Genomic DNA, 72,089 nt, shown 5'->3' on the forward strand with positions numbered 1-72,089 from the left:
GTCATTTCTTTCGTCATTGTGTCGGTTATTATGGTTACCAAAATTTTGATAATTGGCACGACTTGCGCGCCAATGGTCTTCGTCTTCGACCCTTTCCAGAAATGCTTGGAAGCTACGATGGTTGCTTCCTACATACCTCTTGGAATCTTCTGGGAGCTTTTTATACAGTTCCCAGATAATTTCTGAATCTGATCTTCGGCCTTTTAAATGTGTCAATTTCCGGTACCAATACTCGCAGAAATCTTTCAAAGAATTCCTGCCCCTGCTATCATGCTGTTTTGCCATAATAAACTCGCGCCATAAATGGTCCTGTTTTTGTTCTGACCAATATTCTTCGGTAAATTTTTGCCTAAATTCTTCGAACGTCATTCGTTCGGTATTTAAATTTATTCCCCAGCGCTTAGCGTCACCTGCTAAGGCGCTAATTACAACGTTTATCTTTTCCTGATCAGACAAGTGCTCAGGAAATACTCTCTCGCAATTTTTGATGAAGTCTAACGGATGCCACCCGTTATGTTTCTTGGCTGGATCGAAGCGTTCCTCGCCTTCTAACAGCTTCGTAATTGGTGCGCCATTACAGACCACACCAGGCCTATCTTTAATTTTGCTCTCTAGATCGAAAATTTTGCCTTGAATTTTCGTACAATTTTGAACACATCCGGTTACTTTTTCACCTAATTCTTTTTCAGTGTCTACAACTACCCTTTTCAACTGAGATATTCCGTATTGACATTCGTTTACGATCTCAGTTTTAAGACCGAAAACTTTTTCGTCTACCTTAGTTTCAACCAGCGGTTCTACTTTCTCTTGGATGTTGAGAATTTCGACATCGAATCTACTGTTAATGTTACCAATTTCCTCCTGCATAGTATCCATATTTTTGTTAATGGTGTCAATTTCAAATTTCATATTATTTACCACAGAACTTAAATTTCCCACTTTTTGTTCTAACTGCTCTATTTGTTTACTAATTCTAATTCCTTGATCTTTGACCTGTGCTTTAATTTGATCAACGTGTGTTTTAAGCTGCTCGTTCTGTGTTTTGATCTGATGGCCCTGTGTTTTAAGCTGCGCATCAACGTGCGTTTTAAGCTGCTCGTTCTGTGTTTTGAGCTGCTCATCAACGTGTGTTTTAAGCTGCTCATTCTGTCCTACAATTTGTTTGGTTAATTGTTCAAATAAGTCGTTCATATTTAAAATTTTTACACTGTTTTGTTCTACGGAATCCGTGTGTTCCGATTCTACTTCATAAGTTTCTTTCGGTTCTTTCTTTATCTGTGGTGAATCAAATATGTCAGTGGATTCGTTCACGTACCCACTATCATCTACAAAGTCACCCTCTACTTCCTGTTTTGTCCCTTGCTGTGTTCGAGGTGATCGCGACATTTCAATCTGTTCGTTGACGTGTTCATGGTATTGTATGTACGCCAATTGTCTTCCGCTAACGCCATCTGTTATCTGGCCGCGTAGACTCCTGCTACTGCTAGCCGCATTCTCCATTTCGCTCGGCACATCTACCCTGTCCCCGTTCCTGTCCATATTGAATGCCAATCACACCGCACTATTATACTTGACTCACGCTATAGTTTACTTTGCTAAACTTTATTGCTGTTCGTGCCACTGAACATCGACTGTTCGGTCTTTACATTAATTTGTAACCGACAATAACTGGATGTCCTGTCACCGGGAAGCCACTTGTAACACTGCCGCCCAGTCGGACGTGCGTTAGCTCAATAAAGCCTGTACTGTAATAAGTTCACGGGCTTCACCTTGTAAACAAGGATTTAGTACATAAGTTGACCGCGTGTACCTAATGGAAGCAATTCGGACTTATTCAGTAAGTAACTACAGTGATGCGTCAAGTAAATGTAAAGTACAATTACGCGTTCGCATGGACAAGAAGTACACACAGCAGATACTACCAATGATTAATAATACGGTCGCCAGCCTAATTAGGCATTTAGTGAGTTTTTCCCTGTACAAGTGGTAGCATGTACAAGCATAATGACACGTGGTAAAGTTGCGTTTTATAACAAACTTTAGAACCAGAAAGAATCTACTGAACTAAGGTTTTCTTCTTTTGTACTAATTTGTACGAGCTAAAATTACACAACACCACACAGCAATGATTACTACGAGCTGCACTTTGTATACTGATCAGATTACCCTAGCATCAGCAATTTTGAAAACACACATACAAAGTCACTATTAAAACTGAAAAAAAAAACACTGATACACTTAGGTTTAATATAGCAATTAATTTTACTGTTCAATTCTGATCAGTACACTTCAAAATGTGCAAGAATAGGCAAGAGAAAGGGGGGGGGGGCCCTGAAACTGTTACGGTCGTTATGCTGAAACTAGTAAGTCCTGAAGGTACATTAACACTCAAAATTGTCAATCTGTGGATAACTACTTTATTCCTTTTATTAATGAATCAATTAGTTATTATTCTTTCAGTCTCAAATTAATTAACTAACATTGCTAGCTCAATTCAAATTTTATCTTTCAATTTAATCGCACTGTTGTTCTTTACTAACATTTACATTTGCACTCCTAACATTCAAACTGCTTTATAGCATAGATCGATCTGCAGATAATTTAATACTAACTGTAAACTTTCAGTTCGGGATACTCGGGTTGCACAATATATGGTAAGGACCCTGTCTAGGTCAATGATAAGGATAAGTGATGGCTAAGGCAATTCTGGTAAAAGTCACGTTATTATTGAACAGTTAGAACAGTTTCAACACTGGTCCACACAGATACACTTCTAAAGATGAAATAAATGTTTGACCTGTGCACGTAGTTGCGGCGGATGGCGGGCAGCGAGATAGCGGGCAGCACAGCACACATACAAGCACGGCTAAGGCTCTCACAGTATCGGCACTTTCATTCTTCTTAGTGTCGTAATCTTTCCAATTTTGTGCCTGAGGAAATAGCCATGCCAAGTAGTCATCGGAATCGGCCCATCCGAGGCTCAATGGAATCCACTTTTCCTAGATAGCCTCCTCGGTACAGTACATGTTCCTCTGACCGATACTCAACTCCGACTGTAATACTGAGCCCGTTGTGCCGAACCGCGCCAGTGTGCGTTTTCCCGCGCTCGCCTGCAACCACCTTTTCTCGCTCCCCTACAGGTAGGGTATTCACCACAGGTTTTCTACTACACATATCCTAATGCATTACCTACGTATGGACCAAGTGTATAAATTACAATTTTCACATCATACAATAGTTTTAACATTAAATACACTTTCCTTTGGTTATCAAATTGCTTGAAATCTAACATAAATAATAACATTCATTTCAAAAGTTGTTTACAGTTTCTTTAACATGACACGAAAAGAAAAAATTTAAAATAATATTTACATTATTCCACATAAATTCAGAAAGAAACATTTATCTAAATACATAAAGAAAAAAATTATTATAGGTACTTTATTGTTTCCCCCTGCCACCCAACGTGCTCTAGAAGGTGTAAGTCAACTACCCTGGCCAGCAAGATCTCCGTATCTGTCCCCCATTGAGCATGTTTGGGACTGGATGAAGCGTCGTCTCACGCGGTCTGCACGTCCAGCACGAACGCTGGTCCAACTGAGGCGCCAGGTGGAAATGGCATGGCAAGCCGTTCCACAGGACTACATGCAGCATCTCTACGATCGTCTCCATGGGAGAATAGCAGCCTGCATTGCTGCGAAAGGTGGATATACACTGTACTAGTGCCGACATTGTGCATGCTCTGTTGCCTGTGTCTATGTGCCTGTGGCTCTGTCAGTGTGATCATGTGATGTATCTGACCCCAGGAATGTGTCAATAAAGTTTCCCCTTCCTGGGACAATGAATTCACGGTGTTCTTATTTCAATTTCCAGGAGTGTATTTCTTACCCATGGATTTTAATACCTACTCCGAACTTTTCTTTTGTTTCCTTTACTGCTTGATCAATATACAGATTGAATAACATTGGGGAGAGGCGACAACCCTGTCTCACTCCCTTCCCAACCACTGCTTCCCTTTCGTGTCCCTCCACTCTTATAACTGCCATCTGGTTTCTGTACAAATTGTAAATAGCCCTTCGCTCCCTGTATTTTACCCCTGCCACTTTCAGAATTTGAAAGAGAGTATTCCAGTCAACATTGTCAAAAGCTTTGTCTAAGCCTACAAATGCTAGAAACGTAGGTTTGCCTTTCCTTAATCTAGCTTCTAAGATAAGTCGTAGGGTCAGTATTGCCTCACGTGTTCCAACATTTCTACAGAATCCAAACTGCTCTTCCCCGAGGTCGGCTTCTACCAGTTTCTCCATTCGTCTGTAAAGAATTCGCGTTAGTATTTTGCATCTATGACTTATTAAACTGATAATTCGGTAATTTTCACATCTGTCAGCACCTGCTTTCTTTGGGATTGGAATTATTATATTCTTCTTGAAGTCTGAGAGTATTTCGCCTGTCTCATACATCTTGCTGACCAGATGGTAGAGTTTTGTCAGGATTGGCTCTCCCAAGGCCGTCAGTAGTTCTAATGGAATATTGTCTACTCCCGGGGCCTTGTTTCGACTCAGGTCTGTCAGTGCTCTGTCAAACTCTTCACGCAGTATCGTATGTCCCATTTCATCTTCATCTACATCCTCTTCCATTTCCATAATATTGTCCTCAAGTACATCAGCATTGTATAGACCCTCTATATACTCCTTCCATCTTTCTGCTTTCCCTTCTTTGCTTAGCACTGGGTTTCCATCTGAGCTCTTGATATTCATACAAGTGTTTCTCTTTTCTCCCAAGGTCTCTTTAATTTTCCTGTAGGCAGTATCTGTCTTACCCCTAGTGATATATGCCTTTACATCCTTACATTTGTCCTCTAGCCATCCCTACTTAGCCATTTTGCAATTCCTGTCGATCTCATTTTTCAGACGTTTGTATTTCTTTTTGCTTGCTTCATTTACTGTATTTCTATATTTTCTCCATTCATCAATTAAATTCAATATTTCTTCTGTTACCCAAGGATTTCTGCCAATCCTCGTCTTTTTACCTACATGATCCTCTGCTGCCTTTACTACTTCATCTCTCAAAGCTACCCATTCTTCTTCTACTGTATTTTTTCCCCAATTCCTGTCAATTGTTCCCTTATGCTCTCCCTGAAACTCTGTACAACCTCTGGTTTAGTCAGTTTATCCAGGTCCCATCTCCTTAAATTCCCACCTTTTTCCAGTTTCTTCAGTTTTAATCTACAGTTCATAACCAATAGATTGTGGTCAGAGTCCACATCTGCCCCTGGAAATGTCTTACAATTTAAAACCTGGTTCCTAAATCTCTGTCTTACCATTATATAACCTATCTGAAACCTGTCAGTATATCCAGGCTTCCTACATGTATACAGCCTTCTTTTATGATTCTTGAACCATGTGTTAGCTATGATTAAGTTGTGCTCTGTGCAAAATTCTACCAGGCGCCTTCCTCTTTCATTTCTTAGCCCCAATCCATATTCACCTACTACGTTTCCTTCTCTCCCTTTTCCTACTACCGAATTCCAGTCACCCATGACTATTAAATTTTCGTCTCCCTTCACTATCTGAATAATTTTTTTTTTATTTCCTCATACATTTCTTCAATTTCTTCGTCATCTGCAGAGCTAGTTGGCATATAAACCTGTACTACTGTAGTAGGCGTGGGCTTCATGTCTATCTTGGCCCCACAATAAGGCGTTCAATATGCTGTTTGTAGTAGCTTACTCGCACTCCTATTTTTTTATTCATTATTAAACCGACTCCTGCATTACCCCTATTTGATTTTGTATTTATAAACCTGTATTCGCCTGACCAAAAGTCTCGTTCCTCCTGCCACCGAACTTCACTAATTCCTACTATATCTAACTTTAACCTATCCATTTCCTTTTTAAAATTTTCTAACCTACCTGCTCGATTAAGGGATCTGACATTCCACGCTCCAATCCATAGAACGCCAGTTTTCTTTCTCCTTATAACAACGTCCTCCTGAGTAGCCCCCGCCCGGAGATCCAAATGGGGGACTATTTTACCTCCGGAACATTTTACCCAAGAGGACGCCATGATCATTTAACCATACAGTAAAGCTGCATGCCCTCGGGAAAAATTATGGCTGTAGTTTCCCCTTGCTTTCAGCCGTTCGCAGTACCAGCACAGCAAGGCCGTTTTGGTTAGTGTTACAAGGCCAGATGAGTCAATCATCGAGACTGTTGCCCCTGCAACTACTGAAAAGGCTGCTGCCCCTCTTCTGAAACCAGACGTTTGTCTGGCCTCTCAACAGATACCACTCTGTTGTGGTTGCAACTACAGTATGGCTATCTGTATCGCTGAGGCACGCAAGCCTCCCCACAACGGCAAGGTCCATGGTTCTTGTGGGGGCATTCTCCCATATGAAGAGTTAACTGCGCTGCTTTCAAACGATGGAAAACTTCGTGCAAACGGCGCACATGTTCTTTCACGTCCTTTGAGAAAGCAATTATGTCGTCCAAATAAACGATACACTGATTAGGTTCAGCCCTCGTAACACGCTATCTAGTAGCCGTTGGAAGGTTGCCGGAGCATTTTTTAGTCCGAAAGGCATTCGCCAATACTGAAAATGACCTGTAGGTGTTGAAAAAGCTGTCTTTGGTCAGTCTTCTGGGGCAACCTCCAACTGGTGGTACCCGCTTCAGGTCGTGTGGTACCGACACTGACCCAAATTATCCAGACTTTCAGTGATATTAGGCTTTGGGTATGCATCCGATATAGTTTTTTGATTCAGGAAACGACAGTCACATAAAAACGATGTGCCTTGCCCCCATCAGATGATTTTTTACCCACTATTACGCTAGGAGCGGGCCAGGGACTACTACTGGTTTCTACTATCCGATCCCTAAGCTGTTGATTAATAAATTCTTGCACGACTGGCTGTAATTGTATTGGAACACGATATTGACGTTTATACACCGGTGCTTCATTCCCAGTGGGGATGTAATGCCGAACTAACGGTGTGGCGAGCAGTGGGCCATGAGATTTAAATAACTCTTTATATTCCGTCAAAAGGTTCTCCATGACTTCTCTGTCTTGCCCTTCTAAATGTGCTACTTTACCCCTCAGTGCGGACCAGCTGACAGGCTCTCCCGGCATTGTGTAATCTGCTGGGAAAACCCTTATCCAGTTCATCTTCCCCTATTATCTCCAGATTCGCTATTACAGTACCCCGTGCTAACTGCACCTCTTCAAGGCCAAAATTATCGATAGTGACGGACACAACCTTTTTTCCTTCTATCTCCCGCACGTAGAACACGCTACGGCGCGTAAAACACTTCTTTTATCTAGCGGCTCATTCTCAGACAAAGTTTCAACGACACACAACGAATTTACCGGCACGCTAGCTCCAACATCGGCCAAGATTATTTTCCTTGTACCCTTCGGTATAGTATCCAGCAAGTTAACCCTAAGGGACCTTGTACGCAGTTTAGGTGGCCCACCTGACACCTGGGCGATTCCTTGCGACAGTAACGGTTTTTCGGCCACAGAACCTAGGCGAAATTGTATTCCATCCAGTTCTACTGTACGCCGCTCCAGGTTAACTTTTGCGTGATGCGCAACCAGGAAATCCAATCCGAGTATGACATCATAGCTGCTGCCAACAACTGGAAGAACTTCTACTTTCACCTGAAAGTTCCTAATTTCCACTCGGAACACCACTGATCAGAGTGACTTCACCTGTCCGCCACCCATGTCACTTAACGCCAAGCGTGGTGGTTTTAATTCTACTTTACCGAGTACATTTCTACTCGCCACGGATACTTGAGACCCAGTAGCCAATAAAAATTTGCAAGCATTAATCCTTACTGGGGGTGTTGCACAGTGGACACGGCACCCCCTGCCCCATTTAACTGAGGGGGGTGAGGCCCACCTTGGGGTTTCCTATCGTGTTTCTGCCAGGACCCATTTGCAATTACGCTCACGATGACCCCAACGTCTGCATTTCCTGCACTGCACTTCCTTGCAATCGCGTCTAATGTGTCCCATCCGACCACATCTGAAACATTTTATTTCTGCATTAAACATTGCTTTCCTGTCCCGCGTCTGTGTTACTGCTTCAACTTCCTCTAACACCACAGCTATTCCGACTGCCTCATTGAGAGTCTTAAGGAATTCCACCATAAACCTGCGGGAGGTTTCGGGTTGTATTCCCCGCAAAAATGCGTCTAGTGCCCTCTGCTGAGCTTCCTGCTGAATGGCTTCGTTAACCCTATTGGAAACCGTTAGCTCATAGGTATTAATATTAATTTTTTTGAATTCGATCTACAAAAGCTTCTATTGATTCCCCATTCCTTTGATATATTCTATTCAATTGTTCCTGATAATATCTAGACGTATTTTTCCTCAGATAACTTTACAGCTACCCTTTTTTGAATACTTAAAATGTCCGAGCATCCCTTAATTCTTCATGGCATGTAACGTACACTCTGGCATTCCCAGTTACTTTCAACTTAGCCACATGTAAAAGTGTTTCTGCACCCCAATTTAGCGGCTGTGCTGAGGTTCTAAAAAAAAATCATAACATCAAAATGGTTCAAATGGCTTTGAGCACTATGGGACTTAACATCTATGGTCATCAGTCCCCTAGAACTTAGAACTACTTAAACCTAACTAACCTAAGGACAGCACACAACACCCAGTCATCACGAGGCAGAGAAAAATCATAACATCCTCCCCAGCTTTTTCCGAGAAAGGGGTAACCAAAGACGCAGCATTAGTGTCAAGAATTACTGCATTAACAGGAAACGGTTCTGTGGTGTCACCGCCAGACACCATACTTGCTAGGTGGTAGCCTTTAAATCGGCCGCGGTCCGCTAGTATACGTCGGACCCGCGTGTCGTCACTATCAGTGATTGCAGACCGAGCGCCGCCACACGGCAGGTCTAGAGAGACGTCCTAGCACTCGCCCCAGTTGTACAGGCGACTTTGCTAGAGATGGTTCACTGAGAAATTACGCTCTCATTTGCCGAGATGATAGTTAGCATAGCCTTCAGCTACGTCATATGCCACGACCTAGCAAGGCGCCATTATCATTTGCTATTTATCTTGTGATGCATGTACCGTCAGACCGATGTTCACCAATTATGGATTAAAGTTAAGTATTCCAGAAGCTACCTACTTTTCTTCCAACTATAAACTCCTATAACTGTTCCAGACCTCACGCCAGCCTGCGTGAGCTTTAATGCGTGCTTTCCGGCTACCCATCATAGTGGCTTGGCTGTCTTGCCAAGTCACAACAGGTTCCTCGCTCGTTTCTTTAGACCGAGCAAGCTCTATCTCTAATTCCGACACTCGCTCAAGTAGCTGCTGAATAGCCACTTCGGCTGACACAGACTGCTCCATACTACCAGCAATCGAATGAAGACAACAGTAAGAAGAGAAAGAACAGGAACGGAAGATGGACTATGCTACAGGTTCAGACAAACCACCAAACGAAAAACTGGCACTTGCTTGTCATGTTGCAGGAGTTACTGATCCATTGTTGCCCTTCTCAGGTGCCACATATCCTAATCGATTACCAGCCACAATTTCCTCCAAATCCAGGGAGAAGACCATTACCGTCACCAATTGTAACAGGAGTGTGTGATGCGCAGGTTGCCTGACTGACATCACTTGTAATTGGATGACCGGAGCGGGTGACATGGTCAGCGTTGTAGGGCTTGGCTGGGTAGAAGAAGATGGCTGTTTTTAGCAATCTGCCTCTTTATTGTTGGTTTTTCCAATACATTTTCCGGTAGCTCAGCCCCACCACTCATGTCGTGGTGGAGACGTGCTGATGCGCGCAGCCCGGGGAACGTGACGCCGTGCTCGGTCAGCGGCTGTGCAGATGGTAGGAGGTTAGCAGCACGAGGCCCAGCCTAGCGCGCCTCCTGCAGACGCTGTGGCAATGCTGTGACAATGCCGGGAGTCGCCGGTGCAGCAGCGGGCAACGCCCTCCGCCGGCCAGTCCTCGGGGACAGCGTCACTGATGAAGACGACGTAACAGCCACCGAACGCCCAATCGGTCGAACCGATGCCGACGCCCACCTCTGATGCCCTTAAATAGTGCAGACCGCTGCTGAATCAGCCGGTTATGAGGCTGTGTGTTTATTAGGAGGTTCTCCATGAGTTGGCTAACGCAACCGCGCCACACACGGCCCGCGCCTGCCTAATTCTGCTAATGCTGCATTCTGGCTGTTGATGGCTGCCATGCACGTACTCAGATACCAACGCTCATTGCAAAACTGTGTCACCCACATAATGCGCTGGCCAGCCTTCATCTGCTGTCTGCCGTCTGCCATGAGGCTGGCGCATCGCACACTGAAACACACTAAATCACAATTTCGCACCTTATTTCCTAAAAATAACCCCTTGTCCTCTACACGTGTAAAGTTAAGAGGACATTGTATGTCCTATGTCGCCAATGTTAAATTATGCAATTTCTTGGATACTTTTTAAGACACAAACTTACAATTTTCCATAATTATTGAGTGCACCATTTTAGATACACTGAACTAGAATTATTACTAAAATTGTATTGTGAGGTATGTTATCTTTTTTTTCAAACACTCAATTTATTGACAGAATTTTGTAAATAAATGAACATAAAAACAAAATAACTCAGGTTATTTTAATTATTCTAGTTCCATATGTGTTGAATCTCATAGCTGGCATGCTGTGAAAATTTCATGTTTCTACCATCAGTACTTTTTAGAAAATGGGTCATATTTTGCAAAAAATGTAGTTCAGAGATATTGAGGTTTAAAACGTTTTTTATTACAAATTCTTATACAGACTTACATTTCTGCTTCTTTTATGCACTAGAGTTGCCCTGTTCCACAGTCTGTGTCTTCTTCAGTGTCACAACAGCCCAGTGCTTGCCTCCTCCTTTTCTTTCTTGCTTCTTTTGTCATTTGCTGAGCAGCTAACTCTGCTTCATGTACACGAAGCTCATCCAGTTCCCACAGTCCTTTAGATGTGTTCTGCCCAAATCTCACCCCTAACTTCTCCAGAACCTTAAGTCTTTCATAGTTCCCACCATTAAAAGTTATTAAAGCATCAGACACTGCTAGCTTTAAAGTCATAAGGACAACAAATGCACTTTTAGGCACATGGTTCCACACAACATTATTGAAGGACTTATTCACATTCTGGGTCTTCCCATGTAAACACTTCTTTAGTAGCTCAGGATTTGCCAAATCTCTGCAAATAGGTTTTATTGCCTCCATTACTTCCAAGGAAAGTGAGTATTTATGTGTAAATTCATGCATGGTGCCAAGAAATTCAGCTTCCCTATATTTACACCAAGTGTTTGGTGGACACAAACCATGACATGGCTTTTTATCGGTTGGTATTCGATGAATGCCGGTCTCAAATATACTTTGCCCGCAAATTTGTGTTTCTTGAAGTTACTTTTACGCTTAGTCATTTTATTTACGTATAAAAAGCAATAGAAGTAAGCTTACTAAAAAAATAGCCGATAATCACACTACTTTCAACGAAAACTAGTATCAGAAAGAAAGGACTGATTCGATTATTTGTAATGCCAACTTCTGAGACGTAGCAGTAGGCACAAAACAAAGCAATTCACAGCCTTCTACACTGTTTAGTTCCCAAGATATAACTGCTCAGCTGTGGCAGTACGTGCGTAGCCGCGAAATTTGACAGTCACATGCCAACATTCAAAATATTATTTGAAGGTCTCACAATTGTCTGATTGTAATGTATTATCTACCAAAATGTTCAGGAAAGTCCAAAGTACATTATGGAGTAGAAAACAGAAAATGTCAAAATTCAACGAATTTCATGTACAATTACCCCTTAATTCCTGTGGACACGTGCTACTTCAAAATCGAATCATTCATTTATTGTTATAGGCAAGAGCAATAAAGCTATATGGAGAGCTGTACCCTGATCGTGAGCGTCCTACGCGCCAGCTTCTTGCACGTATTTGCAAGAAACTACTTGAATAGGGATCATGGAACGCCATACAGAGGTCAAGGCAGAAAACTGCAACTGGCGAGGTACATGAAGAGGGCGTTCTAGCGTTTATGCACAACGACCTTACTGTTACGCCGCGACGTATCGCCTCGGAATGTGGTATAAGTCAGTGAAGTGTTCCACGCATATTGCACCGGCATTGATTTCACCCATTTCACCTCTCATTACATGAAGCACTCTCCAGTGTGGATTTTGAACGGCTCCAGGAATTTTGACAGTTTGCTCTGCAGTGCCTACAAGATGATCCAACGTTTTTTCAGCGGGTACTTTTTGCTGATGAAGTGACTTTCACCAACCACAGTAATTTGACTTTGCATAATATGCATTACTGGTCAATAGAGAACCCTCATTGGCTTCGACAGGTACAGCATCAGCAAATGTGGAGTGATAACGTGTGTTGCGGCATCGTCAGAAATGTCATTGTGGGGCCGTACGTCATTGTGGGTATACTAAATGGCAATAACTACGCACAGTTCCTGCGAAACGTTCTGCCCATTTTGCTGGAAGAGGTACCACTAACTACGCGTCAGTGCATGTGGTTCCAACATGACATCTGTCCTGCTCACTCTACACGTGTGGCTACAGGGATGTTAAATGAAAAGTTCCCGGACTGTTGGATAGGACGTTGTGCTGGAGTGAAGTGGCCAGCCAAGTCTCCTGATTTGACCCCTCTTGAGTTTTTTCTGTGGGGAGAATCAAATACCAACTACGCCAGACAATATGAAGCAACGTATCATAGAAGTGTGCGCTGATACCTAACGTGAAACCCTCGCAGCCGTTCACAAGTCGTTCGAACAGTGACTACAAATGTGCATTGCAGCAGAGGGGAAGCATTTTGAGCACATGCTTCAGTAAAGTTTGTATCATTTACAGTATGTATTTTGCATCTTTGTGTGTATTTGCTTCATATTGTGATCAATAGTAAATATTTTCAAATAAAAAACAAATACGTACAAAATAATTGTGACCACTAAGGGCCTCCTCTTTTACATTTGTATTTCTGTTACTTAAAATGTATTAACATCTTGTAGTATTTTAATACTGTATGTTGTCTACTATTTTAGTATCACAGTTGTCAAATAATTGAATAATATTTGCGCAACATCATCTGTTAATTTTTGCGCAAAATATCACAGTATGTATTACTATTGTCGGGTAAATAGGCGCGTTTGTGTAAGGACGGACTCACGACATTTACCATGTACTCTACATAACAGGAAAGGGCGCTTTGGACATATACATATGCAAATAAAATTAGTTAAAATGCAACATGCATACTACCTGTACATTATTTACAATAATTGTTGTATGGAATAGCTTAGTACAATTGTAAAATAGTAAAGCAATAATAATAGTTTTCTGAACCATCTTGTAGACCAAGTGCAGTTGAGACACAGCTGGCAATATTAGTAGCAGGAAAACAAAATTTAGTTCCATATGTTCTCTTTAGAATATCATAATGAAACTTGACACACACACATCAATAAATGGTATATTATTAACATACATGTAAAAATATCCCGATTTTGAAATTTTCACTCGTTACAAAGTTTTGGTTTGAGCAGAGTTAGCATTTTAATGATTTTGACCAAGCGGCACATATTTGTAATGCCTATAATAAAGTGGGTAACATGGTGTATATTTCAGGTCTATATGTCAAATATTTTTTCAGATGTGGGTATTTGATGGTACCAAAATGTGACAAAAATCGCGCGATTTCGGAAACATAATTAATAAATCAAAAATTAAATGTCCAAAAAATCTTTAATTTTGAATTTTATCTTATTTTGATAACCAGAATTAAGTGAGAAAATATTACAAAATTCTAAACCATCAAGGTTCAAACTTATTTTTTTATGCATTGATTTCAGATGGAATGGCTCATGAGTGAGTTGGATTTTTGCACGTTTATGTTTGGTTTGATATTTGTTCATTTATTAAATGTGTGGTCGCGCGGGATTAGCCGAGCGGTCTTGGCCGCTGCAGTCATGGACTGTGAGGCTGGTCCCGTCGGAGGTTCGAGTCCTCCCTCGGGCATGGGTGTGTGTGTTCGTCCCTAAGGTAATTTAGGTTAAGTAGTGTGTAAGCTTAGGGACTGATGACCTTAGCAGTTAAGTCCCATAAGATTTCACACACATTAAATGTGTGTGTAAGCAATTTCAACAAAAAAACTCCTGATGCTAAATGAAAACTTTCATACACAAAAAGCTATTGCAATGAAAACTAAAGTAATTAATGACCATATCAATATAATCAACAACTCACTAATCACGTTGGCCTTTTAAATAACAGCAGACAGAGATAAAAAACATAGCCAGAATAATAATGTCAGTCTCTCTCTCTGTCTGTCTGTCTCTCTCTCTCAGGCACACACACACACACACACACACACACACACACACACACACACACACACAACTAATAAACAAATATCAAACCACACATAAACTCCACAACACAAGGGGTAAACACACAGTGACACCTAGCGACACAGCACATTGTAAACACACAACTTCAAAATGCAGTGAAAAGTGGAAGTATTCAAATAAATGTGCTAAAAAACGCATAAAATTGGCGGTCTGGGGGATGCGACCGAGTAAATACTCCTACATCTCCAGGACGACACACATGGATTAAGAACATTGAAAATCGTAACTAACACCAACCGACGATTTAACCTCATGAAACTTGTTCTGCAGAAGTTGCTTCTAAAATGAAAAACAAGAGAATACAGTGAGATAACGTACTACAGTAACGTAGTTTTAACTACTATATAATGCATTTATTAAAGGCCATTGAAGATGCTTCACAAATGAAAGGAGCGAAACTCATATGACAAAAAACAAACAGCCTTTCATTTAGTTGTAAACACGGAATATGCCTCCATGAAAAAGAAATGTTTAGCTTTCACAGACCAAGTTAATAATGGCAGCTTTGCGCCATTACATTTCGGACTTTGAATTTGAGTTAGTTTACTACAGTTTCGTGGAACTATCACGCAATGGAGGATTAATCATTCAGTACATCATTGAAGATTTATATAAAATACATTTCAGAAAATATAAAACAATAAATAAATAAAAAATTGCATATTTTTATTGAGAAACGCCCTGTACATTCAGTTGGAGGAATGCTGTACATTCACTGTCAGCCATCAGAGGAAGATGGCTGTGTACATGGTTCCCTGCGTACATGTTCCCCATAACATGGCTCTCATGAGGTCAGCGTCGCCTTTTAGAGCGTGGGACAAAGATATAGCAGACCAGTATAATTCTGTGCCCTACATATTAATCACATGAAACATAATGGATATCCTACACCGCTGATTCACCTTAATTGAATCCTTGTAATAACTGTGGTTTACGCTGGATGAGTACATTTATACCTAGAGGTTTATGAAATTCTGTTACCTGCAATTTTGTTTTCATTGGGGCCAGTTGTACCATCTCAGGATAAATCTGGGGATAGCTAATCGAGGAATAGGCTAACCACGGGTTAAAATGGAGTGCGCGCTTTATGACGCCATTTTATTCCCCAGTTAATTATTGCCGGAACAGCGTTCATGTCCAGTTAAGTAGACAACGACGGAAGAGTACCCTGGGTATTTCCGCGTATGTCATCTCATATTTACAGTCGCCCTTTGCAGAAACAGCTGTCAAACATGATCGATAAGATTTCCATATAGCAAAACTATTCGCTTGAGTGTACCGGTACTTTGAGGCTGGTAGATACTGTAAGTGAGTTCAAGAGTGTAGTAGAAAACTGCTGAAATCTCATTCAGTGAAAATATTAGTGCTGAACATTTAACTAAGTTGGTGGGTAACTTATATGAATAACAATATAACAATCTATGTTGAAATTAGTTAAAGGATTAGAATTTGTTGTTTGACCAGTAAGAGATCTTTCTAGATTTCCGAATAAAGTATGGGATAAATATGCAACACACTCACAAACAGCTTCGTGTACATCGACAGAACGGCTGTAACAGACGCACGATTTTTGCTTTTTTTAAGAAAGATACACGCAAATATTATGCTCAGGAAAGGTAGCAGAGGTGACAGATTGGTGCTGCCCCACACTTGGAATGTAAGTTCCAAATTGTGTACTACGAAATAAACCATTTGATAAAGTTGTCAACAGGAGAACGCCACAGGCAGTTCGATTTAGACGAAACATTTCAACACGCAATAATATTACATAAAACGTAGGTGTATGGTAGATGGTGAACTGTAAGTAGACACATGATATAGACACAACTGTGAGATGCAGCCTGCTTAGTGAAATAGTTGGTCTTCTCAATCTCAATAAACTGTGACATCATAGACATTGATTTGACTGAAATTCTGAGAGATATTGCTACCTAGCTGCTATTGTATTTACGTCTTAGAATGATTAATTCACTGCAGTAACAATGGGTGTTCTACAGAAAATATCCTTGCTGAATTACTATCTGTGCATCCGCTCTACACTTTTTTGGCATATATAAATCTTGCTTCTATGATGTGGTGCTTATGAAATATATTGAGTGTATCTATGGAGAATAAGATTCCAATATTTACAATAAGCAACCGTTATCTTTTTTATAATCCTGGAGTAGAAATGTACCTGTGGCACATATCAAACTGGAGACTGTTATTGTATCTCACCCTAAATGTTTGAGGAACTGCAACTACTTCATACATAATTTTGGCTTGTGTAATCATCTCTAGCAGCTATATATCATCTGGGAGAGAAGATGAGACACCTTCACTGTGTTCTTTTTCTACAAGTCATCTCAGTTTAGAGCTGTCAGTTTTATTTTCAGAATAAAAATACCTGTTCTCAAATGTGAAAGAATCAGCAGAGCTGCATGCAGTGCTGCTCCAAAATTAGTTTGATAAGAACCAGAGAATGGAGGAAGAACTGTACTGGCTTACAAAAAGAAAAAAAAAGCATTAACTCAAAATTAGGATTAGGAAATAAAAATTAAAACAATAGATTTTAGAATAAAAAATATTAATATACATTTATTTTATTTTAGTACATCAGGCAACAGAAATAATTTTAAAAAAAACTCTCTCTCATGGATGTTGTCCAGTGTTATACACATCCCCTTAATAATCCTGCTGGCTGTCCCCTTGTCAATACCAATGAAGTCTCCAATGGACAGAAGGAAATCGTCATCAGAGGCAAAGTATCTGAGTGTCTGTTGTAGCTGGATCATTGGTGGAACAGACTCATTCCTGAAAGAAAGAAAAGAATGACATGAGACAGTTCAAGAGAAATTTAAAAACATAACTTGCCAGTCTCTCCTTCGACTGTTATGGTTATGTAGATTCAATAACTAAAGATTCCTGTTAGCTGAATGACAAGTAGCTATGTTCTTATAAAACAAAGGTAACAATTACTTTATGATAAATATGGATATGGTTATGTGGATATTACTAATCACTGAGAAGTAGAATAGGTATCTGCTATAGCTTTCTTAAAACACTGACTTTCCAGTTAATTTTTCTGTGTTAAACTAAGCTTGAGTTAGCACAAATAATTGAAATGTTTTTGGGAAAATATTACATGATGGACAATTTTGTTGCTCTGAAGCATCCCAGTATTGTCACTGAAAGGCAGAGAGTTGTTCTGACACTGCTGTGGTGTTTACAAAAAGGGGCATTCCCAATAGAAAACAGAATGGAACAATATTTTCTGCTATTGACATACTGTGGCTGAGTGAAATTGGGGCACTACTGTTTTATCAAAACGTTATGCAATAGCAAAAAAAAAACGATGTTTTGTCTAAAACAGAAAAAGCTGTTAAGACAAATAGTACACACAATAGTTGTGGTTTTTCGATTTGGTCAAGTCTATTATGGTACAGTCTGCTACATAAAATGAAACTGTCCTTCCCTCTACTGTAGCAATTGCAACATACGACAGAGACACTATTATTTTTGCACGAATCGTTATTTTAATGTGCCTGAATTACATAATAACATGCCGAAATTCACTAAGTACTGAATTCAAACACATATTACTATAAATAAACAGTATTATTTAATAAAACAGAGAAATAGTGTCACCTGTCCGTTACATGCTCCAGTTTCCCACGTACAACACTGAAAAGACGAAGTACGGCTTCCTCTGATAAAGCAAAATCTGGATATAAATTCGGAATCGGCGTCACCTCATTCTCTTCTCCTTCCTCATCCTCATGAACACTTCAGTCAAAACATCGTCATCGCTGTCTGTCACTATTCCTGCCACCGTGAAAACTTCCTCGGTTAAGCTCGCTAAAATGAAGTGAGTGTATGGCATCGTTAGCCGGGAGGCCCCATCTGGGGAAGTTCGGCCGCCAAGTGCAAGCCTTATTTCAGTCGACGTCACATTGGACGTCTTGCGCGCCGGTGGTGATGATGACGAGGACAACACAACACACAGTCCCCGAGTGGAGAAAATCTCCAACACGGCCGGGAATCGAACCCGGGCCCATTTGCACTGGAGGCGAGCACGTTGCCCCCCAGCTAACCAGGCGGACCTCAAGCTCGCTAACCGGCCAGAAATCGCCTGTTGAGCTATCCCGAGTTTATTCTCCGGTTACGCGTTGTTCCCGTTTCGTACAAAGCCTTTTTAACGCTATCCCGTGAATAGCACTTAACGGCTGCTAACCGGAGACTGTACAACCGGCCCTTGATGGTGTATTCTGTGACAACACGCCCTCACAATCCATCTCGTGAAGTGAGCATTGTTATAATCATCATCATACGGATGCAGTAGTTGATATTTTAGCCTAATACAGGATCATCACCAATGTTCCTGTTCCTCCGTGTTAATACATGAGTGCTACTTCGGGTTGGATCTTTTTTGTGAACGTCTTGTGACACGCTTCAGACACATAAGCATGGATCCCTGTGTGCACACGTAAATGTGCGTTCAGGACGCTCTTGGTTTTGAATGTCATTTGACGTACGTGACAAATATGTGGACGTTCGCGTGTGTGCAGAGATGAGTGTTTCTTGATCGCAGCGCTGACTGTCAACGTTTCCTGTCACGCCTCGCACGAATAAGGACGATTATGGCTGGCGTCACCAGTGGGTACTCGTGAATGTTGCTTCAGGGTTGAACTGTGCGAGAATGTCTTGTGGCAGATGTCACAGTTTTAAGGTCATTCACCAGCGTAGAGTCCGATCAGGATACGGTGGATGATGTGCAGTGGCTAGTTTTCCTCCAAGGCACCGGGCGAGTTCATTCGTTTGTTCGGAGGGAGGCGACCTACTAGTGTTTCCCACCTTTCGGCTGCTCAGTAATGACAAAATCGAGGTGCACGTCCTGCAATCTTTCTCCAACGATTTTACAGGAAGCACTTGATAAAAAAAAATCATTTTTGATTTGCTTGTAGGTTCATGTGCCAGGCTCTTTATGATGTGCCCATCACTTCGTTAATGGTCATAGTTATTGTGATAGTTACATGGAAGTAAAACACACCGCGAAATCCGGAAAAATTTGCGATGAAAAACAGAGGCCACTAAGATTTTGCATTTGGTGCATATTACACATTAAGTTGTTGCGTATGAAATTTAGCTAACATATTGAATATTTATGTAAGTCTGCACGCTTTTGTGGCCGTTGTCAAAAAAATGGTTCAAAAGGCTCTGAGCACTATGGGACTTAACATCTATGGTCGTCAGTCCCCTAGAACTACTCAAACCTAACTAAGGACAGCACATAACACCCAGTCATCACGAGGCAGAGAAAATCACTACGAGAACGCTACCGCACAACCACGAGCTGCGGACTGTGGCCGTTGTCACCGAAGTTAAAATCTTCTGGGTTATTAGGCCGCGTCATGTTCTGGCAGTAGTGGACACCAGAAGATCCTGCGGAACATCAGAGCAGAGGGGTCGAAACGTCGATCATTTTAGAAGAAACATGACGCGGCCTTTAGACTTGCACCAATCTAGAGAAAACTGATCCGAAATGACGAGGACAACACAACACGCAGTCCCAGAAGGGAGAAAATCTCCAGCCCGGCCGGGAATGGAACCCGGGCACGTTTGCATGGGAGGCGAGCACGTTACGGCGAGTATCCACAACATTCCTCATATTCCAGAAACGGTTTGAGGTATCGAAATGGGATTTTGGCAAATGGTAACCAGCAAGGAGGACAGTATTTATGCCGTTATTATGTAAAACGTCATAGCCTACCGTGTAATTCTACACTACAGACCTTTTCGATGATACAATGAAATTTTTAAGGGCCATCGATGGCTCGTGAAATGATGTGGGCTTTGCAACAACATAATTGAAGACATTATACGTTTGGTGTTATGTGATGTCCTTAGGTTAGTTAGGTTAAAGTAGTTCTAAGTTCTAGGGGACTGATGACCATAGATGTTAAGTCCCATAGTGCTCAGAGCCATTTGAACCATTATACGTTTGTATCGAGAATGCGTTTTTTCATAAGCTACTGACGTTACTTTCCTCAGCTCCTCACTTAATAAAATTAAACCACTGTTTCAGAATTCTCTGTCTGCACAACATGTTGGTGACGTGAGACTGTGTAAATTTCGTTGCATTTTGCAAAAGACGCAGATTTTAACATCGCAACCAGAGAAATGAGTAGATTTTACTCAGAATTCACCACTCATGACACTTCTATGGCAATTACAAGTGGTTAACAAGCAAGGCCAAAGTAAATCGCTGCATCTTCGGCAGAATTATTTTTATATACTAACCAAATCAGAGTTGGTAGTATATCTTTTTGAATGGTGTGGGTGTTGAGGGGCCCTACTTCATATTTTAAAAAATGTGAGCGTAGGCTTCATTTTAGAATGGCACTTCCCCCTCCACCGCTTCGCACTTCCCCTACAGTGCCTGTCCGCATCCCCCACCATTACCGCCCTCGCCATACGTGACGTGCCATTTGCGCATCTACCTGCCATGGCATTCTGCGCGGGCTCTACACTTGTGAATGTTGCCTCAGTCTGCACTTATCTGAGAATGTCTTGTGACGCACTTGACACATATGAGGACGTTCACCTACGTGCAGTCTTATGTGCTCCTTCAGGGTGGTCGTGGTTAGAAAGGTCTCGTGACACACGCCACATACTAAAGGATGTTCACCCCTGTGCAGATGTGAATGCTGCTTCAGGCGAGTGTTTTTTGTGAACGCTTTCTTACACTTCACCACATAAGGAGTTATCCCAGTGTGCAGATGTAAATGTGCTTTTAGGTGGGGCTTGGTATAGAATGTCATCCGTCGTACATACCAAATATATGGACTTTCGCCCATATGCAGAAATGGGTGCTTCTTGGGTACAGTGCCACTTGTGAATGTTTTGTGACACACTTCACACACACACACACACACACACACACACACACACACACACAATGTCCGATCCGTGCATGCAGACGTAATTGCTCTTTCGTGTCGCTGTTCCGTGGGACTGTTTTGTGACCACACCGCAGGAATGTAGAAATTCAAGACTGTCCGTGTGATTGTCCTCCTTCAGGTCCTGCAATTTTGCGAATGTCCTTCTGCAGATGGTGCTGCTGTGTACATAAGTATGGTCATAGGATGCTTCCTTGTTAGTGCTGCACTGTATGACAGCAAGTCGTCATTTCTGTTGACTTCCATGCCAACAGGGATTATACTGGAAACTATGGAAAAAATTGTGTCAAATTTGTTTCACAACAATACACACTACAAATGAAAATTATAGTAACACTAACAGGGCCCTACATCCTCATGCGGAATATTTAAATGCCTCTGTGCGTGCTGTAATTAATCTAATCTTGTCCTCATGATCCACATGCAAGCAATATACAAGGGGTGGTAGTATATTCCTGGAGTCGCTTTAGACATGGAAATCGAATTTCATGTGATATGTTTAGTACCCAAATTTTTAAATATTTTTCATATTTATCTCATTTTTTTAATACAAGAAGGAGGACAGATTTCAATAAATGAAGTGTGCCCTCTTTAGAAAATAAAACACAGTGTATACACTGATTAGCCAAAACTTTATGACCATCTTATTAATAGCTTGTTTGTCTGTCTATGGAACGAAATTCATCACTGATTCCATGTATAAGGGATTCAACAGTTTGTTGGTAGGTTTGTGGGGGTATGTGGCATTAGATGTCTACGCACAGGCCATGTAATTGGCGTAAATAGCGAGCCGCTTATTTGAGTGCGCAGTGATGGCGCCCAATAACGACCCAGATGGGTTCTATAGGATTTACAGCAGGCGAATTTAGTTGACGAGACATCAACGTGAGTTCACAATAATGCTCCTCAAGCCACTGGAGCATGATTCTGGCTCTGAGACATTGTCAATTATGCTGCTGACAGGTGACATTGTCATCTGGAAAGACAACAAGCATGAAAGGGTGTAAGTGGTTCGCAGCAGTCAACATGTCTTCAGTCATTACCACAGGTCCTCTGCAAGCCCATAGCATAAAACTGCTTGCAGCAGCCCGCATCCATGGACCACTGCACGTTTCGAGCCGACGTTCACCTCAATGACGGCGTTTGTAGAGATGACTGTTGACCTAGTGCAGCAAAAATGTAATTCACCAGAGGAGTCGACATGCTTCCATTGATCGACGGTCGAATTCCAATGACTCCATGCCCACTGCAGAATTGATGATGTCATTGGATCACCCTCTGAACACATGGGGGGTGAGTAGCATGACAAAAAGAACATCACCTCACATTGCAGGTTGCCAATGTCAGGGACAAGCATGAATTCAGAGAGAGGCCTAGAGTTCTCTTTTGATTGACAGCTCCTTAACCTATTGTTCCGCTAAGTGGATTATAGCCCCTGGCGATAACCAGTCCTTCTGAGAAACCACCCTACCCCTTCCCTCCCTGTCCTCCTCCCCATCCCCCTGGGAATTTCCCTAGTTGATACAACACATTTCCAGGCCTGAGTTATTTGAATAGCTCCTTCCCACTCTTTCAATTTCATTGATTAATTAATTAAATCGATCAATTAATTAAACCTTCTGTTGTAACTGCGACCAGGACGGTCGCAGGGTAGCAATGACGGAAGGCACGGCAGGACCCGTGGAGAGGCCCGCAAACAACAACACAACGGAAGAGGATGGACACGACCAATGTAGGACGGAACGAATACAACAAGACCGAACAACAGAGTCACAAGGAAACAAACTCGTACACGAGCCAGGAAGTAAGCAGTCTAGCGCAAAGCGAGGTGTAAACCGACGTAAGCGGCATTAGACTGACTGGCTGAGCGAGTGGCCGGCGTTTCAGTACGCTATCAGGGGCGCCGCTTTGGCTGCAGGGACCACATGTTGCACTGTGGCAACCCCACACTAAAAGCAAGCCAGGAGGTGCGCGCCGCCACAGCTTAGGGCGCAGTGGTGCAGAGACCTCTATGGGTCTTCGACGTCCATGACGTATGGCACGGATTCAAATTACATGGTGCGCGGTGACAGATCCCTCCCCCCTGAAACTTGCGTGTGGGGACGGAAACGCCCCAGACGGTGCCGAGGTGGGTGGCAGTGGGAAGAGGAACTGGGCGTATCAGCCGCTAGTGGCGGGGAGGAAGGAACGCCCGAGGTATCCACGACAGCCTCCAGGGCGGGGGAGGGAGCCGCCAGTCCACCTGGATGCAGAGAGGGCCGGCGGCAGGCCTGCGGGGAGACGGCAACCGGGGGCTGGGACGGTGACTCGAAGACCACGTCCAAGCCCGAAGGAGGTAGGGAAAGAGGCGGCGGTGCTAGTCCCGTGGCAGCATGGGGGTGGAGCCGATTATGATGGCGACGCTCCAACCCTTTCGACGTCTGCATCGACGTAACATGCCACCCATGGGCCGCGGTGTCCAACCCGCCTTGCACCCGTACTCGCGGGCCCACACGGCCGAGCCGGGGGCATACCGCTACGAGGGCCAGGAGTGGGGGTGGGAGTGGGGCGGCAGCAGCAAATGGAGCAGGGTCCACGGCTGTCACCCATGAAGGAGCTCTGCCGGACTGCGACTGTCAATTGGCATAGAGCGATAGGTGCTCAAAAACAGGGTGAGGGCTGACATGGTTGGAGATGTGTCGACCGCCTTAGTCAACTGGTGTTTAAAAGCGCGGATAAGCCTCTCCGCCAGGCCAGTGGACGAAGGGTGGAAAAGGGTGGCTATGGATATGCTTGATACCATTGGCCTGACAGAGGTTGTGGAAGGCGGATGCTGTGAATTGGGGACCATTATCTGAGACCAACATGTGGGGCAGGCCTCAATGGCGAGAACCTGGGCCAGAGCCGTGAGTGTAGCCTCCGTGGTGGTCGATGCCATTCGGACAACATACGGGTATTTGGAGTAGGCATCAACGATGAGTAACCACATGGACCCCAAAAACGGTCCCGCAAAATCGTCATGGATGCGATCTCAGGGCCGGCAAGGCACAGGCCAGGGTGCAAATGACTGAGGGGGGGCTTGCCTGGTGACGTGCACAGACAATACAGCCACGGACCAGGCGCTCAATATCGCCATCACTGCCAAGCCAATACACATGCCGGCGAGCCAAAACTTTCATATGGGACATACCCCAGTGTAACAAACTGGGCACCCGAAGCCACAATTCCGGAGGGATGACCACCCAGTGGGCTTCTGACTCCGAGGCCAACAGAAGAGCATCATCGACCACGGAGAGAGCCTGTGGGACAGGTGGCGCCACGGGCTGAAATTGAACTGCATCTGACATAGGACAGCCACTCGTGGACCACATAGTTGAGAACTTTCCGCAAGACAGAGTCACGGCGGGTAGCCACAGCAACGTCAGCAGCCATAAGAGGAAGACCGTCCAGCGCATCCTGGCGGGCGGAATCAATGTGAAAGCAGAGGACCTCCTGTTAGTCAAAGGCAGGATTGGGGCCCGCTGGGAGACGTGACAAAGCGTTCGCATTAGCGTGGTGGGCGGTGGGCTTATACCAGATGGTGTAAGTGTAATTATGTTAAAACAATGCCCAGCGCTGGAGACGTTCAGCCGTCCGCTCGGGAAGGTGAGTGTGACTCCGAAAAATGTAACCAAGGGTTTATGGTCCATCAGGAGGGTGAACTTGGCTCCAAAGAGATAGGAATGAAATTTTTGAACGCCGAACATGATCGCCAGGGCCTCCTTCTCAATTTGGGAGTAGTGCCATTGCGCCGGGGTCAACGTCTTAGAAGCATAACAGCCACAATCAAGGGGCAGTCCGGAGAGAAGGGAGTAAGGCAAGGGGCGGACTTCAGCATCGCCTTTAAATGGAGAAAAGCCTGGTCACAGGCAGGAGTCCAAACAAAAGGTACCCCTTTGCGATGCAAGCGATTGAGGGGTTGAGCAATGGAGGCAGCCTGGGCAAGAACTTTAAGTAATAAGTAACCTTGCCCAGAAACACCTGCAGTTCCAATAAGTCCTTGGGACGAGGAAGGGCCTCAATGGCATTATGACATTATGACCCGAAGGGCGAATGCCATCTTTGCTAAGCCAGTGGCCCAAGTATTCCACTTCCGGTTGAAAAAAAAAAAGAAACAACACTTGTCCAGCCGTCAGTGTAGACCAGCAGACTGCAAAGCGTGAAATAAGGCGCTGAGGTTTTGCAAATGTTCCTGGCGGGAACGCCCGGTGACCAAGATGTCATCCAGATAATTCACACATGCAGAGATAGACTGGGTAAGATGCTCCAGGAATCACTGGAAAATGGTCGGCGCTGAAGAGACACCAAAGGGAAGGTACTGGTACAATCCGAAAGGTGTATTGATAACCATGATGTTCTGCGATTCGGCAGCCAAGGGCAACTGGTGGTATGCCTCAGCCAGGTCGATCTTGGAACAATACTCTCACCCAGCAAGCTTGGCAAGAAGGTCGTCCTCTCGGGGAATGGGGTAAGTGTCAACAAGGGACTGAGCGTTGACTGTAGAGCCGAAGTCGCCACGTAGCTGAAGGGTCCCATTGGGTTTCCGTATGACCACCAGTGGTGTCGCCCATGCACTATACGTTAGAGGTTCGAACACGCCGTCGGCCTGGAGCCGATTAAGTTCCTCCTTGACCGCTGGCCGAAAGGCCACAGGAAGGGGCTGGGCCCAGAAAAAGTGAGGCTGTGCATCTGGCCGGAGGGTGATGTGCACCTGAAAGCCGGAAGCACATCCGAGATCCGGTGGAAACAATGATGCAAAAGCGGAGAACAGATCATCCAAGCCCTGAAAGGGAACAGCCGTGGAAACGACGATAACTTTGTCGGAAATTGAAAAGCCAAATAGTTGAAACGCATTCAGGCCAAAAATATTCGAAGCCGACGGATGGTCGACGACAAAGAGGGGTAAGGAGCCGCGGAACACGCTTGTACGTCGCCTGGACGACGAACTGGCCACGAAGGGGAATGGAACCGTCTCCGTATGCGACCAAACGGCGAGAGGGAGGCGACAACGCAGGGCAGCCCAGCCTTGTATATGTCGCCATATTAATCACGGAGACGGTGGCCCCAGTGTCGACCTGAAAACTGACATCCTCTGTGAAAATGCGGAGCGTGAGGAAAAGCTTCCGCGCTGATGGGTCATCATGCGGGACGACCGATTGCAGAGCATGGATGGTATCTTCAGGCCCAGGAGGGGCAGGACTGGATCGAGTCGAGCGACTACGACAAACCGATGGTACGTGGCCCTCCTTGTTACACAGCGTCCACGTTTTCCAGCGGTGGGAAGAATCAGTCTGCAAATGGGCAGTAACGCACTATGGGCAAGACGGAAGTGGGCCGCACAACCAGCGACGAGGGGCGATCGAAGGCGCCGATACCACAGAGAGTCCCGACGGCGCTGGCCCCCGTCGGTCGGGCCACGTTGACGTCCCGAGGGCGGAACCCGCCGGGACGCCATGATCGCCGCCATCTGCGGTCGCGCCATAAGACGCTCGTTAGCCGCTTGAGCAATTTCAAAGGAGTGGGCAATGCGGAGGATCTTTTCCGAGGAGGGGTTATCGAGTTTCAGTGCCGCAGTACGGACCTCAGGGTCGGGAGCCGGCTAAACCACCACATCTTGGATCAGGTAGTCCGCATACGAAGCCTTACACTGCTGATTGGTGCACATAAAATCGCATCGACGGCCGAGACGCTGCAAGTCCGTGACCCAGGAATGATATGATTGACCAGGCTGTTTATGGTACTGGTGGAACTCCAGCCGAGAGGCGACCACATGGTAGCATTGCGAATAATAGTTTGTCAGCAAAAGGCACACCTCCTGGAAAATGGTAGCCTCAGGATCGGACAATGGTGCCAACTTGCGGAGAAGAAAGAACTTGTCTGGAGAGGCCCAAGACAAAAACAACGACCGCTGCAAGGAGTCCTCCGTGAATTGAAAAGCCATGAAATGTTGTTTGAGCCTATGTAAGTGGGTTTCCCAGTCCTCTTTAGCGTCATTAAAGGGTGGAAATGACGGCGGACGCGGGAAAGCATCGGACACCCGAGGACCCTGAAGCTGGTGCGGTAACGCGTCCCCGGCATCGACTTTGTCCGTTTGCAACTGCTGCGACTTTTGTAAGATGTCCAACTGGGGGTGCTGCTGCTGCTGCTGTTGCTCCAGCAGACAGACCAACTTCGCCTCCATACCAAGAACGACCACCGTTTACCTCGTCGCCAAAATGTTGTAACTGTGAGCAGGACGGTCGCGGGGTAGCAATGACGGAAGGCGCGGCGAGACCCGCGGAGAGGCCAGCGAATAACAACACAACGGAAGAGGACGGACGCGACCAACGTAGGACGGAACGAATACAACAAGATCGAATAACGGAGTTACAAGGATACAAACTCGTACACGAACCAGGAAGTAAGCAGTCTAGCGCAAAGCGAGGCGTAAACCGACGTAAGCGAGATTAGACTGTCTGGTTGAGCGAGTGGCCGGCGTTTAAGTACTCTATCGGGGGCGCCGCTATTGGCCGCTGGGACCACGTGTTCCACTGTGCCGCCCTCACACTGAAAGCGAGCCAGGAGGCGCGCGCCGCCACAGCTTAAGGCGCGATGGTGCAGAGACCTCTATGGGTTTTCGACGTCCATGACTTCTGGCGCGGATTCAAATTCCGCGGCGCGCGGTCCCAGACCCTCTCCCTCTGGGGAAACCCCCAGCCCTCTGCCTCCCTCCTCACCTGGAAACGGCGGGAAAAATACGCAGTTGACTGGCCATTTACAGGAAATCAATTGCAGTGTATGAAGTATTGTTTCAAGAATTTCTGGTAGAAAAGCCAATATCTGGAATACTGTTTATTTAAACAGTTTATGGGATACAGGGCAGTGTTTGAAATACAGTTTATTTATTTAAAAAATTTGTTGGGAAAGCGACTGCAGTGTATGGAATACTGTTTATTTGAACAATTTGTAGATGATAAGGCAGTGTCCTGTTTATTTAAACAATTTGTGGATGGTAAGACAGTGTGGAGTACCTAAACAATTGTAGCAATTTTTTATTTCGATCACAAATGGAAACACTGAGTTGGATTAATTTATATTCGTTGCTGGAGTCAGGGATATTAAGGTACTTATTTTTTATTTTTCTCTTTTTTCGAAGCACACTGCTGTCTAAGCACAGACGGGGAAATCAGAACAATTACATGTCTAAAATTTCATGAGATATCTCGAAACTCACAACAGATCGTGAAAAAAAGAAAAACACAGACACACAGCAAATCGAATATCTATAAGATTCCCCCCGAATTCGAAGTACTGTCATAGAAACGAGAAAAATGGCTGGAATTTTCGGTGGATTTTCGATGCCCTACAAATGCTGGTCTGGAGATATTCTGAAGCCACAATGGCGAGTGGGGTACAGCTTCCCACCTGCCCAAACCAGAGGAGCCTCGTCTGCTTGGACTTGTCTCTGACCATTCGCACAAAGAGGACATCACATCACTCTCAGACATCATGGAACTTTCTGCAGATACCTTGCTCTGGCCCCATCCTGTTCTAACCAGTCTGTGGAGACTCCTATGCTCCCGACTCTCGGACATCGTGGAACGTCCCGTGAATGGAGCATTCTGATTGGCCCTTACTGAATTTACCCACCAAAATGCGATTGCCGGTGTGGGAGCACTGCCCGCCACTTTCTGCAGATGGACAAATTACTACAATTTCAGCGCCAAGCTGTTTTGTACAGATGGAAAAGCGTACAGCAATCAAACAGTCATACAGTTAAATAATGCAAAAGTGTTCTACACATCATGAATGGGCGAAGTGCCCGTTTGGTGTCCCCTGCGTGTTTGTCTATCGTCAGGGCGCCGCCACGAAGGTCAAAACCGTCCAATTTCCCATTCACAGATCACGTTACGAAATACTACCGACCGCAGACAGGATGTTGGCCTCCTTGGATCAACAAAGATTGGGAAATTCCAGACTCGCTTCCTGTCTGTCTCTCCCTGTTTGTCTGTGTAAGCCGACATCTCCAAACATGCAGAGAGAAGTTTTCATCTCTCCTCAGAGCACTGTGTTCCTAGTGGCTAATGCTGGAGACAAACGGAGAGTTTGACGCAATTTCGGCATCAAAAGTAGAGTGAAATAATTTTAACGAAATTTCAGTCTCCTACCTACACAGGGAATGACAATCATAGTACTAAAATCATATGTATTACTAAATCTATAAGGTGATATGTAGTATAAACCTGATATTTACAACTTCTCTGTGTTAATACTTTAAGAGACGTAGTAAGTGGCAAGGTTACTTTAAGGGAGTTCGAAGGTGAGGCGGCATCCTGTGTCAGAGGTGGATCTTAGCATTGCATCACAAATCAAAAATCAGTTTAATATTCTAGTCCTGTGATGTATGACATAACAGACATTAGGCTGATAAGAACAGATCTGTTTTACTTCATAAAGAAATACTTAGAGGAAATGTAGCCTAAGCCATATTGTTACAGGATTTTCACGACAAGTAACGATACTTTAGCGATGTGGCAGCGTCGATTTCTTCTGTCTTCGGAGAGAAATTGTATAAAAGCGAGAAAATTTACATTTTGTATGAGAAATCCGAGGCGTATGGTCAACAACATCAATTTCTCCGATTGGGTGAAGTGGATTTTTTTTAAATTGGGGGCAGGGGGTCTGTGTCAGGGTGGAATCGGTTAGAGCTACTGCTGCAGCTGTTTGTTTCACAGTGTACCACAGCTGGAGGCAGGGATGGTCACAAGGAGTCGGCGACTGTAAGTAACGGATTAGGCCGGCCTTTGTCAGGCAGTTAGGTATAAAGAACGCACCGATCTGTCTGTTCTTGCCAGTGGCAGCAGGTCTAGCAAAGTGGCCAGCGCGTCGGGTGAGTGGCCACGGAAGCAGACGTGTGTGTTGCGTGAGAAGATTCGGTGAACACTGGAGGTTGAAAATGATGGGATGCTTCCATTTTTAGACGTAATGGTTTATAAAAAACCAGATGGAACTTTGGGACACAGTGTTCACCGAAAGCCGACACACACAGATTGGTATCTGCATCCTAAGAGTTGTCATCCACCACACCAACGCAGTGGCGTCCTTAGGACTTTGGTACGGAGGGCATATGCCATTTCCGACGCAGACAGCTTAACCCAAGAACTTGAGCATTTGATGACTGCTTTTAAGGAAAATGGATACACCGAGAAACAGATTCGTCAGGCTATGGAATTTGGACCATCTCCGGAGGCGTACGAAGAGGAACATAGGTCTGTGGCCTATCTTCCTTATGCTGGAGGCTTATCGTTTAAGATTGGACGAATTTTCAGGGATTTTAACATTAAGAGTGTGTTCCGTCCACCTTCTAAGATTAGGGCTCTGCTCGGCTCTGTGAAGGATGATTTGGGGCTTAGGAAACCCGGGGTGTACAAAATTCCGTGTCAATGTGGGAAAGCTTACGTTGGCCGTTCTATTCGCACAGTGCATGACAGGTGTGTGGAACACTCCCGTCATACGAGGCTACAACAGCCGGAAAAATCGGCAGTAGCGAAACACTGCCTAAATGAGGGACACAAAATGAAAATTGAGGAAACTGTTGTGGTTGCCAACATTTCCGGTTTTTGGAACAGTGTCTATAAAGAGGCGATTGAAATTAGGTTTGCTGATAATTTAATCAACAGAGACAATGGGTTTCCTCTTAGCAAAACGTGGATTCCTGTATTATCTCGCATCAAAACTGAACGTTCTTCGGTGCGGCCTTGATTGCGATATATCGTTGCCAGCAGTGTTTCACTAAGGGCGGCGCCACCTTCCTGTTTTGGAAGGCAGAAACCGTGATGGGCGGCGCATGCGCCGTGTACTGAACGCTGGCCTATATAGGACGTCGATTTGCAACCTGGCGTCAGTTCTCAGCGGGACTCATCAGCAGAAGCAGCATTTTACTGAAGATGGCGACTAGTTGGATCGCCGAAATATCGAGTCAAGTTGATTTTAGGATCCGGCGGCAAACCCGAAGAGACTTACATGACTTATTAGGCCAGGAAAGCCTACGTGATCAGATCACGGTATAATGTAGGTAGACAGGTAAAAATTGACACATACTCTTGAAATGACATGGAGTTTATTGAAAACAAAAAAGTGCACAAAATGACAGCAAATGGCGCTTCGTTTGAGACGAAAGCAATAATTACCATAACAATTGACATTTAGCAGAGAGGATGTCCTTTATAACAAAAACTTGGTATGTTGGCCGTCATTCATCAACAACAGCCAGCCGGAGTGGGCGAGCGGTTCTGGGCGCTACAATCTGGAGCCGAGCGACCGCTACGGTCGCAGGTTCGAGTCCTACCTCGGGCATGGATGTGTGTGATGTCCTTAGGTTAGGTAGGTTTAATTAGTTCTAGGCGACTGATGTCCTCAGAAGTTAAGTCGCATGGTGCTCAGAGCCATTTGAACCATTTTGAACCATCATCAACAACAACCCGGCTCTACGACATTTCCGTAGCCCGGCAAAAACTTACTATTGGCCTGTGGTGCCTCTGTTGCTCCCAGACAGCTGATTTGACGTCCTACCCCCGTTACAAAACACTCACGTTTAATACTGAGTGGGATCATTTGTGCCCGTGTGAACTAGAACTCTTAAGAAAATCCGCACTCTTCATTGCCTATTTCCTAATAACTTTTTCTTTTGTGTGACATATAATTAAATATAGGAAACATAAACCCAGTAAAGACAAGAGGCCAGCAATACAGTACACATTTCTTCAATCCTCAGTACCCAGCATTTTCTTCTCTCTAGTCTTGCTACAGCTTTACGCGGCGATCTTTCCTCTTTGTGAAATAATCCATTAACTCTTCAAAGTTCGTGAAATGCTTTGCTATATGAGGAATCGATATGTCGTTGTTTAGTAGTGAAAAAAGCTGTTAGCCTTTCTGAATTGTAGCAATTGTAACACACGCCAAATAAGCAAGACTGGTTTGGCATAAAATGATCATTTTTATGTACCTCATTTACCTAAATAACATGACAGAACGTAATTCACGAAATACCAATATCAAATGCCTGTTAGGCCTACTAATAGTAAAAAGTTTTACATTTGGAAATAGTTTCACAATTCATTCTTATGCTCCAGTTTCTCAAGCATGAGATCGAAAAGTAGTAGTGCGAAATTTTTATGTAAATCTGGAATCGTCATATTCATCCATATAATCTGTGTGATATGGCTCTGAGCACTATGGGACACAACATCTTAGGTCATAAGTCCCCTAGAACGTAGAACTACTTAAACCTAACTAACCTAAGGACATCACACACACCCATGCCAGAGGCAGGATTCGAACCTGCGACCGTAGCAGTCCCGCGGTTCCGGACTGCAGCGCCAATCTGTGTGATATCTCCATTCCTTTTTCTTCCTCTTCCTAGCATAAAATCTTATCATTAATAGCTCTATAACTATTCCTGCCATTGTCAAATTTATTCTCTGGTTAACTTCACTAACCCCGTCATAATCACCAGTTCAGGTATCCTGCATATATTATGTGAACGCGCCATTCCGAGAATACAACTTTACCAGCTGCTAACCGGCGACTGTACAACTGGCCCTTAATAGTGTGGCGATCTGGCAAACCATTTCTGTCAACATTTCATTTTCTTAGATACACCAAAAAGATAATACGTAATCTTTCCTACCTGTCGTTCCCGTTAATCGTTTATTTCCACTGTGGTAGCCTGAACTTACGGATTTTGCTAATAATTATAACAACGCTGATCATTCGCTCACTCAATCAACTACCTAAAAAGACAGCGATTGGCATTCACCCTTTCGGGGTTATTCGGCTCAGCGCATATAGCTCCGTCCGTTCTTGTCCGTAGAAAACCTTTTTTATTTCTAGGCACCACAGGGATTCCCCTAGCAGAGATCTCACGTACACTACATACGTATTCTAAAAATCAGCTATGATTCGTTCAGAAATCAACTTACAATGTGTTCAAAAATGTTCAAAAACCAACAAGGATGCATGTCAAAATCATATGAATAATCGATAGATCAATGTGTGCTGGGTGCAAGGCGCTATGTGAAACAAAGTTTATTTCTTCAAGAATGTGAATTTGGCGTCCCCTGAAATAGCCGCTAGGGCAGAAACCCCAGTCCCCCCCCCCCCCCAGGCTGGATCCGGGCCTGATGAACAATACCTGTTGTTGAGGGACGATGTTATGAACAGCACTGTACTGCATATCAGTACGCTTCCATTATGAGGTCAGACAATCGCCGTAGACTTTCAACTACACGGAACCCCACAACCAACAATCACAAGGATTTCAGAGTACGGACTTGTGAGGCCAAGCATGACAGCGGGGCTCAGCGAGCGGTACTTACCAAGCGACGTGTGCAAGAAATCTCTCACAGATTTTGAAAATCAGATGGAGCATCAAACCTGCATAAACGTTGTGCCTTCCAGAAAGTGTTTAATAGTCAGGCTACAGACGATGCGATTCTGTAACATACCAGCGTACCTTGCAACCATTACACTGACGATTTGAAAAGCAGTGCCCTGCATTTCCTCAGAGAAAAATAGTCCAATCATGACTGATGTGGCAAATCCACACCACACTGTGACTTTCTCGTCATGCAATGGTGTTTCAAGGACAGTCCTAGGATTTTCAGTAGCCCAAACTCTGCAGTTGTGGTGTTGACAGAGCCTCGGAGTGAGAAATGGGCTTCGTTGTTCCACAACACGTTAGATAACCAACCGTCGTCGTCCCCCATTTTTTAGAGTGCCCACACCACAAATGCTCTGTGTGTCAGAAAACCGGTCGCTAACAGTTCAGTATAACGCTGGATTTTGAATGGACAGCATTGGAGGGTACACCTTAGTGATCTCCAAAAAGTATTTCATGGAATGGCGGTGAGACGAGCGACTTGACAAGCACTGACTTCACCATGCAGAGATGAACCCGCTGATGTCTCCATTTCCTCCTGAACTGTCTGAGAAGCTTCATGATTACTTTCATCACAACAACACTGGTCACAAGGTCTTTACCCATTCCAATTCCCTTCTTACTGCGATAGGATCATAAAGCTGCTATAGCTCCATTCTGATAGTAAAACCTCACTACCAGTGCATTTCCTGGTAAAGTCAATATGCGACCACTGCTGGTGCATCTGTCCAAAAAAAAACCGACAACACGCATTCATATAATTGATTCACCTAGATGGGCAATTGATGCACCTTCTTCAGTGTGGATGCACGAGTATGTTAGCCCTCTTGTGGGAATCTCAGAGTATCAGGCGTGCAGGAAATGGATAGGGACTAAGAATAGGTGGCCCTTAGAGGGTGTATGCATCAGCCATGAGGCATGCTGAGATAGTCCATGCAGTTGCGAAACACTGTGCCCCAGATGGCGCTGTGGTTAACGTACCTGCTTAGTAAGTAGGAGATCATGGGTTCGAATCGTGGTATGATTATCATTTTCACTTATCGCCACTGATTCTGCATAAGGTCCTGATACAGCTGACATCAGCTGACCTTTCCTTTTTTTCCTCCCTACCTTCACCTTCAGTTTACATATTATACACGATTTTCAAGTGGCGTCACTGATGTATTGCCATCCAGTGTCATCTGCTGGCAAGTTTTTGCACTCGTTTTTGGCTTCAATAAAACCCCACGTCATTTCAGGTATGTGGGTGAATTTTTACCTTACACTATTCCAAGAATTTGTGTATTTTCAAATGTTTACCCACTTTTGGGTCAGAAGTATCCAATGGGGAGTCACCTACATGCTTGCTGTTTGCAGTTCTTTACTGATACAAAGTGTCTTCGGTATATGACCAAAAGGAATAACCAGAATAATTACAAGAATATACCTCACATTCATGGTCACATCACGACCTCTCCCTCCCCCCCCTCCTCCGCCCAAGATCCCAATAGATCAACTAGAAAGTACAGGGTTATCCAAGTACCTCTGGCATTTCGCAAAACTACACTGCATTCAGGAAATAGACATACATCAGTAGTACGGTAATGGGGATCCAAGGACTATTCTGATTTCAAATTCATATGCAAATTAATTAAATGATAATGTCATGTGTTTTCCTCAGCTGGCCTCTGGGTCCCTGCCCCATACCCCCCCCCCCCCCCCCACCTTGCCTCTGACAGATCACCTCCACCACCTACCCTATTGCTTGGAATTTCAAATTTTTTGGGGAAATTTCGATTTTGATGGGAATTTCTTTGTCACATGGCTGTGATGAGGTCCCACAAGAGTTAGAAGGAAATTAAAAGTGGTGGTCTCCTTTCCGGGACTCGAACCCTGGTCCCTCTGGACAGAAAGCCCAAGTGCACCCCCAACACATGGAAACTGTTCAGATGCAGAAGAGGAAGGTTAGATTAGTGTACGTTATTTATTTTGGTTGGGAAACTGAAGTAAAGACCGGTCCCAATTGCGCAAATATATGCATAGCGCTACATAAGGAGCGCCTAAAATCGCAAAACACCTCAAAACTTGACGATGTTATACAACTGACGTTATCCCGCTGGGAAAAATTTTCACTATACAGCTTGAAACTAGTGCAGACGTACTGAAACCCTATTCTTCACCTACAAGCTGGTGGGAAACAGGCTTGAGTGGAATGTACTATCTTTAGTTTTTGGTGGGAATTGTGTTCAACTGACGAGTTGCTGGTGTTGCACAGATATAAGTTTAAAAAGTTTATTATCTGTAAGCATACAGCTGAGGACTGTAACTCCTGCTGCATTGCATGATGATCTTCCTGCAGCTCAGGTAATCGAAGCCAATACATGCTATCATAACTGATGGAAAATGCTCCACTGTTCTAATTACAAATCAAAATCGTCATGAAAAAATACCAGCCCTCATAATCAATAGGTGGTAGCTGAATGTGCATGCTCCTTGATGTATGGTAATAAACTGCAGAAGTTAGAGGCACTCTTACCTCTCCTCCTTTCTCCCTCTCTCTCCCTCCCTTCATCTATGGTCAGGATACAGGTTTTTTTCAAATAGCGAGCTGCTGACGGTGATACACCGCCCTTCCTCCCACTTGTTCACTTGGACACAGCCAGCAGCCAAGGTGCTAGAGTCTCTGACTGGCAGATCATATGGCAGGTTGCTCCAGGTGGTGGCTCTGCCATAATACTGGTGAACTACATAACAAAGTGACGCATGACGTTACCAAACCATGCACAGTGGGCAGTGGGCTCGCCCCCCTCCAGCCCGCAATCACATGCCATTCTGTGGTGGAGAACACTTTTACTTTACCACCTAAAGCCAGCATCTATTAAAAAATTAATTGAGCAATTTAATTACTTTGCATATCAATTTGATATCAAAATTGCACTTGGAGCCCCATTACCCTACTACTCATATCAACTGATAGAGGATCTCTACAAGTCTTCAACACACATTACAGTTTCTCCATATGAGCCCTATTGGTATCACAGAAACATGAGTGTATTTCGCTGTAGCAGAGGCTGCTGCTGCTGTGCTGAAAGGCATAAAGAAAGCGGCCTGCTTCGAAAATGTGGTCACTGGGTTGCCTATTTGCAGGTACCAACTAATTAAGTGCCACAGTATGGGGCAGATGACTTGTTTATATGCTCTGACATGACTGCCCACTCCTGAACAGTACACCATGGTGCATATGATGAACTGAAACTTGGAGGGGTACTCTATCGGCTAATGCGTGTCATTTCCCAGTGTTTCTGGTAGTTTTCAAGCAGTCGTCTTCTGAAGCCCAAGAGATACTTACGAATAACTCTGTATCCAACTTCTGGTTTACTGATCACCTTGGAAGCTGCGCTCAACACACATTTTCTTACTCGTATGGCCATATTAACAAGATGCGGGTAATGCGAAACCTTCTAGTAACTCTGCAAGGATGTGCTGCAGATATTCAGCGTACCCTTTATTACTTAATTGTTTGCTGAATAAATTACTGCCAATAACTGGATGAAACATGAGTAGACTCAAGCTGTTTAACCTCCAGATACTTTGATTGTCTTGCTGGTGGTACTAGAGTGTTGCAACACTCCTTGTTTGACTGGTTAGGACTCAACTACTAGAGGCACTTGTACTATCGAAGCACAAGTGAACATGTCTCTGCTCAATTACGTTTTCATTCGATGTCTGATGCACAGATTCAGGACATATGAATAATCGAACTTGACCAGTCTTAATTGAGATCTGTTTCTGTCTATCTCTTTCTCCCTTTCTCTTATCTCTTTTTGAAAAGTTTGTAAAGTGCAGTCAGCTCTAATAGAGGCTTTCATGACTGCCCCATCATTCATCAAGATTTCGTTCTCGGCTCCACGATACTCTAGAATACAGACATGTACTGTACTTCATATGCTGTGGGTAATTTTGTGACTCTTCCTGTCAGTGGAACGATATTTCTTTCTAGGTGGAGATGACACTGTACTTGAGTGCTTTATGTTAATGAATAAAACAGCAAGTTTATTGACTAATTTGGAAATCATAGCCCCCAAAACAGCTGTTTTACAGTGATGCAAAATTGTAGAAATTATAATATTTCCATTCGGTTACCTGACACTCTGCATTAACTACACAACCATTTAATTAATGTTTGAAGTTTGTATCAGGATAACATCAAAATTTGTTGCATATATCTAAGAATGTACTGCTTTTAATTCTTGTGAGGCATACTGAGATCACAAAAGGTCAGCTGTTGGAACATAACTGTTTCATATTCAGAATTAATTAGGAACTTCTCATACAGAAAAGTTAGGGTTTAACTTTCAGTACTTCGTACCTCCATTTAAAGAACACATACATGTATGTTGAGAAATTTCTGGGCGATGCATAGGCAGTAAACTTGCTGTTTTCATCCAAAATGGCAAAAATTTATTACAAATGGCTTTTTAATCCCTCCCATTTATATTAGATTACATACACTTTATTGTTCCATTGATCCAAAGAGAGGAGATCCAAAATGAAGTAGAACATGTCATAAAATAAGAGTAGATAATATTTATTTATAAAAAATAAATTTAAAAAATTGAAACATATTTTAAACTAAGAATAAATTACAAACTGGTCACAAAATATGTAAATGTATAGTACAGTGAGATGCATATGATAACTTTTATGCTATTGCAGCCATGCATCATCAAACAGAAAATCAGTGTACATCACTTAGTTAGTTAGTTACATTTCCATAGATCCTTTGAGTGATTCTTTTATCGAAATGACGTGGAAAGAGTAAGTTTACTGGATATGTACACATGATTAGTTCTGACATTAATGTTCATATTATCATTTTATTCCTACTGACGCAACTACACATAAAAACAAGATTTTTTTAATGGCTTTTGGTTTTGAAGTAGAATTTCGTCAGTGGAATAGAGTGAGTTGTCCAGGAGAAATGGTTCTGAATTGGATTTAAATCTTGATCCGCTACCTGTCAAACATTCTATGTTATAGATTATTTTCCCTCTAGTGTTGTAGGGATATACATCACTGGTGTTCTCAAATTGAGATAGATTGTTCCTGACGAATTTCACTAGCAAAAATATGTATTGTGACGAAGAAGTTAAAATACTTAGCCCCTTGAAGAGGTACCTACATGACGACCGTTGCTGAACACCACGTATTATTCTTACTGCACGCTTTAATGTAATCAATACTTTTTCTCCAAGTCATGAGTTACCGCAGAAAATTATTTCGTACGACATTATTGAGTGGAAATATGTAAAATGTGTCTGGAGGCAGATACGCTTGTTCTCAAGATTGGCAATTACACACACCGCAAAAATAACTGAACTTAATTGTTTGAGAAGCTCAGTAATGTGCTTGTTTCAGTTAATGTTTTCATCAATATGTATACCTAAAAATTTGAAGCATTCTGTACTACTTACAGGTTCCCGCTCATGTATTACATCAACTGTTCGTATGACACTTATTTCTTGTTCAGAACTGAATGTATTGTGTTATTTTCCTTTTCAAAATTTAGGGAGATTCCATTTTGAGAAAATCACTCAGTAATTCTTTGGAAAATGTTATTTACGAATTCTTCTATTGTTTTCTCTCTAATAGGATTTATTATAACACTAGTATCATCTGCAAATGTACCATTGTGCTTGCTGAATGTTAAGTGGAAAGTCATTCAAATATACATGTACCATATACTGTTCTCTTACTACACCAGAGATATGCAGAAGTCACATTTCAAGTAACACTCACGTTACTTGATAAGATTAGTAATACATACATCAATTACGTCTACTAAGAAATGGAGTAATACAGCTGGATACCAATAAATTCTCTTTGGTTCCTCTTAAGCTAAATTTTATGAGTAGTTTCACTTTTTATGGTTGCTGGTAAGTTATTGAAAGTATGTGTTCATGATTAATGGACGCCTTTGTGAACCATAGATCTTTATGAAGGTTGTTCTTACGTCTAGTCCTGATTAAATTAATTGAGCTGTTGGTTTGAGATAGAGATGTATTACCTATGACAAATAACATTAAGGAATAAATATACTGGAAAGCAGTAGTGTCCCCATTTCCTTGAACAGGTCTTCGCAAGACGTTTCTTCGATGTGCATACATTGTCATCACTCATTCAAATTGTTACTGCACTTGCATCCTCACGCCACATGGTTCCAGACAGACCCAGCATACGATTCCGTCATCGCTTCTATTCTCGGCCACAGGAAGTAGTGTGGGCCACCTGTCCCTTTCGGATCTGCTCACCCCATCTCACAATCTGTGATCGCTTATTCGGTTTCGCTAGACTCTAGTAATTATTGAGAGCTGTCTGCTATGAAGAAGGGAGAATCTTGAATGTCTGCCTCGCTGTTACGTTTGTTAGTAACCTCGTGTGCCCACAGCATCAGAGTCGGGGTGTCAAGATATTCTTTCGAAAGCAGAGTGGAATTAGAGAATTGCACCTGTTGGTGGTATACATCCATCTGACGTCTAATGAACAGCAATATAATACAAGTCCGCTGCAGATTTTCAAGTAGAATATCGCTGGCCACGATTTATTGCGATGAGATTATCTGTACTTCTTATCGTCTACCAGAACACATCCTCTTTCTTAAGTATCAAAATTTTGTCAATTTGTTAACGTAACTATTTCTAGACCAAAACTCCAATAGCTGACAAGTAGTCAACAGCTTGGGCTACCTTGTTCTCTCTCCACACAAACCCACTTTCCATGCTGGCATATTAGGGATCCCAAGCATTAAACATATCAACTGGAATGCGCGACTACCACATGAATAACTTAAGTTGATTAAAAACCACTCTACAATCGTTTGACAAAGTACCACTGATATGAAACGTCTTAGTCACAAGGAATGGCTCTAGAAGCTAGGAAACACACTATATAAATAACATCAACAGCTTCCACTTGTCTGCTTGCGGGTAATATGGAGCACACTGCCAAAGAGTTTTTTGTTGATATCTTCCACTCAGCGGATCACACTGCAGGACTTTCCAGTCAGAGCATACTCAGCTGTCACAGATCCATTAAGTAACAATGATAAAACATAGGATTTCGAAGATGGATTCTTTTCCAGTGAATTCATCCTTCCAGGTTTACATAAAACACTTTCCACGAATATAAATTCATAATTTTTTAATGATAAGTACCCAGTACGTTTAGTTTCCAGTACTGTGTATCTGCTTCGTAATTCAGGGGTCAAATATTTTGCATTTCCCATTATGTAGTTCTCATTTATGCAACGTCGTCTCTAAGAGCATGGAACAAGAAGATGTCATTGCTGCCACATTCTATGGCCAACATAACTATCTCATCTCGAGAAACAAAATACTCTTCACCATTTTTCCCACACATGCTGATCTTTGCAGTAACTGTGATTTATACTAGACGAGTATGAGTACAGCAAGAACTTACTGGGGATCTGTTATATTCATCTATATTTTCTGACACCATACCAACATCAACCATGCTGATAAAATGAGCATTGTTAGAACAACGGCCAGGTGGATGAAATAGCTCATACAGGGTAAACCTACCTAACTCCACAACATACTTAATTTCTTGATAGCAGCCACACTCTCTGTCCTCAGGAAAGGTGGGCCTCCTACACACAGTTCCTATCGTCCCCAACAAATGGCAGGAATGTCTTTACACTGGAACGACATTCTGTGCAGGAATAAATTCCTTGTCTGTAACAGGTAGTTCATTGTTGTGGGGGGGGGGGGGGGGGGGAATACGTCGTTTGCTGCGCTGATCCTGTAATACATACTCATTAAGGTAAGTTGTTCAGGTAAGTAGTCAGCTAGTCAGACACTTGTATGCAGTTGTATAATATGAATTGAATACACTTATCAGTCATCATTGTATTGTATTGTATGTTAACCGGGGACCTAGAAACGATGGAGAAGCTCCATCTCCACCGCAGCTGCAGTGGTCCACAATCCGACGACGACTACCGCAGTCCACTTCACCCCTCCGCCGCCCCACACCGAACCCACGGTTATCGTGCGGTTCGGCCCCCGGTGGAACCTCCCCCCCCCCCTCGCTGGGAACGTCTCGCACCAGACGAGTGTAACCCCTATGTTTGCGTGGTAGAGTAATGATGGTGTACGCGTGCGTGGAGAACTTGTTTGTGCAGTAATCGCCGACATAGTGTAACTGAGGCGGAATAAGGGGAACCAGCCCGCATTCGCCAAGGCAGATGGAAAACCGCCGAATAATCATCCACAGACTGGCCGGGTCACCGGACTTCGAAACAAATCCGCCGGGCGGATTCGTGCCGGGGACCAGGCGCTCCTTCCCGCCCGGAAAGCCGTGCGTTAGACCGCATGGCCAACCAGGCGGGCCTATTAGTCATCATAGTTGGCTTTAAATGCCTTATTAATAAATGATTCACTTAGCAAAACGACAACACCTCTTGAGTTTTGTGTCCATTTCAGAAACAATGGCTTCATCTGTAAGCAAATGTGTGAGAAAGGACAAGCCAAAAATGGGTTATGTGATCAAGAGAAGACAATCCTGTTCAACCGATGACTTTCGTGGAGCACTTTAGAAGGTCTTGGAAGAAAAGTGGTCATACAAAGCTGCTTAACGTTTCCCTATTACATCGAGTTCTTTAAAAGCCTATGTAGATTGCAGTAATGTTCACAAAGACAATGTGACCATTGGCAGAATGCATGCACCTTTTGGCCTTGCGAGTGAACTGGATGTTAACTTCATACGAGGTTGTCCAGAAAGTAAGTTCCGATCGGCCTCTAAATGGAAACCACAGTGAAAATCAGAAACATTTTAACAGTTAGCTACACTTTTCAGATACTTCTCTACATAGTCGCCGCTCTGACTTAGACATGTGGCAGAACGCTATAACAAATCTCCAACACCATCGCCATAAAAGGCAGCCACCTGTGCTTTTCGAGATCATTCTCTACGCTGGTCTATAGCGCGTAGCCTGCACCCAAGTGTTCTCTTCATATCCAGCATTTCATGTGAACAGGGATGATACTCAGCATGAGCCAATTAGGGCTGTGTTGTGGGTGATCGAACACTTCCCATCGAAACCGCTGCAGAAGTGTCTTCACTGCCCCTGCAGAGTGCAGCTGAGAATTGCCATGAAGAAGGAAGTGCGTGGCAGTTGTGTTAGGTGGGCTGCATTCATTCAGGCGAAGCCTCTCGGTGGGCCCTCATACTTGGCGGGAGACATCGTTGTTCTAGGTATGTTTACTCGCTCACAGTGCGCCCACAACTGAAAAGAGCGTCTTGATGCGATCGACAGTCATACTAGAGACACTACCCAACACGTCTGTGCAAAGCTTCATCGGGTTTTCAGTGTGGTATCCATTTCGCAATCAATCTGAACTTACTTTCTGGACAATCCTCATATTTCATAATACAAACGCATGAAACATTAAAATTATCCACGAACCATTGTAGCACAGAAGTCAAAGAATAAAAAGAAAGAGCTACGGCTGTGGAAAGAATAAAAGCACTTGGACTAAGTGTTGTTTCTGTCTGCGATGGTTCCATGAAAGTTGTCAGTCCATCAATTCACATGATGCACGGTATTTATGTGTAATATTCGTACAGAGGTTAGAGACAGCGACACCGATGCTGATAATGAATGAAATGTGCGTTATAAACTTTAAATATGCAAAAGAAAATTACCACACAACTAACCACATTATTACGAAGTTAACTATACAGGGTGTCCCATTTATCTTGGCCACCATAAGTGAGTGTTTTTCCAGATGTAAATTACAAAATGTTTCAAGCAAATGTTCTTTAGCCGTCACGGGGACATCAATTAGCATGATTCCCTTTGTTGTAGCTTGTTTTTTACAAAGATATGAACAGCAGTGTGGCTTTTTTAAAAGGCACCCTATACTTCTTATTTGGTAATTCATTTTCTCTCCTAAAGACCTATTCAAAAATGAATCACAATGTGCCATTCACTAAAACACAACGTTAATAATTACATAACACAACACTGACTTTCAGCACGGGATCACAAACTCGTCTACAAATGAAAATCGACTAAAAACATAACACAAAATTGACTTTGACTCTCTTGTACCATTGCCCAGGAGTAGAACATTCAAAGGTGTTCAAAGTGGTGACCCTGAACACCGATACACTAGTGCACTCGCTGAATGAAAGAATTACTTACTGCTTCCAGTGTTGCCTGCTGAAGAGAATTACAAGCTAGGATGATACGTTCCTGCATGTCCTCTGGAGTTTTTGAATATCGTGATATACAACGGCTTTAATGCATCCCCAAAGAAAAAAGTCCAGAGGATTTAAATCAGAAGACCTAGCAGACCAGTCCATATGGCAGGGTACCATCGGTTCAGGACACGACGTGCACGCAAGGCATTATGTGCTGGGCATCCAACGTGTTGATACCACATTAGCATTCTGGTTCTTAGCGGCACTTCATCCAGAGGAGAAGGAAGAATTCGTCTGAGGAAGTTGGCATACGCTGTGCCGTTTAGACTGCCATTGATGAAATAAGGACCAACAATTGTAGTACTAAGCATCCCACACCAGACGTTAACTCTCCATTGACGCTGATTTTCCAGCTGTCTAAGCCATCGTGGGTTGTCTCTGGACCAATAACGCATGTTCCTTGTATTTATCTGTCCTTTGTTTGAGAAGGAACATTTAACAATATATATAAATGACCTAGTAGATAGTGTCGTAAGTTCCATGCGGCCTTTCGCGGATGATGCTGTAGTATACAGAGAAGTTGCAGCATTAGAAAATTGTAGCGAAACGCAGGAAGATCTGCAGCGGATAGGCACTTGGTGCAGGGAGTGGCAACTGACCCTTAACATAGACAAATGTAATGTATTGCGAATACATAGAAAGAAGGATCCTTTACTGTATGATTATATGATAGCGGAACAAACACTGGTAGCAGTTACTTCTGTAAAATATCTGGGAGTATGCGTGCAAAACGATTTGAAGTGGAATGATCATATAAAATTAATTGTTGGTAAGGCGGGTACCAGGTTGAGATCCATTGGGAGAGTCCTTAGAAAATGTAGTCCATCAACAAAGGAGGTGGCTTACAAAACACTCGTTCGACCTATACTTGAGTATTGCTCATCAGTGTGGGATCCGTACCAGATCGGGTTCACAGAGGTGATAGAGAAGATCCAAAGAAGAGCGGCGCGTTTCGTCACAGGGTTATTTGGTAACCGTGATAGCGTTACGGAGATGTTTAACAAACTCAAGTGGCAGACTCTGCAAGAGAGGCGCTCTGCATCGCGGTGTAGCTTGCTCGCCAGGTTTCGAGAGGGTGCGTTTCTGGATGAGGTATCGAATATATTGCTTCCCCCTACTTATACCTCCCGAGGAGATCACGAGTGTAAAATTAGAGAGATTAGAGCGCGCACGGAGGCTTTCAGACAGTCGTTCTTCCCGCGAACCATACGCGACTGGAACAGGAAAGGGAGGTAATGACAGTGGCACGTAAAGTGCCCTCCGCCACACACCGTTGGGTGGCTTGCGGAGTATAAATGTAGATGTAGATGTAAATGGGACACCCGGTATAGTGTCATAGAATTAGCTATGCCATAGAGACGTTAGGTAGCATGCCGACTTTGTTTACTACATTTTATCATGAATTAGTAGAGCAATGTACCATTATCACATGTAAAATAGACAGGCTCTAGATTGGATATTTGTTTAGCTTTTTCGTTTACAATTCTTAATATCGTGAAGTTATTTAGGTTTACCCTATTAGCCTAACACAAGCTAACCACCAACTCTGATCGACATTGAGACCGATTCAGCCATATAAGCACAAACAGTCAAAGGACTAGACATGAGATCCCACGTTTCTGGTCTTTAGCCTCTTGTGGCACACGTTACAGCAACAAGGGCACTAAACTAAATGCACTTTCAAGTGTCTATTGAGGTTTGATCTATGTGAAAATTTCTTGTGGCAGACGCCGCAGCTGAATGGGCGTTCGCCAGTGTGCAGTCGGGCGTGACTGATCAGGTTGCTTCGGCGCGTGAATCTCTTCTGACACACCTCGCAGCCGTAGGGACCTTCTCCCGCATGCACAACTGAATGCGCATTCAGGGCGCTTGTGCTTACGAATGTCTTACGACACACATCACAAGCGTAGGGGCGTTCGCCCGTGTGCACTCGCGAGTGGATCTGCAGTTCCCTTCGACACATGAACGTCTTGTGACACACTTCACAGATGTAGGGACACTGGTTCACGTGTCGAAGTACGTGGTACCGCAAACAGTCGCTTCTTCGGAATGTCTTATGGCACATGTCACAACTGTACGGCCGTTCACCAGTGTGCAGTCGGAAGTGGATCTTCAGACTGGTAGTAGTTGTGAATGTTTTGTGGCACACGACGCAGGAATGCCGAATTTCTCGGGTATCCACGTGACTGTGCTCCATCAGGTCCTGAAAATGTGCAAACGTCTTTTTGCAGATGATGCAGCTATGCGCGAGTGGCCGTCCATCACTTTTATACTGATAGGATACTTCCTGGTCGGTGGAGCACTGCATGGCGCTGTCACTGGCTGGAGGCTGCTCAGCTCTGCTAACGAAACTGCCATTGCCACCATTTCTGTTGTCATCCACCAAGCCAACGGCGATAATACTGCAGAAATGCGGAAAAAGTCGTGTTATAAAAGTTTGTAACAACATTGTAATATTAGAAATGAAAGCTTATATTAACCCTTAACTCACGAGGTAACATTTTTGTAAAGTTTACTACAATATAGCGTTTCTGGGAGCCCCATGCTTAAACTAAGATTTAAAGCGCAAATCATATGCAATTTTGAATTCATGTTATACAGGGTGGTCCATTGATCGTGACCGGGTCAAATATCTCACGAAATAAGCGTCAAACGTAAAAACTACAAAGAACGAAACTTGTCTAGCTTGAAGGGGAAAACCAGATGGCGCTCTGGTTGGCCCGCTAGATAGCGTGGCCATAGGTCAAACGGATATCAACTGCGTTTTTTTTTTTAAATATAAACCCCAATTTTTAGTACATATTCGTTTAGTACGTAAAGAAATATGAATATTTTAGTTGGACCACTTTTTTTGCTTTGTGATAGATGCCGCTGTAATAGTCACAAACATATGGCTCACAATTTTAGACGAACAGTTGGTAACAGGTAGGTTTTTTTAAATTAAAATACAGGACGTAGGTACGTTTGAACATTTTATTTCGGTTGTTCCAATGTGATACATGTGCCTTTGTGAACTTATCGTTTCTGAGAACGCATGCAGTTACCGTAAATACCACATTAATGCAATAAATGCTCAAAATTATGTCCGTCAACCTCTATGCATTTGGCAATACGTGTAACGACATTCCTTTCAACAGCGAGTAGTTCGCCTTCTGTAATGTTCGCACATGCACTGACAATGCGCTGACGAATGTTGTCAGGCTTTGTCGGTGGATCACGATTCAAATATCCTTCATCTTCCCCCACAGAAAGAAATCCGGGGACGTCAGATCCGGTGAACGTGCGGGCCATGGTATGGCGCTTCGACGATCAATCCACCTGTCATGAAATATGCTATTCAATGCCGCTTCAACCGCACGCGTGCTATGTGCCGGACATCCATCATGTTGGAAGTACATCGCCATTCTGTCAAGCAGGGAAACATCTTGTAGTAACATCGGTAGAACATTACGTAGGAAATCAGCATACATTGCACCATTTAGATTGCCATCGATAAAATGGGGGCCAATTATCCTTCCTCCCATAATGCCGCATCATACATTAACCCGCCAAGGTCGTTGATGCTCCACTTGTTGCATCCACCGTGGATTTTCCGTTGCCCAATAGTGCATATTATGCCGGTTTAAGTTACCGCTGTTGGTGAATGACGCTTCGTCGCTAAATAGAACGCGTAAAAAAAAACTGTCATCGTCCCATAATTTCTTTTGTGCCCAGTGGCAGAACTGTACACGACGTTGAAAGTCGTCGTCATGCAATTCCTGGTGCACAGAAATATCGTAGAGATGCAATCGATGTTGATGTAGCATTCTCAACACCGACGTTTTTGAGATTCCCGATCTTGCGCAATTTGTCCGCTACTGATGTGCGGATTAGCCGCGACAGCAGCCAAAACACCTACTTGGACATCATAATTTGCTGCAGGTCGTGGCTGACTTTTCACATGTGGCTGAACATTTCCTGTTTCCTTAAATAACGTAACTCTCCGGCGAACGGTCCGGACATTTGGATGATGTCGTCCAGGATACCGAGCAGCATACATAGCACACGCCTGTTGGGTATTTTGATCACAATAGCCATACATCAACACGATATCGACCTTTTCCGCAATTGGTAAAAGGTCCGTTTTAACACGGGTAATGTATTACGAAGCAAATACCGTCCACACTGGCAAAATGTTACGTGATACCACGTACTTATAAGTTTGTGATTATTACAGCGCCATCTATCACAAAGCGAAAAAAGTGGCCCAACTAAAACATTCATATTTCTTTACGTACTACACGAATATATAATAAAAAATGGGGTTCCTATTTAAAAAAACGCAGTTGATATTCCTTTGACCTATGGCATGTAGCGGGCCAACCATAGCGCCATCTGGTTTCTCCCTTCAAGGTAGACGAGTTTCGTTCCTTGTAGTTTTTTCGTTTGATGCTTATTTCGTGAGATATTTGGCCGGGTCACTATCAATGGACCACCCTATAACAGTTATTTCTATAATTATTTAAGTGTTGTTTAAGTACTCCTCCGCGATCTTATTGCACTAAATAGAACACGTAGTATTTTACTTTTCATAAGACAAGATTACATACTTTGTCCAGTTTTTTAAACAGCATACAAATAAAAAGAAATGTTAGACAACTAAACTCTACATTCTCTGTAACTTGTAAATTTTCACAAAGAACTAATTTCCATGGTGTAAACTTGAACATAAAAATTCCACTCCATAGATACAAAAAGGAGGTCTGCAAAACTGCATCACCACTCGGCAGAAATTTGATTTTATCTAATATCCTTAGTATTTTATTGGAGGAACCGAAAGGTTCTCATCACAACTTTCCTGACATTCTTCCTCTGAATGGCTCTCTTGTTCGCCAGCAGAGTTTCGACAACTGGTTATTCTAAAATCTTCATCTTATTCATCTATTTCGTAATGTATATCACTGAACTCTTCTTCAGTCCACTGCCTATCAATTTCATGAAAGTTGGGATCGTTAAAATTGAAGCGTAGTTGCAAACACAATTTATACTATACTGAAGAAAACAGGTAAATTGTTAACATGGCGTAGTCTAGGAGATCCGAACACCGGTCAATAACATGTGCCAACAACAAACAAGGAAGGCGATAACGCAATCGACAACAAAGCATCGTAGGCTTGACTTTTTAAGTTGGGTGTATAGGAGATTTCCGCCAGAAATGACCTTAGAGAGTGAGTTCAAGGCCTTAGAGGGTGATTTCGAAAACTTTCGCGCAGTCTCTAAGACTACACCCCGTGAGTTAAGGGTTACTTTAAGAATTCTGTATGCTAACACATTATCTGTTATTATGTGTAAATAGTCAAACAGCAACAATTTTTAAACTGTAGCCTACAGTAAAAATAATCTTTTCCTGTCAACAGGTCTGGATCATAATCGTTGAACAGCATTCTACGTGCACTGGGAGAACTGTATGAATTAGGGTATATTTGGTTGGCAGTGCACACGAATAGCATAGATTTTGTTGTGTGTCATAGTACAGTATCGGAATCTTTGTTGTTTCCTATGGAATGATACAGATCAGACTAATGATTCGCATCAGTTTCTCCACTGATTTGAAGTTTGAGCGTGAAAGACTGTAATGAAAGTTCGTAGCACACGGGCAATTTTTCAGACGGTATACATGTGCAAAGTATTGGCGTTTGCGAAAGTAATGAAGTAATAAAAAAAATGGTTAAAATGGCTCTGAGCACTATGGGACTTAACATCTGAGGTCATCAGTCCCCTAGAACTTAGAATTAATTAAACCAAACTAACCTAAGGACATCACACACAACCATGCCCGCGGCAGGATTCGAACCTGCGACCGTAGCAGTCGTGTGGTTCCGGACTGAAGCGCCTAGAACCGCTTGACCACAACGGCCGGCAATGAAGTAATAAACGAGAATTTTGTTACCATAAATAACCATTCTAACACGTGAGCTTTCTTCTTTTTTTCGCAAATTAGTGTCGTATGTATTGTAGGGAGCCCCACAGTCTAATATGTTCTCAATTAATGTGAGTCAGAAATTTCGAATATATTGACATCTGCTCATCAATTTCACCTGTTGCTTTCGACAGTGTAATTTTAGTAGCTGATCAGTGTTACAAACATAAACAGGCTAACAGTATAATAGTAGTACAACCTGTTTTTACATTCGCAGTATGCACGTTTTCCAGTTATTGACGTTATTTTGGGCTGTTACAGTCGTAAGCGCTATTCTGTCAATTAATTTGTTTTTCTGCCGTTGGGAACATCCTGTTGATAACGTTTCACAAACTTTGCGCTTTTGAACCACAACCACAAGCTTCAACATCGACAAGAAATATTGGCGGCATTTTATGGCATTTTAAACACGTTTCCACAATGTTTCATCATCTGGCTCTACTCTAATCTGTAATAACTATCAAAAAGAGTATTTTAATTGGATTTTAGGGTTATGTATCACAATCGGTAAAAAAGGAACCCTTAAAGGATCACTTTATTGTTGGTCTGTCTTTCTGTCAGTCTGTCCGATGTTAAAACCATTTTTCTCAGGAACTCTGAAATTTACGTCACATACTAAAAACTACGGTTCCTTGGCGGTTTAAAAAATTGAAATTAACAGATACGGCCATTTATGTCACATATTTTGCTATTCGAAGACTCACTAATCAAAAGCTACAGGGTACTTACCGTTGACCTATGGTCATGAAATTTGGCAAGAAGCAAGGTTCTACAGTACAAGTAAACGAAAAAATCCGAAAATTGTGGATGTGTAATTACATCACACGAGAAAAATTTTTTGGCCTTTGCCATCAGACTGCCTGGCAGTCCGTCTGTTAAGTCCCCTTTTTCTCTGGAATCAGTACATGAATCAAGTTTAAATATATGTTATATGATAAGGACTATGGTACCTTATAGGAGTAAGAAACTTAAGCTTCTAAGTCAATGCAGACAAAAGATGCGGCCATTTATGCCACATTTTTTGATACCCGCAAACTTACTCATTAAAACATGAAGGGTACTTCCAGTTGACCTAGAATCCTCAAATTTGGCAAAAAGCAAGGTTTTACAACACAAGTAAAAAAAGAAAAAAAATCAGAAAATTGTGAATTTATATTTATATTACATGAAAACTGTATTTTGTCGTTTGTTATCCGATTTCAGAGTTGAAATTAAAACTTTCCCGAACGCAGGGATCGATGTCTTGTCCGTATCAGTGTCAATAACAGGAAAAAATTGTCGACGTTTTCGATTCCCGGAACGGATGAACTGTCTACATACATAATTAGATTTAGACTGAGTCCTTAGGGTACGAGTGCAACTCGCGCCTGGCACGTCCAGCAAAGGATAAAACAATACGTAAGAACCAACTGATTTCAACTTAGCCTGCCGCGGTAGCCGTGTGGTTCTGGCGCTGCAGTCCGGAACCGCGGGACTGCTACGGACGCAGGTTCGAATCCTGCCTCGGGCATGGGTGTGTGTGATGTCCTTAGGTTAGTTAGGTTTAAGTAGTTCTAAGTTCTAGGGGACTGATGACCATAGATGTTAAGTCCCATAGTGCTCAGAGCCATTTGAACCATTTGAACTTATGACCTAAGATGTTGAGTCCCATAGTGCTCAGAGCCATTTGAACCATTTGAACTTGTGACCTAAGCTGTTGAGTCCCATAGTGCTCACAGCCATTTGAACCATTTGAACTTATGACCTAAGATGTTGAGTCCCATAGTGCTCAGAGCCATTTGAACCATTTGAAATTATGACCTAAGATGTTGAGTTCCATAGTGCTCAGAGCCATTTGAACCATTTGAACTTATGACCTAAGATGTTGAGTCCCATAGTGCTCAGAGCCATTTGAACCATTTGAACTTATGACCTAAGATGTTGAGTTCCATGGTGCTCAGAGCCATTTGAACCATCTGAACTTATGATCTAAGATGTTGAGTCCCATAGTGCTCAGAGCCATTTGAACCATTTGAACTTATGACCTAAGATGCTGAGTCCCATAGTGCTCAGAGCCATTTGAACCATCTGAACTTATGACCTAAGATGTTGAGTCCCATAGTGCTCAGAGCCATTTGAACCATCTGAAATTATGACCTAAGATGTTGAGTCCCATAGTGCTCAGAGCCATTTGAACCATTTGAACTTATGACCTAAGATGTTGAGTCCCATAGTGCTCAGAGCCATTTGAACCATTTGAACTTATGACCTAAGATGTTGAGTCCCATAGTGCTCAGAGCCATTTGAACCATTTGAACTTATGACCTAAGATGTTGAGTCCCATAGTGCTCAGAGCCATTTGAACCATTTGAAATTATGACCTAAGATGTTGAGTTCCATAGTGCTCAGAGCCATTTGAACCATTTGAACTTATGACCTAAGATGTTGAGTCCCATAGTGCTCAGAGCCATTTGAACCATTTGAACTTATGACCTAAGATGTTGAGTTCCATGGTGCTCAGAGCCATTTGAACCATCTGAACTTATGATCTAAGATGTTGAGTCCCATAGTGCTCAGAGCCATTTGAACCATTTGAACTCATGACCTAAGATGTTGAGTCCCATAGTGCTCAGAGCCATTTGAACCATTTGAACTTATGACCTAAGATGTTGAGTCCCATAGTGCTCAGAGCCATTTGAACCATTTGAACTTATGACCTAAGATGTTGAGTCCCATAGTGCTCAGAGCCATTTGAACCATTTGAACTTATGACCTAAGATGTTGAGTCCTATGGTGCTCAGAGCCATTTGAACCATCTGAACTTATGACCTAAGATGTTGAGTCCCATAGTGCTCAGAGCCATTTGAACCATTTGAACTTATGACCTAAGATGTTGAGTCCCATAGTGCTCAGAGCCATTTGAACCATTTGAACTTATGACCTAAGATGTTGAGTCCCATAGTGCTCAGAGCCATTTGAACCATTTGAACTTATGACCTAAGATGTTGAGTCCTATGGTGCTCAGAGCCATTTGAACCATCTGAACTTATGACCTAAGATGTTGAGTCCCATAGTGCTCAGAGCCATTTGAACCATTTGAACTTATGACCTAAGATGTTGAGTCCTATGGTGCTCAGAGCCATTTGAACCATCTGAACTTATGACCTAAGATGTTGAGTCCCATAGTGCTCAGAGCCATTTGAACCATTTGAACTTATGACCTAAGATGTTGAGTCCCATAGTGCTCAGAGCCATTTGAATCATTTGAACTTATGACATGAGATGTTGAGTCCCATAGTGCTCAGAGCCATTGAACCATTTGAACTTATGACCTAAGATGTTGAGTCCCATAGTGCTCAGAGCCATTTGAACCATTTGAACTCATGACCTAAGATGTTGAGTCCCATAGTGCTCAGAGCCATTTGAACCTTTTTTTTTTATTTCAACTTAGTGCGATCATTTTTGTGTTAATTTCTCAAGATTTTCTGTGGGGAGATCTTCTACTGTCTTTGTTTGGAGTGTTATGATGTTAACAAAGTTACTTGCCTTTCCAACTGCATCTTTCTGCCATCATTTCATCCCCATCTCCGACGCTCAAGTCGCCCAATGTGGCGTCGAACGCAGTAAGTACTTGCCCTCGGCGACCGACCTTCCCCGAAGGAGGGACTCCCGGCCCACAATGCCGTACGCTCATTTCCATTTTTTTTACCATTAATAATTTACAAGCAGTTTTGCAGAATTACGAAACTTTCTGAAATTGGTGAATAGATGGCTTATGAATACGCAACTTGGAAAGCGCTCTTTTGGTTGCTGCACAATAAACGAACCATGGATATAACGAGATCCAGTCCAATCGAAATGTTCTATTTATACTATCAACGTCGTTCTCAAAATTATGATTTTTGTCAGATTGCCATAGATCTAATACAATCTTATAATTCACGGACTCGTCAATCTCCTCTTTTTCAAGGCAATTTCGAACGTCGGAAATTTGTCCATCAGAGCATTTCCAGCCAGCAGAGGTACTGGCTAGGTATACATTTCCTGGAATTTTAATACAGATATTTGAGTTTGACTCACCCTTCTCTTCCACCACGCTGACAAAAGTCATGAGATATCTCCTAATATCATGTTAGATCTCCTTTTGCCCGGCTTAGTGCTGCAACTCGACGATTCATGGGCTCAACAAGTCGTTGGGAATTCCCTGCAGAACTACTGAGCCATGCTGCCTCTACAGCCGTCCATAATTGCGGAAGTGTTGCCGGTGCTGGGATCTGCGCGCCTACTGACCTCGCAATTCAGTCCCATAGATGTTCGATGGAATTCGCGAGGGGCGATCTGGGTGGCCAAGCCATTCGTTCGAACTGCCCAGTGTGTTCTTCAAACCAATCGCGAACGAAGATAAGATACGAGGAATTAGGGCTCATATGAAGGCATATAGACAGTCGGTTTTCCCTTGCTCTCTTTGCGAGTGGGACAGGAAAGGAAATGACTATTAGTGGTGCAGAGTACCCTCCGCCATGCATCTTAGGTGGCTTGCGGAGTGTCTATACAGATGTACAGGGCTATTACAAATGATTGAAGCGATTTCATAAATTCACTGTAGCTCCATTCATTGACATATGGTCACGACACACTACAGATACGTAGAAAAACTCATAAAGTTTTGTTCGGCTGAAGCCGCACTTCAGGTTTCTGCCGCCAGAGCGCTCGAGAGCGCAGTGAGACAAAATGGCGACAGGAGCCGAGAAAGCGTACGTCGTGCTTGAAATGCACTCACATCAGTCAGTCATAACAGTGCAACGACACTTCAGGACGAAGTTCAACAAAGATCCACCAACTGCTAACTCCATTCGGCGTTGGTATGCGCAGTTTAAAGCTTCTAGATGCCTCTGTAAGGGGAAATCGACGGGTCGGGCTGCAGTGAGCGAAGAAACGGTTGAACGCGTGCGGGCAAGTTTCACGCGTAGCCCGCGGAAGTCGACGAATAAAGCAAGCAGGGAGCTAAACGTACCACAGCCGACGGTTTGGAAAATCTTACGGAAAAGGCTAAAGCAGACGTCTTACCGTTTACAATTGCTACAAGCCCTGACACCCGATGACAAAGTCAAACGCTTTGAATTTTCGGCGCGGTTGCAAAAGATCATGGAAGAGGATGCGTTCAGTGCGAAACTTGTTTTCAGTGATGAAGCAACATTTTTTTCTTAATGGTGAAGTGAACTGACACAATGTGCGAATCTGGGCGGTAGAGAATACTCACGCATTCGTGCAGCAAATTCGCAATTCACCAAAAGTTAACGTGTTTTGTGCAATCTCACGGTTTAAAGTTTACGGCCCCTTTTTCTTCTGCAAAAAAAATGTTACAGAACACGTGTATCTGGACATGCTGGAAAATTGGCTCATGCCACAACTGGAGACCGACAGCGCCGACTTCATCTTTCAACAGGATGGTGCTCCACCGCACTTCCATCATGACGTTCGGCATTTCTTAAACAGGAGATTGGAAAACCGATTGATCGGTCGTGGTGGAGATCATGATCAGCAATTCATGTCATAGCCTCCACGCTCTCCCGACTTAACCCCATGTGATTTCTTTCTGTGGGGTTATGTGAAAGATTCAGTGTTTAAACATCCTCTACCAAGAAACGTGCCAGAACTGCGAGCTCGCATCAACGATGCTTTCGAACTCATTGATGGGGACATGCTGCGACGAGTGTGGGAGGAACTTGATTATCGGCTTGATGTCTGCCGAATCACTAAAGGGGCACTGCCTAAAAAACCTTTTTGAATTTTTGTATGTGTGTGCAAAGCATTGTCAAAATATCTCAAATAATAAACTTATTGTAGAGCTGTGAAATCGCTTCAATCATTTGTAATAACCCTGTAGATGTAGAACAACTGTAGCCTGGTGACATGGCACATTGTCATCTATAAAATCTGCATCGGTTTTTGGGAACAAGTGGTGTCTAGGTACCCGAACATAACCATTCCCAGTTAATGACCGGTTCAGTTGGACCAGAGAACCCAGTACATTTCATGTAAACACAGCCCACATTATTATGGAGCCACAACTAGCGTGCAAAGAGCCTTGTTGACAACTTGGATCCATGGATTCGTGGCGTCTGCGCCGTTCTGAAACTCTGCCATCAGCTCTTACCAACTGAAATCGGCACCCATCTGACCAGGCTACTGTTTTCCAGTCGTCTAGGGTCCAACCGACAACGTCACGAGCCCAGGAGAGAGTCCTGCAGGCGATGTTGTAGTGTTATCAAAGATACAACCGTCGGTCTTCTGCTGCCACAGCCCATTAACACCAAATTTCGCCGCATTCTCCTAACGCATTCGTTCTTAGTGCGTCCCACGTTGACGTCTGCAGTAACTTCATGCAGTGTTGCTTGTCTGTTAGCACTGACAACTCTTACGCAAACGCCGCCGCTCTCGCTCCTTGCGTGAAAGCCGTCGGCCACTGCGTTACCCGCGGTGAGAGATAATGCCCGAAATTTGGTATTCTCGGCACACTCTTGACACTTAAGAACTCGGAATGTTGAATTCCCTAACTGTTTCCGAAGTGGACTATCCCATTCGTCTAGCTCCATCTATCATTCCGCGTTCAAAGTCTGTCAGTTCCAGTCGTGTGGCCATAATCACGTCGGAAACCTTTTCGCATGAGTCACCTGCGAAGAAATGACAGCTGCACCAATGCAGTTCCCTTTTATACCTTGTGTACAACCGCCACTTGTGTGCGTGAACTCCTAAGGGACCGAACTGCTGAGGTCATCGGTCCCTAGACTCACACACAACTTAAATTAACATAAGCTAAGAACAACATACGTACCCATGCCAGAGGAATGACTCGAGCCTCCGGCGGGAAAGGGCGCGCATCCGCGACATGATGCCTCAAAACGCGCGGCTATTCCGCGCGGCCCGCCATTTGTATATCTGCATATCGCTATCCCACGACTTCTGTCACCTTAGTGTATTTATCGTAGGTCATATATTTTTCGAATCCTTTACTTTAATTTTTGATTTCATTCGTTCATGAAGTACAAAAAACTTACGAATATCGGTCATTGTTTCACTCTATTGATTATGCTTACAGGCCGGCCGGTTTGGCCGAGCGGTTCTAAGCGCTTCAGTCTGGAACCGCGCGACCACTACGGTCGCAGGTTCGTATCCTGCCTCGGGCATGGATGTGTGTGATGCCCTTAGGTTAGTTAGGTTCAAGCAGTTCTAAGTTCTAGGGGACTGATGACCTCACATGTTAAATCCCATAGCGCTCAGAGCGATTTGAACCATTTGATTAAAACGGAAGAAACTGCATAAAACTGGGAATTTAAGGAGATGGGATCTAGATTAACTGACAGAACCAGACGTTGTAGAGAGTTTCAGGGAGAGCATTAGGGAACTATTGAGATGAATGAAAGAAATACAGTAGAGGAAGAATGGGTAGCTTTGAGGGATGAAATAGTGAAGGCAGGAGAGGATCAAGTAGGTAAAAAGATGATGGCTAATAGAAATCCTTGGGTAACAGAAGATACATTGAATTTAATTTATGAAAGGAGAAAATATAAAAATGCAATAAATGAAGTAGGCAAAAAGGAATACAAACGTCTCAAAAAAGAGATTGACAGGAAGAGCAAAATGGCTAACCAGGGATGGCTAGACGAAAAATGTAAGGATGTAGAGGCATATCTCACTAGGGGTAAGATAGATACTGCCTACAGGAAAATTAAAGAGACCTTTGGAGAAAAGAGAACCGCTTGTATGAATATCAAGAGCTCAGATGGAAACCCAGTTCTAAGCAAAGAAGAGAAAGCAGGTGTTGGCAGATGTGAAAATTACCGAACTATCAGTTTAATAAGTCACAGCTGCAAAATACCAACACAAGTTCTTTACAGACGAATGGAAAAACTGGTAGAAGCCGACCTCGAGGAAGATCAGTTTGGATTCCGTAGAAATATTGGAACACGCGAGGCAATACTGACCCTACGACTTATCTTAGAAAATAGATTAAGGAAAGGCAAACCTACGTTTCTAGCATTTGTAGACTTAGAGAAAGCTTTTGACAATGTTGACTGGAATACTCTCTTCCGAATTCTGAAGGTGGCAGGGGTAAAATGATGGCGCTCCCATAGGTCAAACGGATATCAACTGCGTTTTTTTATATAGGAACTCCCATGTTTAGTACATATTCGTGTAGTACGTAAAGAAAGATGAATGTTTTAGTTGGACCACTTTTATCGCTTTGTGATAGATGGCGATGTAATAGTCACAAACGTATAAGTACGTGGTATCACGTAACATTCCGCCAGTGCGGACGGTATTTGCTTCGTAATACATTACCCGTGTTAAAACGGACCTTTTACCAATTGCGGAAAAGGTCGATATCGTGTTGATGTATGGCTATTGTGATCAAAATACCCAACAGGCGTGTGCTATGTATGTTGCTCGGTATCCTGGACGACATCATCCAAGTGTCCGGACCGTTCGCCGGATAGTTACGTTATTTAAGGAAACAGGAAATGTTCAGCCACATGTGAAAAGTCAACCACGACCTGCAGCAAATTATGATGTATAAGTAGGTGTTTTGGCTGCTGTCGCGGCTAATCCGCACATCAGTAGCAGACAAATTGCGCACGATCGGGAATCTCAAAAACGTCGGTGTTGAGAATGCTACATCAACATCGATTGCATCTCTACGCTATTTCTGTGCACCAGGAATTTCATGACGACGACTAGCAACGTCGTGTACAGTTCTGCCACTGGGCACAAAAGAAATTACGGGACGATGAAAGATTTTTTGCATGCGTTCTATTTAGCGATAAAGCGTCATTCACCAACAACGGTAACGTAAACCGACATAATATGCACTATTGGGCAACGGAAAATCCACGATGGCTGCGACAAGTGGGACATTAGCGAACTTGGCGGGTTAATGTATGGTGCGGCATTATGGGAGGAAGGATAATTGGCCCCTCATTTTATCGATGGCAATCTAAATGGTGCAATGTATGCTGATTTCCTACGTAATGTTCTACCGATGTTACTACAAGATGTTTCCCTGCTTGACAGAATGGTCACTGCATGACAGAATGGTGATGCACTTATCTGAAGTCCCCGGATTTCTTTCTGTGGGGAAAGTTGAAGGATATTTGTTATCGTGATGCACCGACAACGCCTAACAACGTGCGTCAGAGCATTGTCAATGCATGTGTGAACATTACGGAAGGCGAACTACTTGCTGTTGAGAGGAATGTCGTTACACGTATTGCCAAATGCATTAAGATTGACGGACATCATTTTGAGCATTTATTGCATTAATGTGGTATTTACAAGTAATCACGCTGTAACAGCATGCATTCTGAGAAATGATAAGTTCACAAAGGTAGATGTATCACATTTGAACAACCGAAATAAAATGTTCAAACGTACCTACGTTCTGTATTTTAATTTTAAAAAGCTACCTGTTTACCAACTGTTCGTCTAAAATTGTGAGCCATATGTTTGTGACTATTACAGCGGCACCTATCACAAAGCGAAAAAAGTGGTCCAACTAAAACATTCATATTTCTTTACGTACTACACGAATATGGAATAAAAAATGGGGGTTCCTACTTTAAAAAACGCAGTTGATATCCATTTGACCTATGGCAACGCCATCTAGTGGGCCAACCATAGCGCCATCTGGTTTCCCCCTTCAAGCTAGACAAGTTTCGTTCTTTGTAGTTTTTTCGTTTGACGCTTCTTTCGTGTGATATTTGGCCCGGTCACGATCAATGGACCACCCTATATATATATATATATATATATATATATATATATATATATATCTGTGTGTGTGTGTGTGTGTGTAGCGTAACGTAGCAAAGCGATATGAAATGGAACGAGTACATAGGGACAACTGTATGGAAGGCGAAACGGTCGACTCCTGTATTTTGGCAGTATTCTAGGAAAGTGACAGAGATGCTTTGTGAACTCAAATGGCAATCCCTGAAGAGTAGACGTTCATCTCCATGGAGTATGTATATTAATGGAGTGAGCATAGCTTATTGCTCATGTTCTCAACGTCAACCCAGGCTTGTTACATGATTTTGGGACGACGCTACTCTTATACAATTTGCGCCAATAGCGAAACTTGAATATTACACGTATTCATCTCGTTTTATATACTTTTGTGTACGTTTGAGTTTTACTAACAACTGTGGTGCAGTATTGTCATTGTTATGGGTGTAAAGAGAAGCATCTGAAAGGAGGACCAGTTATTTTTCATAGGTATGTAGAACAAACGTATAATTGTGAATGTCATATTGATATCATGCATTCATTTCTTCACGGTAAATGATGACTGTGGTGTCACCGCCAGACACCACACTTGCTAGGTGGTTGCCTTTAAATCGGCCGCGGCCCCTTAGTATACGTCGGACCCGCATGTCGCCACTGTCAGTGATTGCAGACCGAGCGCCGCCACACGGCAGGTCTAGAGAGACTTCCTAGCACTCGCCCCAGTTGTACAGCCGACTTTGCTAGCGATGCTACACCTACAACTACGCTCTCATTTGCTGAGACGATAGTTAGCATAGCCTTCAGCTACGTCATTTTCTACGACCTAGCAAGGCGCCATTACCAGTTAATATTGAGATATTAAAACCTGTACCGTCAGACCGATGTTCTCCAATTGTGGATTAAAGTTAAGTATTCCAAGAGCTTCGTACTTTATTTATTAGACTCAACTCCTTTAACTGTTCCAGACCTCACGCCAGCCTGCGTGAGCTTAACGCGTGCATTTCGGCCTCCTTTAGCAACACGGTGTTGGCTCTTCTGCCAACACTACAATGACAGCCAAAACAGTTGCAGGATAAAGATTTATTAAAATTCTTGACTACGCTTTCGGTATATATAAATATACCTTCATCAGAAGTAAAATACCTAAAATTACAACCTGCAATGGAGTTTAATAAACAATTGTGCCAAAGGCGTCGTCAGTAGTTAAGACATCATCTCCATTTATACAACATGATTATGGACACAGGGTCGATGCGAACACAGCTTAGCATCAGTACTTCGGCTATGAGTTCATGTTGTATAAATGGAGATGATGTTTTAACTACTGACGACGCCTTTGGCACAATTGTTATTAATCTCCATTGCAGGATGTAATTTTATGTATTCTACTTCTGATGAAGGTATATTTATATATACCGAAACCGTGGTCAAGAATTTTAATTAATCTTTATCCTGCAACTGTTTTGGCTGTCATCATTTACCGTGAAGAATTTCAACAGTTGCTGTTTCAGCCATGTTTAAAATCTTGAAATACATTCATTTGTTGAAAAATATCAAGACACAGTATTATAAAGTCCCGCACTGTAGATACAATTTCTGTGATTTTATGGCCATGTGTTCACAAAACAAATGCTGGGTAAATTTGCTGGTGTGTTTGAGTAAACTGCCAGCAGGGTATACACTGTCGTGTCCTGACATAGGTGGGAGTGGGAGAAAAGGGGCTACTGGTCAGTCTGCGCTCCCGAGCGGTACAGAGCAGAAGGCAGAAGGACAATTCACAGTGGAGGCATTTGATTGTTTTCTTCTATCTGAGCCAACATTGGTACAGGCATTTACTAGAAATGCAAGTGGTGGGACTCGGTAGGGGACTCGTTGTGGAGACTCTTGGACAAACAGGGTTTTGAAATTGTTGTTTATTGCAGACAGGACTAACTAATACACTGGAGGCTAGTTCCAGCGTTAGAAAAAGCATGAATAACACTGTTACAACAGAAGCCAGTGCAGAAGTCCCAGGAGTGGATGCTAAATGTGGTGTCACCGCCAGACACCACACTTGCTAGGTGGTAGCCTTCAAATCGGCCGCGGTCCGTTAGTATACGTCGGACCCGCGTGTCGCCACTATCAGTGATTGCAGACCGAGCGCCGCCACACGGCAGGTCTAGAGAGACTTCCTAGCACTCGCCCCAGTTGTACAACCGACTTTGCTAGCGGTGGTTCACTGACAAAATACGCTCTCATTTGCCGACACGATAGTTTAACATAGCCTTCAGCTACGTTATTTCCTACGATCTAGCAAGGCGCCATTATCCGTTACCATTGATATTGTGAATCGTGTACCGGCAAGACCAACGTTCTTCATTAACGGATTACAGTTAAGTATTCCACCAGCTACGTCCGTTTTCCTAAATTCTAATTTCGTTGTCCTGTTCCAGACCACACGCCAGCCTGCGTGAGCTAAAACGCGTGCCTTTCGGCCTCCTCTAGTAACACGGTGTTGGCTCTCCTGCCAACCAAAACACTAACCACAGTAGCAAGCACTAGCAGCATCTTAAGGCAACATCTTAGTTGCAAAACAAAACATACTGAGTGCGACACCGTACACCAGTAATTTTTATTTTACAATTTCCGTTGCCAACTTTAGCCCAAATAAAAAGGTACTCATCAGCATTCAATTTCTTCTTCCTTCTGGTATTCAAGAGAAATGGCATACTTGGAACAAGCATACCATACGGAACTTTAGCCAAGAGTCCTGTAGTCTCTGCTATACTCCATGTTTTCCAGACCAAAATATTTCCATCTACACTCCTGGAAATGGAAAAAAGAACACATTGACACCGGTGTGTCAGACCCACCATACTTGCTCCGGACACTGCGAGAGGGCTGTACAAGCAATGATCACACGCACGGCACAGCGGACACGCCAGGAACCGCGGTGTTGGCCGTCGAATGGCGCTAGCTGCGCAGCATTTGTGCACCGCCGCCGTCAGTGTCAGCCAGTTTGCCGTGGCATACGGAGCTCCATCGCAGTCTTTAACACTGGTAGCATGCCGCGACAGCGTGGACGTGAACCGTATGTGCAGTTGACGGACTTTGAGCGAGGGCGTATAGTGGGCATGCGGGAGGCCGAGTGGACGTACCGCCGAATTGCTCAACACGTGGGGCGTGAGGTCTCCATAGTACATCGATGTTGTCGCCAGTGGTCGGCGGAAGGTGCACGTGCCCGTCGACCTGGGACCGGACCACAGCGACGCACTGATTCACGCCAAGACCGTAGGATCCTACGCAGTGCCGTAGGGGACCGCACCGCCACTTCCCAGCAAATTAGGGACACTGTTGCTCCTGGGTTATCGGCGAGGACCATTCGCAACCGTCTCCATGAAGCTGGGCTACGGTCCCGCACACCGTTAGGCCGTCTTCCGCTCACGCCCCAACATCGTGCAGCCCGCCTCCAGTGGTGTCGCGACAGGCGTGAATGGAGGGACGAATGGAGACGTGTCGTCTTCAGCGATGTGAGTCGCTTCTGCCTTGGTGCAAATGATGGTCGTATGCGTGTTTGGCGCCGTGCAGGTGAGCGCCACAATCAGGACTGCATACGACCGAGGCACACAGGGCCAACACCCGGCATCATGGTGTGGGGAGCGATCTCCTACACTGGCCGTACACCACTGGTGATCGTCGAGGGGACACTGAATAGTGCACGGTACATCCAAACCGTCATCGAACCCATCGTTCTACCATTCCTAGACCGGCAAGGGAACTTGCTGTTCCAACAGGACAATGCACGTCCGCATGTATCCCGTGCCACCCAACGTGCTCTAGAAGGTGTAAGTCAACTACCCTGGCCAGCAAGATCTCCGGATCTGTCCCCCATTGAGCATGTTTGGGACTGGATGAAGCGTCGTCTCACGCGGTCTGCACGTCCAGCACGAACGCTGGTCCAACTGAGGCGCCAGGTGGAAATGGCATGGCAAGCCGTTCCACAGGACTACATCCAGCATCTCTACGATCGTCTCCATGGGAGAATAGCAGCCTGCATTGCTGCGAAAGGTGGATATACACTGTACTAGTGCCGACATTGTGCATGCTCTGTTGCCTGTGTCTATGTGCCTGTGGTTCTGTCAGTGTGATCATGTGATGTATCTGACCCCAGGAATGTGTCAATAAAGTTTCCCCTTCCTGGGACAATGAATTCACGGTGTTCTTATTTCAATTTCCAGGAGTGTAGGAAGGCTTCAAGGCCACCATAGTCACAGTGATTCCCCCACACTACAGCAAGTGTGAGCCACGTACTATCTCCAAACAGAGCCTGTACATCACACGTGAATTGCAACCGAAGGCCTCGAAAAACATTCGGGCCTCCAATTAATTGTTGCTTATTGAACTGTCCAGCCAGATCAATGTCTATTGCCTTCAAAGCACGATACACTGGAACGCTGTGCCGCAGGCGACGTCGCCAAGCACGTCGCCGAGGCATTGCTGTGGCACGTTAATACAAGTAAACGTGAGAGAGCAGACTTACGCGGAGCTGGACCGAGGCTGGAGTCGACGGACGCGGATTCGGCGCCCAGATCGTCTGACTGAGAACTCCGCCAGAATGCGGGAACTAGAGGTTTTAAAGAGTCGCGTGGGGGCACTGTTTTTCCCACTTAAAGCCACCCAGCGAATCCCGCAGGTCTCTTGCAGGCGCCTGCCAATCACGGTTCAGTTGGGTCTCCTCTACTGCTCTTAAGACAGGAATGTTAATGTAGTTGCACTAACTAAGTCCGTATTTGGCATCAACATTGTCCGGCTGAAAGCTAAACGTAACTGCTCTGTCAAATAAGGCTTGCAACATTATTGTTATATGTCATTTAGCCCCGCCCCTTGGGCTCTCCGGCGTTGGGACTGCTAGGTCAACAGTTTTCGGCGTTTCCGCTCTCTTTCTAACCCTTGTGAGCCTACTGACGTTGCTGTTCTCAGGGCTGGTATCAAGCTGGCTTTATACGCTAGTACGTGCACGTTGGTTACAAAGTTCTACGGTGGCAACCTACCACAGCGTCTAGACGACATGTGAAGTTACATGTTAATTGCTTGAAGAGTAACTAGCGCCCTGCGACCGTGTCTGGGGGCGTCCACATTTTCGCTCTCCCCTTACGGTTTACTTCGCATAACAATATCTCTCCTAGTTTCGTCTGCGCACAGCATCGTCTCTGCTTCCGCGCCTTGGAGCGCCCCTCCTCCATTCTCACAGCTTCAAGCTAACACTACAGTAGCAAGGAATAACCAATATATTACAACACTGATGAGCCAAAACATTATCACCACCTGTTTATCAAACACAGCACAACAGAGATTCTGGTTGGCACGGATTCTAAAAGTCCTCGACAGGGTTACAGAAGTACGTGGCACCAGGTGTCTGCACACAGGTCAAGCAATTACGACAAACTACGGGAGCAGATGGCACCCTATATATGCTCCAGTGGGTACAGATCAGTCACATTTGACGGCCAAGACATCACTGTGAATTCACTGTAATGGCCCTCAAACCACTGTAGCACACTTTTGACCTTGAAACATGGACAGTTATCCTGCTGGAAGATGTCATCGCCGCACCGGAAGACTTCAAGCGTGTAGCGATGTAGGTGGTGCGCAGTTATGTTCTCGTAGTTCACTGCTCTCGTGGTACCTTCGGTTACGACTACAGATCCCATGGAAGCCCAACTCAAAGTACCCCATAGCATAATTCTGCCCTCACCAGCCTGCATCTGTGGCGCGGTGCCTGTTTCGTGCAGCCATTCGCCTGCATGACGGCGTGTGAGGGCCCAGCCATCGACCTGCTGCAACAAGGAGTGGGGTTCATTCGACGGGCGACACGTTTCTATCGATCCACGGTGGATATGGAAATTACCGTCTGGTATTGTTGGCGGGGAGCCACGGTAAAGAAAACGAAATGAGCGTTTGGCGTCGTTGGCCGGCAGGCTCCTTGTGGGGCAGGTCCGGTCGCCTTGGTGCAGGTCTTATTACAGTCGACGCCACATTGGGCGACCTGCTCGCCGGATGGGGATGAAGTGATGATGAAGACAACACAACACACAGTCCCTGAGCGGAGAAAATCCCCGACGCAGCCGGGAATCGAACCCAGGCCAGTAGGACGGCAATCCGTCACGCTGACCACTCATCTATCGGGGCGGACGGGATCCACGGTGAAATCCCATTGATGCTGCGCTCAATGGAACCTTTACCGACAATGTCATTGGGTGAACACACAGGAACACGTAGGGGTCGCGTGATGTGGGGCTCCATGTTCAACAATACCCTTTGGACGGTGTGCTCTGAAACACTTGTGCTTGCACCAGCATTGCTGTCGGATCTGCCACAGATCGATGCCTACTCTGGATTACACGTTGGGCAATCCTCCGATATCTACGTTTTGGAATGAGACGTGGTCGTCCAGCACCATACGGCCTACTCGTTACTTCGCCATCCTTCAACCACTTTCCATAGGTGCACACGACAGTAGTAGGCCAACAGGCGATCAGCTTTGCCGTTTCAGAGACTGTCGTTTCCAGCCGCAGCGCCACAACGTTGTGCCCTTTGTACGAGCCGATTACCTCAGTGGACTTCTGCATTTGCAGCCCGATAGAGAAAGTGTATGAGGATATTGAAAGGGTAATGCAGTATGTAAAGGTGGACGAGAATCTAATAGTCACGGGTGACTGGAATGCAGTTGTAGGGGAAGGAGTAGAAGAAAAGGTTACAGGAGAATATGGGCTTGGGACAAGGAATGAAAGAGGAGAAAGACTAATTGAGTTCTGTAACAAGTTTCAGCTAGTAATAGCGAATACCCTGTTCAAGAATCACAAGAGGAGGAGGTATACTTGGAAAAGGCCAGGAGATACGGGAAGATTTCAATTAGATTACATCATGGTCAGACAGAGATTCCGAAATCAGATACTGGATTGTAAGGCATACCCAGGAGCAGATATAGACTCAGATCACAATATAGTAATGATGAAGAGTAGGCTGAAGTTCAAGACATTAGCCAGGAAGAATCAATACGCAAAGAAGTGGGATACGGAAGTACTAAGGAATGACTAGATACGTTTGAAGTTCTCTAACGCTATAGATACAGCAATAAGGAATAGCGCAGTAGGCAGTACAGTTGAAGAGGAATGGACATCTCTAAAAAGGGCCATAACAGAAGTTGGGAAGGAAAACATAGGTACAAAGAAGGTAGCTGCGAAGAAACCATGGGTAACAGAAGAAATACTTCAGTTGATTGATGAAAGGAGGAAGTACAAACATGTTCCGGGAAAATCAGGAATACAGAAATACAAGTCGCTGAGGAATGAAATAAATAGGAAGTGCAGGGAAGCTAAGACGAAATGGCTGCAGGAAAAATGTGAAGACATCGAATAAGATATGATTGTCGGAAGGACAGACTCAGCATACAGGAAAGTCAAAACAACCTTTGGTGACATTAAAAGCAACGGTGGTAACATTAAGAGTGCAACGCGAATTCCACTGTTAAATGCAGAGGAGAGAGCAGATAGGTGGAAAGAATAAATTGAAAGCCTCTATGAGAGTAAAGATTTGTCTGATGTGATAGAAGAAGAAACAGGAGTCGATTTAGAAGAGATAGGGGATCCAGTATTAGTATCGGAATTTAAAAGAGCTTTGGAGGACTTACGGTCAAATAAGGCAGAAGGGATAGATAACATTCCATCAGAATTTCCAAAATCATTGGGGGAAGTGGCAACAAAACGACTATTCACGTTGGTGTGTAGAATATATGAGTCTGGCGATATACCATCTGACTTTCGGAAAAGCATCATCCACACAATTCCGAAGACGGCAAGAGCTGACAAGTGCGAGAATTATCGCACAATCAGCTTAACAGCTCATGCATCGAAGCTGCTTACAAGAATAATATACAGGAGAATGGAAAAGAAAATTGAGAATGCGCTAGGTGACGATCAGTTTGGCTTTAGGAAAAGTAAAGGGACGAGAGAGGCAATTCTGACGTTACGGCTAATAATGGAAGCAAGGCTAAAGAAAAATCAAGACACTTTCATAGGATTTGTCGACCTGGGAAAAGCGTTCGACAATATAAAATGGTGCAAGCTGTTCGAGATTCTGAAAAAAGTAGGGGTAAGCTATAGGGAGAGACGGGTCATATACAGTATGTACAACAACCAAGAAGGAATAATAAGAGTGGACGATCAAGAACGAAGTGCTCGTATTAAGAAGGGTGTAAGAAATGGTGTAGCCTTTCGCCCCTACTCTTCAATCTGTACATCGAGGAAGCAATGATGGAAATAAAAGAAAGGTTCAGGAGTGGAATTAAAATACAAGGTGAAAGGATATCAATGATACGATTCGCTGATGACATTGCTATACTGAGTGAAAGTGAAGAAGAATTAAATGATCTGCTGAACGGAATGAACAGTCTAATAAGTACACAGTATGGTTTGAGAGTAAATCGGAGAAAGACGAAGGTAATGAGAAGTAGGAGAAATGAGAACAGCGAGAATCTTAACATCAGGATTAATGGTCACGAAGTCAATGAAGTTAAGGAATTCTGCTACCTAGGCAGTAAAATAACCAATGACGGACGGAGCAAAGAGGACATCAAAAGCAGACTCGCTATGGCAAAAAAGGCATTTCTGGCCAAGAGAAGTCTACTAATATCAAATACCGGCCTTGTGGAAGAAATATCTGAGGATGTACGTCTGGAGTATGGTAGTGAAACATGGACTGTGGGAAAACCGGAACAGAAGAGAATCGAAGCATTTGAGATGTGGTGCTATAGACGAATGTTGAAAATTAGGTGGACTGATAAGGTAAGGAATGAGGAAGTTCTACGCAGAATCGGGGAGGAAAGGAATATGTGGAAAAGGGAGAAGGGACAGGATGATAGGACATCTGCTAAGACATGAGGGAATGACTTCCATGGTACTAGAGGGAGCTGTAGAGGGCAAAAACTGTAGAGGAAGACAGAGATTGGAATACGTCAAGCAAATAATTGAGGACGTAGGTTGCAAGTGCTACTCTGAGATGAAGAGGTTAGCACAGGAAAGGAAGTCGTGGCGGACCGCATCAAACCAGTCAGTAGACTGATGACCAAAAAAAAAAAAAAAAATCTTCGCTATAATGACTGCCCATTCGTTTCTCCTCCGCTTACATTTTTTCCTTACTGCGTCATTTCCCGCAACATTACAAGGCATTCTACCTCGCTGCCAGCAGTGATAATTATATTGTGGTCCATCAGTGTACATGTTGGTGCTATTTCATATGCCGATAAAATTTATACATGACAATATGGTTAATTTCCTCCACATTTAGGGGTGTTGTCGAACCTTTGTTTTTATCTAAGTTTTTTTGTGCATGGGGCACTTTCCTATACAGTGGTATTACAACATAGTCAATTATAACAGATTCGACAGTATAAATCAGTGCTACTGAAAACGTAAAAAAAAAAAAAATTGTTAGCTGTCACTTCTTTTATTACTCCAAAATTCGAGCATTGATCTTGTATTTTTTGTGTTTTTGTTGCCGACCGCGGTGGTCTAGCGGTTCTGGCGCTGCAGTCCGGAACCGCGGGACTGCTACGGTCGCAGGTTCGAATCCTGCCTCGGGCATGGGTGTGTGTGATGTCCTTAGGTTAGTTGGGTTTAAGTAGTTCTAAGTTCTAGGGGACTTATGACCTAAGATGTTGAGTCCCATAGTGCTCAGAGCCATTTGAACCATTTTTTTGTGTTTTTGTTCATGATGTATAGTTTTAATTTCCTTACGATCTGGCGAAAAAATATTATAGATATTTTACTTGTCTATAAACAGCAGAGGGAAAAAATGAAAATAATAATGGACAAGTAGGTGGTGATTACCGTATTTTCCATAACAATTACATAGTTCCAAATGCACACTTCGGCCCGGTCTACAGTATCATTGTAACGTAATTGATTAGAACAGAGAACCAACATTATGAATAAGTGCAATACAAAACGTGAAAATATACTGTTGGCCGTCACTTCTTACACCGCTAGAAAAAAAGGGGACGTAAATAGCGTGGAATCTGAGCTATGATACTGTGCCGGAAAAGCACAATACCATTGTTCAACGCACCTTTTAGCCAAATTCAGTTCCTGGTATCAAACTGTTAAGATATCTGTAAAACGCGTATACGAAGTTTCACGATATTTCTGAAGCAGATCTCTCTGTAGCTGCGGAGTAATAACACTCGAAACACTGTAAGCGCTATACGGGTTAAAATGCGCCTTCCGAAAATCACGTAAGTTTAGCTGCAGGGTATGTTGCGGACAGAATTCTTGTACTGCGTATCCGAACACTCATTCCATATACACTCCTGGAAATTGAAATAAGAACACCGTGAATTCATTGTCCCAGGAAGGGGAAACTTTATTGACACATTCCTGGGGTCAGATACATCACATGATCACACTGACAGAACCACAGGCACATAGACACAGGCAACAGAGCATGCACAATGTCGGCACTAGTACAGTGTATATCCACCTTCCGCAGCAATGCAGGCTGCTATTCTCCCATGGAGACGATCGTAGAGATGCTGGATGTAGTCCTGTGGAACGGCTTGCCATGCCATTTCCACCTGGCGCCTCAGTTGGACCAGAGTTCGTGCTGGACATGCAGACCGCGTGAGACGACGCTTCATCCAGTCCCAAACATGCTCAATGGGGGACAGATCCGGAGATTTTGCTGGCCAGGGTAGTTGACTTACACCTTCTAGAGCACGTTGGGTGGCACGGGATACATGCGGACGTGCATTGTCCTGTTGGAACAGCAAGTTCCCTTGCCGGTCTAGGAATGGTAGAACGATGGATTCGATGACGGTTTGGATGTACCGTGCACTATTCAGTGTCCCCTCGACGATCACCAGTGGTGTACGGCCAGTGTAAGAGATCGCTCCCCACACCATGATGCCGGGTGTTGGCCCTGTGTGCCTCGGTCGTATGCAGTCCTGATTGTGGCGCTCACCTGCACGGCGCCAAACACGCATACGACCATCATTGGCACCAAGGCAGAAGCGACTCTCATCGCTGAAGACGACACGTCTCCATTCGTCCCTCCATTCACGCCTGTCGCGACACCACTGGAGGCGGGCTGCACGATGTTGGGGCGTGAGCGGAAGACGGCCTAACGGTGTGAGGGACCGTAGCCCAGCTTCATGGAGACGGTTGCGAATGGTCCTCGCCGATACCCCAGGAGCAACAGTGTCCCTAATTTGCTGGGAAGTGGCGGTGCGGTCCCCTACGGCACTGCGTAGGATCCTACGGTCTTGGCGTGCATCCATGCGTCGCTGCGGTCCGGTTCCAGGTCGACGGGCACGTGCACCTTCCGCCGACCACTGGCGACAACATCGATGTACTGTGGAGACCTCACGCCCCACGTGTTGAGCAATTCGGCGGTACGTCCACCCGGCCTCCCGCATGCCCACTATACGCCCTCGCTCAAAGTCCGTCAACTGCACATACGGTACACGTCCACGCTGTCGCGGCATGCTACCAGTGTTAAAGACTGCGATGGCGCTCCGTATGCCACGGCAAACTGGCTGACACTGACGGCGGCGGTGCACAAATGCTGCGCAGCTAGCGCCATTCGACGGCCAACACCGCGGTTCCTGATGTGTCCGCTGTGCCGTGCGTGTGATCATTGCTTGTACAGCCCTCTCGCATTGTCCGGAGCAAGTATGGTGGGTCTGACACACCGGTGTCAATGTGTTCTTTTTTCCATTTCCAGGAGTGTATATTTGTACTCTATGCTCTTTTCGTGACACATTCTCAGACAATTTAGGGAATCTGACTGCAGAACGAGTCTACAACTGCCGTCGTACATTTCGCGTAAAGATTGCGAACAGCAGACTGAGAAATTAGGGCTCATAAGGAGACAAAGACTCTCGTTTTTCCCTCGCTCCATTTGCGGGTTGGACGGGAAAAGGAATGACTAGTAGCGGTACAAAGCATCCTCCGCCATACACCATATGGTGGCTTGTGAATAATGTGTGAAGACGCAGATGCAACTGTAGCTGTAGATCGTGTACTTATGCGCTAGTTTCGTCATTCTCTCCATCGGCAGTTTCGTTGCACTTTATTATAGGAGTTTATTTTGAGCCACGCATTGCTGACAAGGGAACCTCCCCATCGCACCCACCTCGGATTTAGTTATAAGTTGGCACAGTGGATAGGGCTTGAAAAACTGAACACAGATCAATCGTGAAAACAGGAAGAAGTTGTGTGGAACTACGAAAAAATAAGCAAAATATGCAAACTGAGT

General features: G+C 43.9%; 1 protein-coding gene across 1 annotated transcript; it reads right to left on the bottom strand.

The window, feature by feature from the left end:
- Positions 1–19,029: 19,029 nt before the first annotated feature.
- Positions 19,030–46,385, bottom strand: LOC126106233 (zinc finger protein 227-like). Its single transcript, XM_049912461.1, has 2 exons — positions 45,957–46,385; positions 19,030–19,137 (listed from the first exon to the last, which is right to left on the bottom strand). The coding sequence occupies exons 1-2, from the start codon at positions 46,383–46,385 to the stop codon at positions 19,030–19,032; spliced, it is 537 nt and encodes a 178-aa protein (XP_049768418.1).
- Between the last annotated feature and the right edge of the window lie 25,704 nt (positions 46,386–72,089).

Source organism: Schistocerca cancellata, chromosome 10, assembly GCF_023864275.1.
Source record: "Schistocerca cancellata isolate TAMUIC-IGC-003103 chromosome 10, iqSchCanc2.1, whole genome shotgun sequence".
In the NCBI taxonomy this organism is placed as follows: Eukaryota; Metazoa; Arthropoda; class Insecta; order Orthoptera; family Acrididae; genus Schistocerca; species Schistocerca cancellata.

What these genes read in the sequence shown, in the direction of transcription:
- LOC126106233 (XM_049912461.1), bottom strand. Translation starts at nt 46,385, where the DNA reads ATGCAGTGCTCCACCGACCAGGAAGTATCCTATCAGTATAAAAGTGAT. An exon ending in ATGTGTGTCGTAAGACATTC is followed by an intron (nt 19,138 to 45,956) that starts GTAAGCACAAGC and finishes TGACCTTAAAAC; the next exon opens with TGTGACATCTGCCACAAGAC.